The 72,089-nt window shown below is 44.4% G+C and overlaps 1 protein-coding gene across 1 annotated transcript; it reads left to right on the top strand.

The window, feature by feature from the left end:
* Nucleotides 1-23,581: 23,581 nt before the first annotated feature.
* LOC142699088 (EGF domain-specific O-linked N-acetylglucosamine transferase-like) lies at nucleotides 23,582-63,177 on the top strand. The gene is made up of 15 exons (XM_075847994.1): nucleotides 23,582-23,607; nucleotides 23,713-23,925; nucleotides 37,532-37,632; nucleotides 39,370-39,478; nucleotides 39,549-39,643; nucleotides 42,063-42,167; nucleotides 47,952-48,058; nucleotides 50,461-50,564; nucleotides 55,259-55,351; nucleotides 56,591-56,677; nucleotides 57,399-57,467; nucleotides 57,659-57,720; nucleotides 60,024-60,143; nucleotides 61,698-61,800; nucleotides 62,948-63,177. The coding sequence occupies exons 2-15, from the start codon at nucleotides 23,728-23,730 to the stop codon at nucleotides 63,092-63,094; spliced, it is 1,500 nt and encodes a 499-aa protein (XP_075704109.1). The 5' UTR covers nucleotides 23,582-23,607; nucleotides 23,713-23,727; the 3' UTR covers nucleotides 63,095-63,177.
* Nucleotides 63,178-72,089: the final 8,912 nt, after the last annotated feature.

The following is a 72,089-nucleotide window of genomic DNA, read 5'->3' as shown; positions in this document are numbered from 1 at the left end:
CACTTCTCCTACACTGCCTGCAAATGGGTCTTCCTTGGGAATCAAACTGGTAAGTGGGCCTTCTCCCAAAATTATTATAACTGTCCCCACCGGGGCTGTAATGTTGCCTACCTCTCGGAGACCAGCGATCTGCATCTTGTCGGCGTTGCTGTTTAAGTTCCCTCAGCTCTCGGCACATTTCTGTCAGACCTTTAGCCAGTTCTGCAACCTGCACTTGCAACTCTTTTGCCACATCCCGCACCTGTGTCTGAGCACACTGCGTGACAATTTCTTTGACGCCAGACATTGGCGCTGCACCGCTGGGGTACTGTTCAGGGCGGGTTTGGACTTGGTTGGACTCTGATTCGGTACCTAGGACTCTGATGGCCATCTCTTTAAAGTCTAGGAACGAGCTGTCAGGGTTCTGCAGAGCCAAGGTTCTCAATTGCGTCTTTGTAGCTTCTTTCCTTGCTCCTTTAACGAATTGATCCCTCAGGGTTCTCTCTGTATACAGCACTTCATGTGGATCCACTTGTTTAATAGCATGCAACGCTTCCTGCAAACTGAGGGCAAAATTACGGAACGACTCACCAGGCATTTTACTTCGTGCCAAAGAACCGCATCTTTAGTTCAGAGATAGTCCGGGTATCAAAGGTAGTGCTCAGCCTCTCAAAAATCCATTCCACTGTCCATTTTTCGGTGTGAGGCCAGGACTTCACCTCCCTCAAGGCTGCTCCTCCTAACTGACCGATCAGCATTTCCACTTTTTGCTCTGCGGTAACCGGGTACAGCCGGAACATGGCTTGCATCTTCTCCTTGAAGTCTCTCAGGCTGTTTGCATCTCCATTATAGTTGGGGAGCCAGGGCACTCCAAAATAATACGGCATCGTTATCGGCGTTGCGTGCGCTGTGCTGGGGGTCCCACTGCTGCCAGGCAGTTCACGATCTCCCTCCATTGACATCTTATCAAAGACCTTCCGGTCGTGCTGTCTTTACTTAACAACAGTCTGTCCCTGCAGATAATACGCAGCAAGAAAACAGTGCAGTCATCCACTTACTGTCACACACACAGAGCGATCTCACAGTCCTGCACTCTCCAAGCGAATCGCGGCTTACTTTACAAGATGGCTGCCGCAGGACCTCCTGTTTAAGGCCCACACCTCGTGGTACATCCTGTTCGTGACGCCAATTTGTGGTAACGCGGGCGCCGAGTTGCGGTGGGCGGGGCCCTCTGAGCTGAAGTTGGTATTCACGCCCTTTGGTCACGGTGGCGCACTTTCTCTCTCCCGCTCCTCGGGCCGCAGAACCAGTGAAATAAGTGGTGCTTGTGGGATACACTGTTCTCTGTCCCCTGGGATGTTATGTGGTGTACCCCGAAATAAGGATGTTCCAAGAGACAGGGTTCAATAAACTTTCACAGTAGTTTTACTGGGCACAATATGCTTGGTGGTTACTTCTGTTACAGAGGCAATGTCTTTAAGTAGTATAAACATATCACAGGGTATTGCAAATGGTGGTACCTGCTTCACCTCCCTGACTCTGTCTGTAATTCCTCCAAGTTTGCTCTGAGTTCTGCTCCACTTTCTTCTCTATACTGTGCTGGAAGGTGCGCTGCTGACTGTCCCAATCCAGTTGCACTATCACAGAGGAATGGTGTCCCTTCGGGATTCTAGGCTGTGTGCAAGCTCCTTGCTTTTCTCTAGGAACGCTCAGTAGTGTCCAAGCTCCTTGTCTGGCTTCTGTACCACATGCAACACACACTGACCTGCACTCCTTTCACTTACACATGGCTGCTGCTGATCCTCTCACAGAATTCCTCTCAGTTCCACATGGCTGCTGCAGCATCTCACTGAATGCAACTTCAGACACCGACTTGTCTGCTCTCCTCTGCCTGCACGCTGCTGCACACTTCTCCTCACTTCTGCACTCCTCTGCTCCACACTGCTGCACTCCTCTGCTCCACACTGCTGCACTCCTCTGCTCCACACTGCTGCACTCCTCTGCTCCACACGGCTGCACTCCTCTGCTCCACACTGCTGCACTCCTCTGCTCCACACGGCTGCACTCCTCTGCTCCACACGGCTGCACTCCTCTACTCCACACTGCTGCAGTTCTCTGCTCCACACTGCTGCACTCCTCTGCTGCACACTGCTGCACACTGCTGCAATCAGTGAGGTTCCTGTACCTGTGTCCCAGCTAGCTACACCCCTCCCCTCTTTCTGGAGAATGCATCTTAAGGTGAAACAGCCCATTTATGTTTCTGCTGAGTCATATAGGGAAGTGAATTCAGTACCAACCATGATTACAGAAAAAAGTACATTAAAACCTGCATACTAAAGCAACAGTAGAATGACCGTAAATAAACAGCAATTTTCCTGGGTATCACAATAGCTCCAAGGACTTCTCCTAGTCTATGTGTTAATGTTTGTTTGTCAGTGGTGTCTGACGTGTTTGGGTTATAATTTATGGTTCGTGCATTATTGATTTATTATTGTTTTTGTTAATAAATAATATGGATATTATTTAATTATGGTTAATTGAGTTAACTAACTTTTATATTTATTTCTTAATAAAATGGCTGCTGTGGCCACTTTATCCAAACCCTCGGAGTCGAGTTTTCTTGAGAGAAAGGTGTGGGTTATGAATGGGGAACAGATATATAGGTAAGTGTAATTTGCATACACATACATCACTCGACTTACCCCAAGTCATGCAAAATAAAGACACAAAACATTATAATTGGGTGTTAAATGGTCAAAACTTTTATTATATTATATGACCAAACCCAAAATGGCAAACCTCCGACTCACGAAGAGTCACCCTCCAGCACGCAGGAAAGGAAAAACCCCCTGTGGGGGAAACCTCTAGGGAAACCATGGCTGGAGGATTGCCCTTCCTCTGGGCTTAGAAGGTGCCAAAATAGAATTTGTAACAGAATTTGTACATTTTCTCAGATTTTCAAGGAAAGACATTACAATGAACGAACGACATAAAACACATAAATGGGCTGATCTGGTTGGCTAGGCGGATGTCTGTCTTCCTGGGCACCCATTAAAATGAATGGGCAATGCTCGGTTGAGACGGGTCCTCCAGAGGGGTCCTCCAGATGCCTCCTTGTAGCATCTGTCTCCGCTCTGGCTAATAGGGGGGGATCTCCTGCTGGAAAACCCCCTCTATTACAGACAACCCGTATGAAGAGGATGGCATCACTGTGATGAAGAAGTGGTCTGGGGTGAAGGGTTTCCCTGCTAGAACCTACAAATTACATCAGGTCGGCATTGGTGGGGAAGTCAAGCTCAAGGTCCTCAGTCCCATCCAATATGGCGCTGAATGTGGCAGTAAAACCTTCTAATGTGGAATCTTCTTTATGTCATAAACATTTGTGTTTATGACATCAGCACATTCATCATCATTACTACAGGAGTTTCTTACCACTGCCGCCTCGTTCATTGTGACATCACCCACAGTGGTCTGAAGTGTTAACCCTTTAATGACTGGCAGTGTACTTACCACAAAGGCCATAAAGCTGAATAGAACATATCAATGGCCATAAAGGAAAAGGGATAATGCAGGGAGCATCTCCGCACAAGAACAATCCATGACAAAGAGTACTCCAGGATAAGATAACGTGTCTGCTTTCTCCAAAAACCAGCACCACACCTGTCCATAGGTTGTGTGTGGTATTACAGCTCATTACCATTCACTTCAATGGAGCAAACCTGCAATACCAAATACAACCTGTGGATAGGTGTGGTGCTGTTTTTGGAAGAAAGCAGCCATATTTTTCTAATCCTGCATAGCCCCTGTTAGAAATAGTTCAAAAAAAGGGGGAGAGAAGAAATTAAAAAAAGGGAAAAAGAGGAACTCTGAGGTAAAAGAAATCAAACTAGACTGAAAGGAGTCTGCTGGAGGTACCAGATGGAAAGACATGTTTCTGCCATGGGGACCAGATTAGTTGAAAAACTATGCAGTTCATCTTCCAATGCAGCGTCACAAAAACAAATTATTTTGTAAAAAAATTAAAAAGTGTTTTTATTGTGCAAAACTAGAAAAACGTTTACATACATGTTGGTTCAGGAGTCCTGGTGGTCCTCCATGGGCTTTACCCATGGAATGTTTGGAGACATGTTGGAGCTGTGGGGGAATGGTAGGTCCGCTTACTGACATCTGATGGGATTGTAGGCACATCGCACCATTTTGGTTGGCAATAAATGATCTCTTTGAACATGCCCTCTCCGCTCCATTCTCTCCAGATCTATTTCTTTCCAGAAGAAGGTTCTCCACCGTTTATTCAGACTAGGTTGTGCCTAGACATTGGAAGTCTACAATTCCCCAGTACAAATCTAAATGTTTGGCCACATTCACTGATATTCAGAATCCAGCAACTCTGCCGATTGTTGAAGTAAAATCTCAGGCATTTTCTGAGTAGTTGACCGCTAACCCCCTCCACTCTGCTACCTCGCTGTAGTGCCCGACCATTCAAATTGTTTTCTTCTCTCTCTGTAATTGTCGTCTGTCTATTGCTTGTTGTTTTAACCTTTCTCATTGATAAAAGTACAGATTTGGTAAAGACGACGCTTACATTGTTTCCTAATTGTCTTTTGGTGAGCTGCATTTTTTTACATTTTGTACTGCTTTATGGTTTTAATAAAGATTGAGCAGAGTTACTGCAGTTAAGCAGTGATAAATATTCTTCTACGTTGTCACGGCGCGGGGTGTGGACCCACAGGGCCGTACCGCGTAGCGGGGTAGCAGCTGGCCAACAAGGTACAAAACCATGTCTATAGTTCTGAACGGGTACCTGAGGCAATGTAGATAGTGGCAGGGACACAACTTGACTTTCACAGCAGGTGACGTCGTGGATGCAGCGGGAAGACATGACTTGACTTTCACAGCAGGTGACGATAGCACGGGATACAGGGTACAGGCAGCAGGAACGGGTAACACTGGGAACTGGAAAACACTGGGAGACCTTTAGCAAGACAAACTAGGGTATACAACAACGCTCAGGCAAGGAACCAGTGGGCAGTCCATTTTAAGTCCCATCATCAACAATCCCCAAAGGGTTTACTCTTTATGAGGATATACCAGCTACATGAAGACTGGAGGGGTGGAGATAGAAATAAACTATTACTCCAAAAAGAAACCATGTGGATATACACCCTGGGGACTTTATCCCCTAGGGGGCTAAATAATGAGATCAAATGTAACATGTTCCTCTGAAATTATTGGGCTTATGTATCTGTTATGGATTCTTCTTTCTCCCCCCTTTCTCCGAGGTTCTTTTTCTTTCTTGGATCCCTGCTCAGGACGGTGGGGACTCGGTCGATGGTCATTTTTTGGCCCTTGACCTACTCCCTGCCGACCTGCCCGGTCCCCTTTTGCGATCATTACGTAGTATACTGTATCTCTTTCTTGGTTCTTTCCTGGACTTTGTATGGGTGGGTTCGATATCCGCTCGGTGGGCTGTTTACCAGCAGCTGAGTGGTCTTGCACTCTCTCATCCTTATCCATACTATAGAAATAACCTTATTTCTATTCTGAAACTGTAAAGATGGAGATACACTCTTTACCTCCTCAGTTCTTCCCTATATTGAACTAATGACCTTATTCATACATTGAAATGGAGGGAATAAAAATGTTCACTCTTGAGCATATTCAATTGATGGATTTATACATATATGGAAATGGAGAGAAAAGAGATCCTCTTCCCTATAGCCGGCTCATAATGTGTATCTACCCCCTTCTTTTTTCAGATGTATTAACCATCTCAGGTCACATCTCCATCTCTCACTTACAATATTATTCTTTGGATCTAGTTGATGTCTGACCAATTTGTGACACTCTGTTTAATATATATCTCTGTGAGCTATAAAGGAAACAGAATATCGCTACTCGCAATATGTTTGGGATTTTTTTGTTTCTTTCTTTATTGCCTCTTTCTCATATTTTTTTCTTTCCCTCCCCTTTTTTTTCTTGTTTTCTTTTTCTTATTTTTTCTTTTTCTTGTTTCTTTATTTCTTTATTTATCTTTTTATTATTTTTCAGGGAGAGTGATTCCTCTCTCTCCAGGATAATGACATTAGCATCTTAATTAAAGTCATTAATGAGGACCTAATTTTTGGTCGTATCTGCTTTTGGCAATCCTGGTAATATTTTCTAATGAAATTATTCGTTATTATGATTACCTTTCTAAAAATGGTTTAAGATGTATTGTACATTTGTTTAATCTGTACTTGCAGTTTATTCCCAATATTCTACTGCATGTAAACGATCGAGTTATTGAAATTGACAATGTATCTTTAACCCCTTCCCGCTCCTTGACGTACTATTACGTCATGGCAGCTGAATCGTTCGCGCTCCATGCCGTAATAGTACGTCACGGGAGTAACGGCCGTTTCGGCCGTCCTCCCGACACATACAGGAGCTGTGACGCTGCTGTCTTGTTCAGCAGCTGTCACAGCTCCTACAGCGGGGACCGATCGCTGTGTCCCCGCTGATTAACCCCTTAAAAGCCGCGTTCTATAGAGATCGCGGCTTTTTAGGGGTTAAGCTGCCATCGCCGGCCTGCTACGCGACAGCGGCCGGCGATGGTGACTATGGCAACCGGACACCAAACAATGGCGTCCGGCTATGCCATAGACGGAAGCCTAGTGGGTCCTGACAACGTCAGGACCCACTATGCTTGCTGTCAGTGAGTAGCTGACAGTTCTAATACACTGCACTACGCATGTAGTGCAGTGTATTAGAATAGCGATCAGAGCCTCCTGCCCTCATGTCCCCTAATGGGACAAAGTAATAAAGTAAAAAAAAAGTTAAAAAAAGATGTGTAAAAATAAGAAAATAAAAGATTTAAAAGTATTAAAAGTAAAAATCCCCCTTTTTCCCTTATCAGTCCTTTATTATTAATAAAAATATATAAACAAACAAATAAACTATACATAATTGGTATCGCCGCGTCCGTAACGGCCTGAACTACAAAATTATTCCGTTATTTATCCCGCACGGTGAACGCCGTAAAATAAAATAATAATAAACCGAACCACAATCACAATTCTTTGGTCACTTCACCTCCCAAAAAATGGAATAAAAAGAGATCAAAAAGTCGCATGTACCGAAAAATGGTACTGATCGAAACTACAGTTCGTTACGCAAAAAATAAGTCCACGCACGGCTTTATTGATTGAAAAATAAAAACGTTATGGCTCTTAGAATAAGGTAACACAAAAAGTGAGTGATTGTTTACAAAACGTATTTTATTGTGCAAACGCCATAAGACATAAAAAAAAACTATAAACATCTGGTATCGACGTAATCGTATCGCCCCGCAGAATAAAGTGAATATGTCATTTATAGCGCACGGTGAACGCTGTAAAAAAAACAAGAAAAAAAAACAATCGTACAATTGCTGTTTTTTAGTCACCACGCCACCTAAAAATAGAATAAAAACTGATCAAAAAGCCGCATGCACCCCAAGAAAAGTACAATGGATTCCTCAAGGGGTCTAGTTTCCAAATTGGGGTCACTTTTGGGGGGTTCCCAATGTTTTGGCACCACAAGACCTCTTCAAACCGGACATGGTGCCTAATAAAAAAGAGGCTTCAAAATCCGCTAGGTCCTCCTTTGCTTCGGAGGCCGGCGCTTCAGTCCATAACCGCACGAGGGCCACATGTGGGATATTTCTCAAAATTGCAGAATCTGGGCAATAAGTATTGAGTTGCGTTTCTCTGATACATCCTTTTGTGTTATAAAAAAAATGGTATAAAGAGGATTTTCTGACAAAAAAAAAATGTGAATTTCACCTCTACTTTGCTCTAAATTTTTGTGAAACACCTAAAGGGTTCATAAACTTTCTAAATGCTGTTGTGAATACTTTGAGGGGTCTAGTTTCTAAAATGGGGTATTTGATAGGGGTTTCTAATATATGGGCCCCTCAAAGCAACTTCAGAACTGAACTGGAACCTAAAAAAATAAATAAATGAGGCAATACTTCATTTCTTACATTATACTGATAATGAGCCGTGCCCACCCCGAGATGACCCCAGTTTTGACCGTTTGGATAAACGGAGACCCCTAATAGACCGTTCCAGTGCCCGGTTTTCCCAAACATACACCCCGAGAAGTGTATTTCTATTGATGAGTCCCTGGTACATTTTAAAGGGAGGGTTCAATTCCGCGAGTACCTGCCGGGTAAGAGGGCAAGGTATGGCGTGAAGATGTATAAGCTGCGAGAGTGCATCAGGGTATACCTACAGGTTTAGGATATATGAAGGAAAGGCCACCCCCAAAGCAGACTGCATCCTGGACTACAATAGGTACATGGGAGGGATGGACTTGTAAGATCAAGCCCCGAAGCCCTACAGCGCCATGCAGTGTGGTATAAGAAGCTAGCCGGGCACATCATACAGATGGCATTGTACAATGCGTACGTGCTACGTCGATGTGCAGGCCAGACGGGAACTTTCCTGGAATTTCAAGAGGTGATTATCAAGAACCTAATCTTTAGGGACCAAGAAGGGGGGGCACCCAGTACTTCTGGAAGCGAGCCCACACGCATCGTACCAGGGCGGCAACACTTTCCAGGAGAAGTTCCCCAAACTGGCAAGAAGGGAAAAAGTCAAAAGAGGTGCAAAGTCTTCTATAAGAGGGCGATAATGGATGACACAATATATCAATGTGACACGTGTCCCGAATAACCAGAGCTCTGTATGAAAGTGTTTTAAAATTTATCATACATCCCTTGGTTTATAATTTACCCCAATTTTACTTACCCTGATGCCCTCCGCACAGCTTATCCCCTCTCGTCTTTCCCCTCTGGGCCCTGCTGTGTGTCCAGGCAGCTGATAACAGCCACATGTAGGGTATTGCCATACCCGGGAGAACCCACATTACAGTTTATGGGTTGTATGTCTCCGGTCAAAATGCTCACTACACCTCTAGATGAATGCCTTAAGGGTGTAGTTTTTAAAACGGGGTCACTTCTTGCGGGTTTCAACTGTACTGGTACCTCAGGGGCTTCTGCATACATGACTTCGCACTAGAAAATCCCCAGTAGGCCAAATGGTGGTCCTTTCCTTCTGAGCCCTCCCATGGGCCCAAACGGCAGTTTATCACAACAAATGGGGTATTGCGGCACTCAGAACAAATTGCGCAACAGAATGGGGTATTTTGTTTCTTGTGAAAATAAGAAATTTTCAGCCAAAACTACATATTATTTGAAATAAATTATTTTGTTTTCATTCCCAGCCCAATTCAAATAAGTTCTGTGAAAAAACTATGGGGTCAAAATGGTCACAACACCCATAAATGAATTCCTTGAGGGGTGTAGTTTCCAAAATGGGGTCATTTGTGGTTGGTTTCTATTGCTTTGATACCTCTGGGGCTCTGCAAATGCGACACGGCACCCGAAAACCAAACCAGCAAAATCTGTACTCCAAAGAACACACAGCGCTCCTTTCCTTCTGAGCCCTCCCATGGGCCCAAACGGCAGTTTATCACCACAAATGGGGTATTGCCGCACTCAGGACAAATTGGGCAACAAAATGGAGTATTTTATTTCTTGTGAAAATAAGAATTTTTGAGCTAAAATGACATATTATTGGAAAAAATATATTTTTTTTTAATTCCCAGCCCAATTCAAATAAGTTCTGTGAAGAAACTATGGAGTCTAAATGGTCACATTACCCATAAATGAATTCCTTGAGGGGTGTAGTTTCCAAAATGGGGTCACTTCTGGTGGGTTTCCATTGCTTTGATACCTCTGGGGCTCTGCAAATGCGACATGGCACCCGAAAACCAAACCAGCAAAATCTGCACTCCAAAGAACACACAGCGCTCCTTCCCTTCTGAGGCCTCCCATGAGCCCAAACGGCAGTTTATTGCCACAAATGGGGTATTGATGCACTCAGGAGAAATTGGGCAACAAAATTGAGTATTTTGTTCCCTGTGAAAATAAGAAATTTTGGTAAAAAATTACATCTTATTGGAAAAAATGTCATTTTTTTAATGTCACAGCCCAATTTAAATAGGTGCTGTGAAAAAACAGTGTGGTCAAAATGCTAACAACAACCATAAATGAATTCCTTGAGGGGTGTAGTTTCCAAAATGGGGTCACTTTTGGTGGGTTTCCATTGCTTTGATACCTCTGAGGCTCTGCAAATGCGACATGGCACCCGAAAACCAATCCAGCAAAATCTGGACTCCAACAAACATATAGCGCTCCTTTCCTTCTGAGCCCTCCCATGGGCCCAAACGGCAGTTTATCACCACAAATGGGGTATTGCCACACTAAGGACAAATTGGGCAACAAAAAGGGGTATTTTGTTCCCTGTGAAAATAAGAAATTTTGATCACAAATGACATTTTATTGCAAAAAATGACATTTTTTTCATTTCAGAGCCCAATTCAAATACGTGCTGTGAAAAAACTGTGCGGTCAAAATGGTAACAACAACCCTAAATGAATTCCTTGAGGGGTGTAGTTTCCAAAATGGGGTCACTATTGGGGGATTCCTACTGTTTTGACACCTCAACACCTCTTCAAACCTGGCATGCTGCCTAAAATATATTCTAATAAAAAAGAGGACTCAAAATGCACTAGGTGCTTCTTTGCTTCTAGGGCTTGTGTTTTAGTCCATGAGCGCAGTAGGGCCACATGTGGGACATTTCTAAAAACTGCAGAATCTGGACAATACATATTTAGTAGTGTTTCTCTGGTAAAACCTTCTGTGTTACAGAAAAAAAAATGAATAAAATTGAAATTCAGCAAGAAAAATGAAATTTGCAAATTTCACCTCCACTTTGCTTTAATTCTTGTGAAATGCCTGAAGGGTTAAAAAACTTTATAATTGCTGTTTTGAATACTTTGAGGGGTCTAGTTTTTAAAATGGGGTGTTTTATCAGGGTTTCTAATACATAGGCCCCACAAAGCCACTTCAGAACTCAAGAGGTACCTTAAAAAAAAGGCTTTTGAAATTTTCTTAAAAATATGAGAAATTGCTGTTCATGTTCTAAGCCTTGTAACGTCCAAGAAAAATAAAAGAATGTTCAAAAAACGATGCCAATCTAAAGTAGACATATGGGAAATGTGAACTAGTAACTATTGTGGGTGGTATAACCGTCTTTTTTACAAGCAGATGCATTTCAATTCTGAAAAATGCTATTTTTTCTAAATTTTCTCTACATTTTGCAATTTTTCACCAATAAACACTGAATATATCGACCAAATTTTACCACGAACATGAAGCCCAATGTGTCACGAGAAAACAATCTCAGAATCGCTTGGGTAGGTTTAAGCATTCCGACGTTATTACCACATAAAGTGAAATATGTCAGATTTGAAAAATGGGCTCTGAGCCTTAAGGCCCAAACTAGGCTGCGTCCTTAAGGGGTTAAATGCCTGTGCTATATAAGCAGGTACTATCGTGAACATGATTTCCTGTCTCTGATGAAGACGTATGCACGGTGGTGAGAGACGTCATCACACCGTTTTCCTCAGGCGTGGTTACCTGTAAACTCCATGCCTCAAACCACGCTTGGTTTGTTACCTACTACCTTGGCTGGTATCTCCTTATTGGGTCCCTGGACTTGAGATTCTTAACCTATACTACTTATGAGGTATGGGACATAACATCTAGAGCAGGGTTCTCAAGCACGCGGCCCGCGGGCCGCATGCGGCCCCTGGGGCTGCCATCTGCGGCCCGCGGGATACAGAGCCGCTAGTATCGGCTCTGCTCCGAGACTCTGGAATTCCCTGACATCGCTGTCCACATATGAACAGCGATGTCTGGGGCTTCCCCAGAGCCGGATTCCCGAGCAGAGCGCTGGTGTCGGCTCTGCTACGGGACTCTGTGGAATTCCCTGACATTGCTGCCCATATATGGACAGTGTGTCAGGGTCTTGCCCAGAGCGGAGCAGAGCGCTGGTGTTGGCTCTGTTCCGGGACTCTGTGGAATTCCCTGACATCGCTGTCCACATATGAACAGCGATGTCTGGGGCTTCCCCAGAGCCGGAGTCCCGAGCAGAGCGCTGGTGTCGGCTCTGCTCCGGGACTCTGTGGAATTCCCTGACATTGCTGTCCACATATGAACAGCGATGTCTGGGGCTTCCCCAGAGCCGGAGTCCCGAGCAGAGCGCTGGTGTCGGCTCTGCTCCGGGACTCTGTGGAATTCCCTGACATCGCTGTCCATATATGAACAGCGATGTCTGGGGCTTCCCCAGAGCCGGAGTCCCAGGCAGAGCGCTAGTATCGGCTCTGCTCCGGGACTCTGGGGAAGCCTCTGACATCGCTGTCCATACATCGACAATGATGTCAGGGGCTTCCCCAGAGCAGGAGTCCCAGTGATGTCAGGAGCACAGCTGGAGTCCCAGGAAGAGCCAACTAGCGCTCTGCCTGGGACTCCAGCTCTGGGCAAGCCCCTGACATCACTGGGGCAACCTCTACAGAGGGCACTGGGGCAGCCTCTACAGAGGGCACTGGGTCAGCCTCTACAGAGGGCACTGTGGCAGACTCTACAGAGGGCACTGTGGCAGACTCTACAGAGGACACTGTGGCAGACTCTACAGAGGGCACTGTGGCAGACTCTACAGAGGGCACTGTGGCAGCCTCTACAGAGGGCACTGTGGCAGCCTCTACAGAGGGCACTGTGGCAGCCTCTACAGAGGGCACTGTGGCAGCCTCTACAGAGGGCACTGTGGCAGCCTCTAGAGAGGGCACTGTGGCAGCCTCTACAGAGGGTACTGTGGCAGCCTCTACAGAGGGCACTGTGGCAGCCTCTACAGAGGGCACTGTGGCAGCCTCTGCAGAGGGCACTGTGGCAGCCTCTACAGAGGGCACCGTGGCGTTATCTACAAGTGGGTGTGTGGCAGTATCTGAAGAGGACACTGGCATTATCTAGGGGTGTGTTGCATTATCTACAGAGGGCACTGTGGCAGCCTCTACAGAGGGCACTGCGGCCTTATCTACAGAGGGCACTGCGGCCTTATCTACACAGGGCACTGCGGCCTTATCTACAGAGGGCACTGCGGCCTTATCTACAGAGGGCACTGCGGCCTTATCTACAGAGGGAACTGCGGCCTTATCTACCGAGGGCACTGCGGCCTTATCTACCGAGGGCACTGCGGCCTTATCTACCGAGGGCACTGCGGCCTTATCTACCGAGGGCACTGCGGCCTTATCTACCGAGGGCACTGCGGCAGCATCTACCGAGGGCACTGCGGCAGCATCCACAGAGGGCACTGCGGCACTATCTAAAAAGGGGCTGCCCAATCTTGACATGTGTGCTAACAGCCGCCGGACTGCATTTAGCGACACTTAAACTGGAAAGCTGGATTGTTGAAATAAGCACGTGGAGAAATATCTCAAATTTTAGACCTAGCGCTATTATTATAGTAATGTAGTATTATTATTCTAGTAATATAGTGTTATAGTCGTTCAAATAACTAATTGATTAACAATAATAATACCTGGCCGAGTTTGAGACCCCTGATCTAAAGGATATCAATTGGCTGTTTCAAACTTGAAGCAAGAACTTTGCATGCACGCTACAACAGCCCTTAAATTCACCTGTACCCGGGAATTAACCCATCCTGTTACGGACAAGGAAGCAAGGGAGAAATCCACTCCGTGTATAATCAGGAATCCGCCTGCTTGAAGGAATCGAAGTGACCAAGAATACGATTCTAAGGTCAGATACATGTGGCTGTTAAGTTGCACTGAAACTTCAAGAATGATAAAGACCATCTATGGACTGATGTGCACACAATAGATGAGTATGCGGAAAATCATTGTGGATCATTTATATTCTCTTTGCTCACTCTACTTTACCGTACTTATATTGGTTCCTGGATGTGCTTAACAATTTTGCCGTTCTGACAGGTTTGAATTGACTGTCCCTCCTAGGCTGTAACTTGTTATATGTACCTTGCCGAAATATCTTTTTGTATCTCATTTAGCATATTTATGCTTATATCGATATATACCCATAATTATCCCTGGCCAGGTAGTTTTTAAATTGTATTCTATTATTGTATATGAATTTTGTGGGAATTTGTTTGCTACTTTTCCCTTTTTTCTATGAATTAAACTAATTTTATATCACAATATCTATAGATATATTTATTTTTTATATATCAATATCTGAATTCTCTTACCCAGATGAGTGCTTGTTTTGTCCTGGATAGTTTTTTGGTTCATTGTTTTTGGTTTAGTTACTAGGACGGCACCGTGTGGCCCCCCAACCACAATATTCTGGGACGCATACTGGCCCTTTAAGGCCGTGCACGCGTGGGCGCCCTGCGGTACACAGTCCGAGGACCCGGAAGAGAGTGCCGGCGTCTCCCTTAGAAATTTAGCACCAAGCGCGCCGCCTATGTAAACGTGTATGCCGCCTATGTAAACATGTATGTGTATATCATTTTAGTGCTTTGCTGCCATCTAGTGACCAAACTCCATAGATAGTTTGTGTAGTGCTGTTGTGTTATGTGTGCAGGACCTGTGATCACATGACCAGAGAGGCAAATTCTCAAGTTTGTGCAGGTGCTGCACAGCTACTCAAGTAGGGGAGAAGCTGAATCTTTCTTTATTTAACAGGAGTTTAGCACCATATTTAAATATGCAATATTTTAAAAACAAATCGCCATAAAAGTCATCAAACTGCATATTATGAGAGGAAAATGACTGTTATGCTATGTTGTTGGTATATACATTGTTATTAAGTGTTATTCCACTTAAGTAAACATATAACAGATCATTCCTCCAATTAAGATCCTTCGGGAATCTTGTATGAAGCTGCAGATCGCAGAACGCCTCCCTATTCAGGAAGTGTCTTCTCCAATATCCACCCGTCTTTGGTTTCTTCAAGGCCATAAAAACATTGGGGGGAATTTATTAAGATGGCATTTCATATGCCAGTCTTAATATAAAGAAAGTTGGAGTAAGATGCAATACATTTATTAAATGTGTCACATCTGTCGGCCGTTCGTGCGCCACAATCGTTATGCAGCGACCGCGGCCATGCTCCATCCATTCCCCCTACCCATCGGACATAATGTAAAATAAAAAATAAGTATAATCTTTTCTCCGCTTCTCTTCTTCCCCCTTGATCCCCTAAGGCTCCCTGCTGCCCATACAATGCACTGACACCGAGCAGCGTCAGGTTCTTTATATGCGACACAGCACTCAACGTCATCAGTGCATTGTATGAGCCGCAGGCTGCGGAGAGAACATGAGGGGACCAGAAGAGGAGTGGTGAGGTGAGCATTCATTTTTTATTTAATTGTCCGATAGAGGGGACGGAGAGGAGCCTGGCATGGGCCTCTACCTTGCTACGCTCCACATAGTGACATTTTTGCCAATTATTAGCAGGTGTAGATTTCGACTATAGTTTACGCCAGGTGTAAATTATTATAAATTTGTTGTGCTGCTGTCACCCCGCCCCCTTTTGGGAAGCCCCCTTTTAGAAAACTGATGTAGAAAGGTTAATACATTTCCCCATAAGCTTTAAAAATTACCATTATGTGTTTCTAAGAAGTGTTTTTCTGCACCAGAGAGGCATTAGTGTTTTTTTGTTTTTGTATCTGAAATGTGTTCTACAATGCGCGTTTTGAACTTTCTAATCGTGCGCCCTACAGATGTAGCCGGCTTTATCTTGACTTTCAACACATTAAATACACAGTGGCAGTGTTTTTTCAATGACTTTTTAATGACTTTTGTTGTGTGATATCACGCTGCAGCAAGTTATCCGAGTCAAGATAAAGATGGCTACATCCGTACATACACGCGGCCACATTGTTTGCATTTAATGGCATAAATTACATGATGCTTAGTACAATTTTTATAAACGCATCGATATCGTAAGTACTTTTTTAAAAATAAAAAACTTTTTGGGAAAGTCAAGTTTTGTTGTTAGTGACACTGTAGAAAAGACTTGGTGACAACATGTAACTAAGAGATCTCATCCTCTAGGTGACCCAAGGGCAGCCTTTACCCACAATTTCTGCAAACTTTTGGCTCTATGCCGCTGAAGAAACTGGTAATTGAACTCTCGTGCTTCAGTATTTATTATTAAACAAGATGGATTCTTGTGTCCTTTGTTTTGATGCCCTTCTTAACCTCTTAACGCCGAAGGACAGATATATCCGTCCTCAGCAGCTGGTAGTTCGCGCAGGAGGACGGATATATCCGTCCTGTGATCGCACGGGTACTGACACTGTACCCACGCGATCAGCGGCAGGAGCACGGCTGTTATACACAGCGTGGCTCCTGCTGCAACTGCCGGAATCGAAACGCGCTCCGATTCCGGCAGTTTAACCCATTAAATGTCGCTGTCAATAGTGACAGCGACATCTAATGTGTTTGACAGAGGGAGGGAGCTCCCTCTGTCACCCCATCGGCGCCCCCGCAAAGAAATCGCGGGTCGCCGTCGGGTTTCCATGGCAGCCGGGGGCCTAACAAAGACCCCCAGGTCTGCCTTCAGCAAATGCCTGTTAGGCCATGCGAGAGGCATGACCTAATACATTGCCTGTCAGTTTTACACTGACAGGCAATATTTGCTTTGGTATACTAAGTATACCAAAGCATTATATATGCGATCAGCAGATCGCATAGTGAAGTCCCCTGGTGGGACTAAAAAAAAAAAATGTGAATCGGTTAAATAAAGTTTGTGAAAAAAAAAAAAATTACAGTCAAAATCAGATAAAACTACTTTTTTTGCCCAAAAAGTGGTTTTATTTAGTAAAAGTGTCAAAACAAATAACACATGCACATATATGTTATCCCCGCGATCGTAACGACTTGAACAATAAAATAAACACATTAATTAAACCACCGGATGAACGGCGTCCAAAAAAACCGCAAAAAACAACGGCAAAATTCTCTCTTTTCTCCCATTCCCCCCATAAAATTTTTTATAAAAGTTCATCTATAAGTCCTATGTACCCCAAAATAGTACTAATGAAAACTACACATTGGCCCGCAAAAATCAAGCCCACATACGGCCACATTGAAGGAAAAAAAAATAATTACGTCTCTTCGAATGCGGTGATGCAAAAACAAGTAATTTTATTCTAAAAGGCTTTTTATTGTGCAAACGTATGCAAACGTAGGAAAACATATAAAACCTTTACATATTTGGTATCCCCGTAATTGTGCCGACCCATAGAATAAAGTTAACATGTTATTTACACTGCATAGTAAACGGCGTAAATTTATAACGTGAAAATCAATGCTGGAATAGCTGTTTATTTTCAATTCTCTCCTAAAATAAAGTTAATAAAAGTTAATCAATATATTATAAGCATCTAAAAATGGTACAATTACAAAATACAACTCGTCCCACAAAAAACAAGCCCATATACGGCTATGTCGACGGAATAAAAAAAAAGTTACGACTCTTGTAATGCAACCGTGAAAAAACAAGACATAATCCTTGGTCATTAACGCACAAAATGGCCTGGTCATTAAGGGGTTAACATCAATTGTTAATATCCTGTAAAATGTAATCCACCGTCAATATTTATACATTGGTTGTGAAATGTCTTGTCATTTGAGCAGGCTATCCTAGATCTTATAAATTCCCCTGTAGGTATTGCCTAGATGGTGTGAGCTGGGTGACTGTAGTGCCCGCAGGTGGTTCACAAAATGTTTCCTTTTCTTTACTACAATTCCCCTGTAACGTAATCTCGAAGAAGGTAACAGAATCCATGGATGCCGAGCCTGTAACATTGTAAATTAAATGTATTGGTATTATAGTATTCCATAAATGGTGGTACAGACACCACATCATGACCCCTAAACAAAAAAAAAGATCGTCGATGTAGCGTCCACCCCACACAATCCACTTGTAAAAGGGATTATTGGCTGAATAAATGTTGTTCTCCCACCATGTCATAAACAAATTGTCCATGGAGAGGGAGAATTTTGACCCCATCAGGGCGTCTTCTGTCTGCAATAAAATAAAACTATCAAGGCAGAAAAAATTATGTGAGCGCAGATACTCCACTGACATTAAAATAAATTCTTGTAGACATTTGGAATACCTGGTGTATTTCCTCAAATGGAATTCCACTGCCTTGATTGCCGGAATATGTGGTATGCAGGTAGGGGCCACCATCAGAAATATCTGGGCCTCATACAGTCAGTGGAATTCCATTTGAGGACATACATCTGGGTGCCCCATTATTAGGGGATTTGGAGAGGTGGCAACGGAAAGTCGTGGGAGGGGAGCAGGATGCAAAGTGTCAGGGACTCTGTGAGCGGGCAGAGGAGTAGGCTAAGAGAACGGGAGGTGGCCGAGGCGGGAGTTGAGCCAGAGTGGATATGACGCTTGACCAGCATCTGGGGAGGGGAAAGGGAGGGAGACCGGTGGGAAGGTGGGAGAGAAGGGGCAACATAAAAAAAATAATTAAACTGTATCTACTGCTTTAAAACAGAGTGACTCACCAAGTTGCAGAGCTGGCCGCTGCTTCTGGCCCCTGCATGGGTCCCATTCCTTTCTACAAACCAATTACCGCTGATCATAACCTTGATGAGCGGCGGCTGCCCAGTTTATTTTACTTTTGTGGCCAGGCCCCTGACAGTAGTACCAGCAGGCCGGTTTGCAGGGGTATTAGCCAACTACGTCACAGATAACCCAAGACGATGCAAAGTTATGGATTTTTGGCATCCCATGGAATATGGGAACAATAGGGAATTCTATCAGTAAGTATTCTGCCTGTTTCTTGGCTAATACTCCTAATCCAATTCCTTCTTCTTTTTTTTTTAAAGATTCTTTACATGCGGTGCTTGGTTTCACCACAAGTTTGCGATATGTCGATTCATTGTCTAAAATGGTATGAACGTATCTGGGATATAAACAGGAATGTAGAACAACTCCTGCTCCGTGCACTCCTAAGATTTGGAGGACACAGTTATACGCTGGATATATGGTGAGCACCTCTGTGTTTTCACCTTTAGCCCTTATGTGTATGTATGAACCTTTTAGATGGTTAATCTTTACCCGCTAAGGTGGGAGGGTTGGTTCCAATGCCTAGTTATGGTGGTGTCTGTAGACTGGAGTGTGGTGTCTGAGGAAGTAAAGGTCCTTTTAGACGGTCCAACACTGACCATTAAAACAAGCGCCGATTGATGATATCGTCGGTAATGTGTGTGGGGGGGGCAAACAATCGTTACTACACCCAGACACCGCACAGATCGCCAGTCCAGCTGTCTCCGGGCACTGGACAATATTGCCGGAAGCAGATGGCTCCGACCACTGCATGGCGGCCGTTCGGCAGAACTGCAGCTCGGCCTCTATTCTTTGACCTGAGCCATCTGCTTCCGGCAGTGTTGTTCGGTGCCCGGAGGCAGCTGGAGTGGCGGATCGGTGCGAGGTCCGGGTGTCAGGCACGCATGGAAAACCCCTTTAATACTGGCGTTTCATACACCAGTCCTATTAAACAGTTTGCTGGAGTAAGATGCAACACATTTATTAACAGGCGAACGACTTATTAAATGTGTCGCATCTTTTAGCTGCAACGCGGCCTGTCATCAGTACTTTCTACGTGCTGCGGCCTGCTGTAAGAGCCTGAGGGGATCCGGGATGGAGTATCGGAGTGGTGAGGTAAGTACATTTTTAAAATGTATTTTATTGTCTGATTGGGGGGGCAAACAGTCTGATTGGGGGGAGGTATGGGTCTGGCACGGACCTTTGCCTTGTTACGCCCCTCAGAGATAAATCTGGGCCGCACTATACATATAGATTTCTGCTATAATTTACATCAGTTACTGGCGTAAATTATTGTAAAATTGTTGGCCATTTCAGCTAAGCCCCGCCCATTTTTTGCCCCAAAAAATTTCAACTTTTGTGAATTTTCTACGCTAGTAAACTGTTGTGGAAAGGTTAATATATCCCCCCCAAAGGCTACAGACCGTAATACAATATCTTTTTTTTTCGTTATCAAAATTTTTTATTAGAAATTAAACAGAGCAGATAAAACATTTTCACAAAATTGCAAAAGTTTGCACGCAGTGCAATACAATAAAGTCAAACTGTAGAAATTGTTACAGAGATATATGAACAATGGTAGGAGGTAGCCTCCCAAACAGTGAAGTAATAGAAAGTAAATAATAAAATCTAATGGTAAGTGACAGTACCATAACCATAGCAGAAGTAGTGCAATATTTAGGGAAACCAGTCCCAAAACAAATAGCAATGACGTTAAAGAGTCTCTGTCACCAGATTTTGCAACCTCTATCTCCTATTGCAGCAGATCGGCGCTGCAATGTAGATTACAGTAACGTTTTTATTTTTAAAAAACAAGCATTTTTGGCCAAGTTATGACCATTTTTGTATTTATGCAAATGAGGCTTGTATTATGTGCGTACATCGGGGCGTGTTTACTACTTTTACTAGCTGGGCGTTCTGACGAGAAGTATCATCCACTTCTCTTCAGAACGCCCAGCTTCTGGCAGTGCAGACACAGCGTGTTCTCGAGAGATCACGCTGTCGTCACTCACAGGTCCTGCATCGTGTCGGACGAGCGAGGACACAGCGGCACCAGAGGCTACAGTTGATTCTGCAGCAGCATCGACGATGCAGGACCTGGGGCAGGAAGTGAGTGACGTCACAGCGTGATCTCTCGAGAACACGCTGTGTGTCTGCACTGCCAGAAGCTGGGTGTTGTGAAGAGAAGTGGATGATACTTCTCGTCAGAATGCCCAGCTAGTAAAAGTAGTAAAAACGCCCCGATGTACGCACATAATACACGCCCAGTTGTACTTTTACTGTAAACACGCCCAGTTGGACTTTCACTTTAAACACGCCCACTTGGACTTTTGCAAGCCTCATTTGCATAAATACAAAAATTGTCATAACTTGGCCAAAAATGCTCGTTTTTTTAAAATAAAAACGTTACTGTAATCTACATTGCAGCGCCTATCTGCTGCAATAGCATATAGGGGTTGCAAAATCTGGTGACAGAGCCTCTTTAAGTACAGATTTGAACCCCTTAATGGCAGAGCAGGGAGATACCTCCCCGCTCTGCCGTAGTGTTCAGTGGCGTCCCGCTGTAGCAGCCATAGCGGCTGCTAGCGGAGCCCCCGGCCATGGTGGGGGCCCCCTCATGCCGCGGGCCCCGTAGCAGCCGCTACTGCTGCTACGGCGGTAGTTACGCCACTCCCGGAGCACTACACTGGATGCACACGGTAAAGGGAGGGTATTCTGCCATCTGTGCCGTGCCCCCCCCCCCCGACTGTGCCGGGTACTCCCTGCTCTCCGCTCTTATGGGCACCGTCCCTGTCCTCGCTCCTATACCGCAACACACCCGTCACTACACACGAGGCGGGTCTCCTCCGCACCCTCCCAATGGGTGACTACCCTCCTCCCTATCACCGCCCCGGGTTTCCGGCGGAGACTAGAGCCGGCCCTGCCTCCCGCTACACAGCGAGCCGGAGACTGAGGGGTGATGCGGCCGGACACTGAACAGCTGGACCCGGATAAGAGAATAATGGATGAAGGGATCACAGCCATGATACATCCTCATAGCGTCAACAGTGTCGCTGTATTTATTCATTTGCAACTTGTGGCTGTCAGACTGTGGCAAAACTACAACTCACAGCGTGCTCTGACAGCCGAAGGCTGAGAGTTGTAGTTTCAGGTTGCGGAGTACAGGATTATTTTGGGGGGGGGGGGGGTTGATTTATAACTGATGCAATGTAAAAGTGTAGTTGCCCATAGCAACCAATCGGATTCCAGCTCTTATTTTTCAGAGAGGCTTTGGAAAATGAAAACAGCAACCTGATTGGTTGCTAAGGACAATTACTCCACTTTTCTGTTGCAGCAGTTTGGATAAATCCTCAATATTGTCTCCACTTGTGCGCCCTGCAATGGGGACTATAAATCCCAGCAGATCCTGCAGGTCTCTCTGAACTAGATTTTTTTTTTACCAGAGAATTAAAAAGTGCATCACTCAGTAGTGTTATATAGATGGGTACAAGTGCGGAAAGTGACGATACAGCATCGTTTATGGCGTGTAATAATGTTAATGATGAAGTTTTCTGTGTTGTTTATAAGACATGTTTGACAAGTGTCTCTAGATAACATGTGCCACGCTAGTACAAAACCCAGAGGTGTTCCGTTTCTACGTAAAAAAAACTCCCCGTAAAAAAGAAGTGCATGTCATTTCTTGAGCCGTTTTTCATTCTCAATAGAAAAACTGCTCCAAAAAACGCCTTGAAAACGTTTCTGGTTTAAAAAACGTCGGAAAATCAGTGGGTGTTTTCTCTTGAAAACAGCCCCGTATTTTACAGCCGTATTTTGTTTAGCGTGTGAACGTAGCCTCCGGGTATGTTCACATGCAGAATCAAAAACAGCTGGAAATGACGGAGCTCAAGAAGTGACAGCTCAGGCTATGTTCACACGCTTAACAAAAAACGGCTGTAATATACGGAGCTGTTTTCAAGGGAAAACTGCCTCTGATTTTCAGTCGTTTTTTATGCATCAAGCGTTATTTGATGCGTTTATTGCGGCCGTTTTTTGGTGCGGTTTTTCTATTGACCCAATGAAAAACTGCTCAAGAAGTAACATCCCCTTCTTTTTTACAGGGCGTTTTTTTACGTGCCGTTTTTACAAACGGTGCGTAAAAAAACGTCCTGTGGGAACAAAACGCTGTTTTTCCCATTGAAATCAATGGGTAGATGTTTTGAGGCGTTCAGCCTCCGTATTTTCTGCTGAAAATAGGCTGTGTGAACATACCCGCATTCTTTTTACGCGCCGTTTTTTTTTACACACCATTTTTTAAAGCGGCGGCATAAAAAATGCCCCGTCTGAACGAAAAGCAGTTTGTAGGGGTTTAGCTACCGTTTTTCAGGCATATTTCAAGGAATTTACACCCCAAAATATGCCCGAAAACAAAGTGTGTGAGCATATCCTTAACATTTGAAAATGGGTACCCCCCCCCCCCCTTAACCATGGCCGAACAATGTCAGAAGTGACTTGGCAAATTTTCTATTAACTTCCGCATTATAGTTTTTTATTGGCCTCAAGATATAAAGGTAACCCACCAGACAAGTGTGTCCCAACCCCTCCTCAGAAGGAGGGAGCCATTGGTCTAGCTGCTCGAACCCCCAGCGATCAGCTGTTATGTCTGGGGGGAGTGGTGGGACAGCCGCATGTTTTGCCTACGGAGAATGTAGTAATATATGGCGGCAATTCAAATGTATAGGATAGTTATCAGAATAGCTGGAATGTAATACCACATTCTCCCTGTAGTGGCTGCTGCAGGAAAAATCAGTAGCCGATCGTAAACTAGCTGAATGTGACTGGGGTCCCTGGAGATGGACCCATGGCGATCGCTGGATTACCGCCGTGGCTCTCATAATACAGGGGATTGACTGTGATGAGACAATTTTATAAATACTGTATCAAGGAGTTCTAAGTTAATAGAAGATTAACCTCCTCTCAGGACCCGCATCTATTAGCCAGAGTTGAGCGACTGCAGAGAGCGTTTCTAGGTCTGGAGGACCCAGCACGTTCCTGCATTACACAGACAGCTCATTGACTTCAATGGAAACTGTGTAATGCCTCATTTCTCCAGTGGTGGTGCTGCAGGGAAATTGAACACTTCCTGACCGTTTCCCACAAGATTTGAGCAGGTCGCTGAGGGTATCATGTCATCAGACTATCATCAGGGAACCTTTATTTTCCATTTGTGTATTCTTCATTTTTTCTTAATGTTTTGCGTTGTGTTTTATTTCTAGAAGCTGAGCGCTGTCATGGTCTATACAATCTCTGGACTATTACTACACATAGTAAACCTTGCTGCTCAAAGCCTGATTGTCTCTGCAGACCAGAATGTCTCTTCCCTGTTTTATCAGAAGATCAATCTACCAGCCGGGCACTTACCCTACTTCTTGCACAATAACCAGGATATGGCCAGATCCTGCAGTCAGGACCCCCACTGTCCTTTTAGAGTAAGTCCTACCATACCTAAGCCTAAGACCTTATTCACACGACAGGGTTTTCCGGCCGTTACACGGCCGCAGTAGGAACAATAGACCCCTAATGGGTCTATTCACACGACCGATTTTTCGCCGGCCGTCAAAAAATGGGACATGCCCTATTTTCGGCCGTTCACCCGGCTCCCATAGAAGTCTATGTAGCCGGGTTATACACGGCCATCACTTGAATGTGCTACAAGTGACGGCCGTGTCTTCCGTTGCTCGCTCTCTCCTCCTTCTGCATGTGAGGAGGAGGTTTTTTTTTTGCTTCCTGTAGGAGCGGAATCCCCAATCCCCGGCCACAGCTTCGGAAACGTTGTGGCTGGGGATTGGGGATTCTGCTCCAGGAGCAGTCCGTGATTTCACTGTGTCCATATATGGACATAGTGACGCCACAGACTTCTGAAGCGGAATCCCCTGCGATGTGGTCGGGGATTCCGATCCAGGAGAAGTCCCTCACTTCACTGTCCATATATGGACAGTGAAGTGAGGGACATCTCCTGGAGCCGTCCCCTACATGAAAGTAGGGGGGGTGCGATCTATGGGGGGTGACTATATGTACAAGGGGGCTGTGTGGCATTACCTACAGGGGGGCTGTATGGCATTACCGACAGGGGGGCTGTGTGGCATTACCGACAGGGGGGCTGTGTGGCACTGCCGACAGGGGGTCTGTGTGGCACTGCCGACATGGGGTTTGTGTGGCACTGCCGACAGGGGGGTTGTGTGGCACTGCCGACAGGGGGGTTGTGTGGCACTGCCGACAGGGGGGTTGTGTGGCACTGCCGACAGGGGGGTTGTGTGGCACTGCCGACAGGGGGGCTGTGTGGCATTGCTTACAGGAGGGCTGTGTGGCATTACCTACAGGGGGCTGTGTGGCACTAGCTACAAGGGTGTCTGTGTGGCATTACCTACAGAGGGAAGTGTGTGGCAAAAAAATTACAAATAAAATTCATCCGATTTTAAAACGGACAGGGAATAAAACGGATACAGAATCGGCTGTTAACCCCTTCCCGACATTTGACGTACATGTACGTCATGGAAAGCATTGACTTCCCGCAAAATGCCGTACATGTACGTCAAACGTTTGGCACCGGCTCAGAAGCTGAGTCGGTGCCATCATCGTCGGATCTCAGCTGTATCTTACAGCTGACATCCGACTGTAACGGCGGGGACCGAAATTAGCTTCGATCCCCGCCATTAACCCCTTAAGTGCAGCGCTCAAACGCGATCGCTGCACTTAAGGTGTTTGCAGCTCATCGGAGCCCCAGCAATGAAATTGCCGGGGTTCCGGTGGCTGCAATGGCAACCGGAGGCCTAATACTGGCCTCCCGGTCTGCCTAGCACCGAAGCCGGTCAAGATCCGCCCGGCGGCGGAGCCTGATCGGCTTCCGTAGCTGCCGGCAAGATGGCGCCGGGTCAGGAGCTGATCCAGCGTCATCAGCGGTGGAGGTCATCTGTACTGTACAGCTGACATCCACCTGTAACGGCAGGAACCGGAGCTAGCTCCGATCCCTGCCATTAACCCCTTCGATGCAGCAATCGAAAGCGATTGCTGCATCGTAGCGGTTACTAGCAGATCGCCAGCCCTGATAGGCAATCGGGACTGGCGACTGCTGTTATGGCAACAGGAGACACAATGGTCTCCTGCTCTGCCATTACGGAAGCCGATTTAGGCCCCGCCGGGAGGCGAAGCCTAAACGGCTTGCTGTCAGTGAATGACTGACAGATCTAATACATTGCACTACATAGGTAGTGCAATGTATTAGAAAAAAAAAAATCTGACCGTTGGACCTTCAAGTCCCCTAGTGGGACTTGAGAAAAAGTGTAAAAAAAGTATAAAAAAGTGTAAAAAAAAGTGCAAAAAATAAAAGTTTGAAAACAATAAAAGTTTCAAGTAATCAAATAACACACAATCCCCCTTTTACTCTTATCAAGTCCTTTATTATTGAAAAATAATAATAAACCATATGTATTTGGTATCGCCACGACCGTAACGACCGGAGGTATCAAAATATTATATTATTTATTGCACGCGGTGAACAGCGTAAAAAAAACCCGTAAAAAACTTTACCAGAGTTTCTGTTTTTTGGTCACTTTGCCCTACAAATATTACAATAAAAAGTGATCAAAAAGTCGCACGTATCCAAAAATAGTACCTATAAGGGCATGACCACACATGGCGGAATTCCTCCGCAACTGTCCGCATCAATGCCGCACCTAATCCGGGTTGCGGATTACGGCTGCGGATCTGCACAAAATGTGCAGAAAATTGATGCGGACTAGCTGCTGCGGACTGCGGGAAAAGTGCTTCCCTTCTCCCTATCAGTGCAGGATAGAGAGAAGGGACAGCACTTTCCCTAGTGAAAGTAAAAGAAATTCATACTTACCGCCCGTTGTCTTTATGACGCGTCCCTCCTTCGGCATCCAGCCCGACCTCCCTGGATGACGCGCCAGTCCATGTGACCGCTGCAGCCTGTGCTTGGCCTGTGATTGGCTGCAGCCGTCACTTACACTGAAACGTCATCCTGGGAGGCCGGACTGGAGACAGAAACAGGGAGTTCTCGGTAAGTACGAACTTCATTTTTTTTTACAGATACATGTATATTGGGATCGGTAGTCACTGTCCCGGGTGCAGAAACAGTTACTGCCGATCGCTTAACTCTTTCAGCACCCTGGACAGTGACTATTTACTGACGTCTCCTAGCAACGCTCCCGTCATTACGGGAGCACCATTGACTTCCTCAGTCTGGCTGTAGACCTAGAAATACATAGGTCCAGCCAGAATGAAGAAATGTCAAGTAAAAAAAGCAAGACGCATCCGCAGCACACATGACATGTGCATGACAGCTGCGGACTTCATTGCGGAACTTTGAATCTCCATTGAAGTCAATGGAGAAATTCCGCCATGAGTCCGCCACTGCTCCGCAACAGACAGAGCATGCTGCGGACACCAAATTCCGCTCCGCAGCCTATGCTCCGCAGCGGAATTGTACGCATCGTGTAAACGAACACTGCTAAATTAAAGTGAAAGTCAATGTAGAAACGGCTCCGCTGCGGATTAACGCTGCGGAGTGTCCGCAGCGGAATTTAAGTGCAATTCCGCCATGTGTGAACCCGCCCTAAAAACTATAGCTCGTCCCGCAAAAAACAAGCCCTCATACAACTCCGTCGACAAAAAAATTAAAAAGTTATGGTTCTCACAACTTGGCGACAGAAAAAATACATTCTTTTTACAAAAGTAATTTTATTGTGCAAAAAGTTGTAAAACATGAAAAAGTGCTATAAATTAGGTATCGCCGGAATCGTACTGACCCGCAGAATAAAGTTAACATGTAGTTTATAATGCGTGGTGAACGCTGTATAAAAAAAACAAAAAAAGCTGTGCCAGAATTGCGTTTTTTTGTTTACCTGGCATCCCAAAAAATAGGATAAAAGGTGATCAAAAAGTTGCATGTACCCCAAAATGGTACCAATAATAACTACAGCTCGTCCCGCAACAAACCAGCCCTCATACCGCTACGTCTATGAAAAATAAAATTAGTTATGGCTCCAATAAGTCAGGAAATAAAAAAATATGCAGTTGTGCCCGAGGGGAACATTTCTTCAGTTTGAAGAGGCGATTTATCAAGGACCTAAAATTAGGGAACCAGGAAGGGGAGGGCCCAAACATAACCGCTGGAAGCGACGGTGCCCGTATTATACCAGGACAACACTTCCCAGCAAAATTCCCCAAACTACAAAGGCGCGGAGTAACACACATCTATGGATTATTTTTATTTTTTTATACCACCTGACTATGCCCCTTATATACTCCGCCCCGCTTACATGTACCCCCACATTATAAAACACCAGCAATACTCAAACAAATATAGTACCAAGCAAAATCCGCTCTCCAAAAGCCAAATGGTGCTCCCTCGACCCTGAACCCTACAGCGTCCCCAAACAGCAGTTTCCTTCAACATATATGGCATCGTCATACCCGGGAGAACCCTTTTAACAATTTTTTTGATGTGTGTCTCCAGCGTCATAAGCTGGGCATGACATATTTGCCACTGAATGGCATATCTAGGGAAAAATATAAATTTTTAATTTGCACCATCCGCAGCGCATTCATTTATGGAAAAGACCTGTGGGGTGAAAATGCTCACTACACCCCTTAATTAATGCCTTGAGGGGTGCAGTTCCATAGTGGGGGTCACTTATCAGGGGTTTCTTTTTATTATTTCACATCTGAGCCTCTGCAGTTGTGAACCAATACTTTGTAAATCGCCAAATTAGGCCTCCACTCCGCATGGTACTCTTCACTTCTGAGCCCTGTCATATGTCCAGACAAAAGATTAGGGCCACATGTAGGGTGTTTCTAAAACCGGTAAACACAGCATAATAATTAGAGAGCTGTCTTGTTATGGTGGCACAAGCCGGGCACCACATATTGGCATATCTATGGAAAAAAATCCCATTTTCACTCTGCAACATTGAGCGCACACAAATTTCTACAAAACACCTGCAGGGTTAAAATGCTTACTACACCCCTTGGTAAATGCATTGAGGGGTGTAGTTTCCAAAATGGGGTCACTTCTGGGGGGTTTCCACTGTTTTGGGCCCACAGGTGCCCAGAAACCAATCCAGCAACATCTGCACTCCAAATGGCGGTCCTTCCCATCTGAGCCCTGCGGTTTGCCCAAACAGCAGTTTATGACCACATATGGGGTATTGCCGTACTCGGGAGAAATAGCTTTACAAATGTTGGGTTCTTTTTTTCCTTTATTTGTTGAGAAAATGAAAAAATTTGCGCTAAAGCTACGTCTTATTGAAGAAAAAGGACTGTTTTTATTTTCACTGCCTAATTCTAATAAATTCTATGAAACATCTGTGGGGTCAAAATGCTCACTACACCCCTAGATGCATTCCTCAAGAGGTGTAGTTTCTTAGGGATCTCAGGCTGTCTAAGCAGGGGAGCCACTGACTGGATGTCAGGTCTCCTTTAAGTATCCCATAAAGCACACTGAGTGGGTTCCTGATATGAGTGGTCGAGGGAATCACATGGGAGGGAGGGTTTAAGATTATATAAAGGAGGTTACTTCCTGTAGTGAGCCTCTTTCCCGCTTTCCAGACAGAGTTAAGGAACCTCTACAGCTAGTGAAGCTTTACAGAGGAATCATCACTCTAACATGGCGGAGCAAGCGCTGCTGGCGCTATTGAAAGAGAAGATAGCAAAGGAAGGATCAGCCTGGCTAACCCCGCTCCTACGAGGTGGGTCTGAGCAAATTGATGGCGCGGTGTCTGAGCCGTTAGCCAGTGGCAGGCGGCCCGCAAGGAGGTGCCGTCCGCCTACTCGGCTGAGTCCTTCCCCCACTAGAGCTAAAAAACGGGGGAGGGCGCCGTCTCGTCACCAGGCTCAGCAGCGTGGCGCAGTGAGCGAGCAGCGTAGTGCAGGAGAGACACTGCCGGTGCTCGATGGAGTGCTGGCTGGCAGCCAGGCCTCCCTTCCCCCAGGGCATCATAGCAGACAGGCAGGGGTAGTGAGGCAACGCACACCCCCGCGTGTAGATGGCGCGGTGGGACATAGCAGCGGCATGGGACAGGAGGTAGTGCAGCAACAGGCTGCTCCAAAACCACCTGGCAGGCTTGCTAGGTGGTTTGGCAGGAAATCTGCTAATGTTGTAAAGGACACGGCAGTTATGAGTGGAGACAGGGGGAGGGGGGAGTCCCCACAAGCAATGCAGGACCTAGTCAGATTGCAGACGATAGTGAGGAAGACTTTTTCGAGTGCATTCAGGGTACACCGCAGGATAGGGCAAGTGAGCAGTTACAGAGATGTGTTTCCGCCGGCAGGGCCCACAGGTGTGGGACAAGGGGCCGTGGATCGGACACATGCTCCGAATCTGGATCTGACAGGTCGGGGAGACGAAAGCAGAGAAGGCTTGGCTCCCACAGACGCACGAATTATAGGGATAGAAGGAGTAGGCATAGGCAACGGTCGTGCAGTAGGGTTTCTAGACATCGTTTACGAGGCGCACGAAGAAGTAGGTCAGCATATCGGCTTCCTCGGAGGAGTCCGTGGATAGACACAGCAGGAGGTCACGCGGGAGCAGACAACGTGGGCGGAGAAGCAGATCGTTCGACCGAAGGAGACACGGGAAGACTACATCGGTTGAGGCGACAACGGTTGTTTCTCCGCCGCCCACAACGCAAAATGCAGATGTTCAGTCAGCGGGTCATCAGAGTGGTGAGTTATCATGCGCGCAAGCATGGAATAAAAACGCTGATAATGGTGACGAGTTATTTGGTATGCTGAAAAATGTTTTGGAGAAAATGGGGGGGGCTGAGGTCCCGATTAAGGTCCCTGGGGCGGCGGAGCCGCAGCCTGTGCAGGCGTTGGATAACACGGGCATGTTGCTCAGGGACTCGTATTTTTGTGGAGTTGCTCCTCTGGGGACACATATATCAAATGAAGTTAGAGAAAAAATTAAAAAATGTGAATATGTGGATATATGGTCTTTAGTGTCGCCAGAGCAGCTAACAGTTGATAAAGAGAGGAAGTTTGAAAAAAGTGATGATAAAAAGCCCAAAGTGGCAAAACGTTTGGAAATTGGTTGCAGGCTTTCGCGGTGTTGGCGAGCATAGCGAGTCAAAGTAAACCAGAAAAAGCCTTCGAATTGTTTACATATCTGGATACAATTTATTCTGCGCATAAGTTGCACGGGGGAACGGCATGGTGGAGGTACGACGAGGAATTCAGGCGCCGTTTAGCTATTCGGCCAGACATAGGTTGGTCCTCTAAGGCCACGGATGTATGGATACAATTAATGATGACGCAGCGGCCCCAGAATTCCTTTCTTGCCTCCTCCGCCGCCCCCCCTCAGGCGGCAGTTGCGGGTCGAAGACCAGGGGCTTGTTGGCTCTTCAATGAGGGGCATTGTCGGTTTTTCGCTTCATGCAAATTCAAGCATGAATGCTCCATATGTGGGGGATCCCACTCAGCGCTGCGTTGCTTTAAGAGAAGTAAGAACCCCGCGAGACCAGCTGCTGCAGGTAAGCCAGAGGACGCCGGTGAACGTCAAAAGGATGCGCCCCTGGTTAGACAGGTACCACAGGAGGCAGAAATGCTCATTAAGGGTTTTACACAGGGTTTTCATATACCACATGTTTATCAGCCGGCTGCTACGTTTGCTTCAAATTTAAAGTCTGTTATAGCTCAACCGGAAATTGCTCAGGAAAAAATAGACAAGGAAGTTAGCATGGGGCGAATGGCGGGTCCTTTCACGGAACCACCATTAGAGAACCTCAGAATTTCCCCTCTGGGGATCGTGCCAAAGAAAGAACAGGGAAAATTTCGTCTCATACACCACTTGTCTTTCCCTCCAGGTGAATCAGTCAATGATGGGATATCTAAGGAGGAGGCGGCTGTGTCGTACATATCATTTGACAGAGCTATGCAGTTAGTTTCAAAAGCGGGCCCTTTTTCCTTGCTAGCTAAGTCTGACATTGAATCAGCCTTCCGCCTCCTCCCGGTTCATCCTGACTGTTTTCACCTGTTGGGGTGTCAATTGAACGGGCTATATTATGTGGACATGTGTTTGCCGATGGGGTGCTCTATTTCATGCCGCTATTTTGAGATGTTCAGTTCCTTTTTAGAGTGGGTTGTGCGGTCTGAGACAGGCAACACATCGGTAATACACTACTTGGATGATTTTTTGTTCATCGGTCCACGGGATGAGTCGTTATGTTTATACACTTTGAATTCTTTCATGTTTTTTATGGCCATGTTTGGTGTCCCTCTAGCGGAGGACAAAACGGAAGGCCCAGGTTGGTGCCTCTCCTTCCTGGGGATAAAAATCGATACGAGCAGGATGGTTCTCAGCCTCCCGGAAGACAAAATTGCAAAATTGAGACGGGATATCAACAGCAGCATATGCGCAAAAAAGGTCACGTTGCATGACTTACAGTCCTTGTTGGGTCAATTGGCGTTTGCATGCAGGATATTCCCTATGGGAAGGGTTTTTGCTAGGAGGTTGGCCATGGCAACGGCAGGGGCAAAACAGCCGCACCATTTTATAAGACTACCCAGTTCGTTAAAAGATGATTTAAGGATGTGGCAATCTTTCCTAAAAGTTTATGAAGGTATATCGTGTCTCATGGAGGAAGAAATGGGCAATGCGGACCTGCAGCTGTACACAGATGCGGCAGGGGCCCATGGTTATGGGGCGGTTTTTGAGCATAAGTGGTCGGCTGGTGTTTGGCCGGCGGATTGGTACGAAAAAGGTTTTACTAAAAATCTGTCGTTATTGGAGTTGTTCCCCATCGTAGTAGCAGTGGAGCTATGGGGTGCAGAGATGGCGATCAGGCGTATCTTGTTTTGGTCCGATAATGAGAGTACGGTTGTGGTTATAAATAAATTAACGTCTAGTTCTCTCCCGGTGTTAGCTCTGCTCAGACGGTTAGTGCTAAAATGTTTATCGTTTAATGTGGTGTTCAGGGCATGTCATGTACCGGGGGTTGTTAATGACGTTGCTGATGCTCTGTCTCGTTTTCAGTGGCTTCGTTTCAGGACATTGCATCCTCGGGCGGATCAGGAGGGGTACGACTGCCCGCCATCTCTTTGGGACCTGCCGGGGAGCAGCTGACACCGCTGCTGCAGAATTCTCTGGCGACAACTACGTGGAACTGCCATGGTAAGGCATGGTCTGAATGGCTGTCACATGCAAATGCGACTGAGGTAATGTCCCCGGAGTCATGTTATGTGATCACGTTGCGGTATTTAGGTTCTTTAAGGGAAAAAGGCATGTCGGCAGCGGTGGTTCAAAAGCGCTTATCAGGGGTTGCGTTTGCGCTAAAGATGTTGGGGGTGGAGGATGTCACCAAGCGTTTTGTTTTTGCGCAAATGTTAAAAGGTTGGAGGAAGGAAAAGAAGACATCGGACGGCCGTCGTCCAGTGTCTTTTATTTTGCTACGGCGATTGGCGGACGCGGCGACATCAGTTTGTTCTTCCGTTTTTGAAGCATGCTTATTTTCATGCGCTTTTGCGCTCGCTTTTTTCGGGGCACTGCGCGTTAGTGAATTAGTATCCACCTCGCGGTCATGTCCGTCGGGCTTGTTGGCGGATGACGTAGTGGCACTGTCGGATTCAATAAAAATTTGTGTGCGGCGGTCTAAAACAGATGTGTTGGGAAAAGGGGTGTGGTTAACCATCTTTGCTCTAGATTCAAAATTTTGCCCGGTAAGGGTGGTGAAGAGCTACATGGCGTTGCGCCCGCAGGGAGGTAGTTTCTTGTCACATAAGGATGGATCTCCTTTGTCAAAATTTCAATTTTCTTCCATTTTTAAAAAATGCTTGGTCTCGGTGGGTTTGCCTCCTTCTGAGTTCGGGACCCATTCGTTCCGCATCGGGGCCGCCACAATGGCGGATGTGGCGGGTTTGACGGAGGTGGAAATAAAAAATTTGGGAAGATGGAAATCGGGTTGTTTTAAGAGTTACATTCGTCCTCATTTGTTAACCTGTTGAATTTTATATGTTTCTGCAGATGTTCGTAGACCGGTGGTTTGGTTTATCGGTCATTCGTACATTTATTGGGCGGCTCAGAGGGCGTCTTGCCGACCTGGAGGGCTGTATCTTGGCTTCAAACATGCGGATGTGTACTGGAGGGGTATCAGAGGCCTAAAATGGCTGCAAGTCCTTCCGGAGGTGGTGGCTGTGAGCAGGATGTCACAATCTCCAACGGTCGTGGTGATACACGCAGGTGGCAATGACCTGTGCTCAACGAGGGTAGCGGAGCTGATTTCCATTATGCGGTCGGACTTTGATCGCTTCGCTGCCTTTTTTACGGATCTGGTGGTAGTGTGGTCCGAAGTAGTTCCGAGGGTTTTATGGAAGGGAGCTAGAAACAAAGCGTCCCTGGAACGGACCAGGCGGCTTTTGAACGTTAGGGTATCGCGGCATGTCAGGGGTCAAGGGGGTGTAGTCATCAGGCATAGGCAGTTGGAAGGTGACAATAGGGGTTTAATGTTGCAAGACGGGGTACACTTGAACGACATTGGCCTGGACATTTTCCTTTCAGGTTTGCAGGACGCCGTCGATAGGGCATTGTTTTTGCTTAGGGGGGTGGGACGGAGCGCGGTGTAGCAATACACCCGTCTCCGCTTGGCGTGTTCGGAGGCTCTTGTTCCGTTTCGTTGAAGGGAATGTGTAAGACGGCTCACCTGGCAAAACAACAAAGACATGCCCACCGCGGGGGCGGTGGCACGGCATGCGAGGTGATCGTCATCCAGAACATCAAGTTAATGAATGTCAATGAACGGACAAGGTTTCCTTTTGTTATATTGTTAATAAAAGCTGTGGCCACCCCCACTTTATTCCACTAAGATGACTATGTGTGTTTTTCTATAGTAAGTATTTAAGTAGCACTCAGTAGCTGGGAAGGTACATACAGTCCTAAATGGAGTCCCTTTTTTTTTTTTTATAAACTCTTTTTATTGAAAGTAGACATACATAGCAATTTAAACATAATAGTTTTTACAAACTTTCCTGTGTTTCATAGTACATTAACACTGTTTATCAGTGAACCATCACATCTTTTAAATGGAGTCCCTTTTTGGGCGTTTTCATTGTTTTGTCCCCTCAGGGGCTTTGCAAATGTGACATGGCCTCCGCAAATCATTCCTGCTTAATGTGATCTCAAAAAGCCAAATAGCGCTCTTTCCCTTCTAAGCCCTGCCGTGTGTCCAAACAGCCGTTTATTACCACATGTGGGGTATTGTTTTACTCGGGAGAAATTGCTTTACAAATTTTGTGGTGCTTTTTCTCCTTCAGTCCTTCTGGAAATGAGAAAAAATTAGCTAAACCTACATTTTCTTTGAAAAAATTTAGATTATTATTTTCAGGGCCTACTTCCAATAATTTCTGCAAAAAAACTGTGGTGTCAAATCGTTCACTATACCCCTAGATAATTTCCTCAATGGGTGTAGTTTCCAAAATGGGGTCACTTGTGGGGGGTTTCCACTGTTTTATCCCCTCAGGGGCTTTGTAAATGTGACATGGCCTCCGCAAACCATTCCTGCTAAATTTGAGTTCCAAAAGCCAAATGGCGCTCTTTCCCTTCTCAGCCTCGCCGTGTGTCCAAACAGCCGTTTATTACCACATGTGGGGTATTGTTTTACTCGGGAGAAATTTCTTTACAAATTTTATGGTGCTTTTTCTCCTTTAGTCCTTGTGGAAATGAAAAAAAATTAGCTAAACCTACATTTTATTTGAAAAAATTTAGATTTTCATTTTCACAGCCTACTTGCAAAAATTTCTGCAAAAAACCTGTGGGGTCAAAATGCTCACTATACCCCTATATAATTTCCTCAAGGGGTATAGTTTCCAAAATGGGGTCACTTGTTTGGGGTTTCCACTGTTTTGTCACCTCAGGGGCTTTGTAAATGTGACAAGGCCTCCGCAAACCATTCCTGCTAAATGTGAACTCCAAAAGCCAAATAGCGCTCTTTCCCTTCTCAGCCACGCCGTGTCTCCAAACAAACGTTTATTACCACATGTGAGGTAGAAATTGCTTTACAAATTTTGCGGTGCTTTTTCTCCTTTAGTCCTTGTGGAAATGAGAAAAAAAATCGCTAAACCTACATTTTCTTTGAAGAAATGTTGATTTTAATTTTCACGGCCTACTTCCAATAACTTCTGTAAAAAACCTGTGCGGTCAAAATGCTCACTGTACCCCTAGATAATTTCCTTGAGGTGTCTAGTTTCCCAGATGGGGTCACTTTTGGGGGATTTTGACTGTTTTGGCACCGCAAGAGCCCTTCAAACCTGACATGGTGCCTAAAATATATTCTAACAAAAATAAGGCCCCAAAATCCACTAGGTGCTCCTTTGCTTCTGAGGCCAGTGCTTCAGTCCAGTAGCACGCTATGGCCACATGTGGGATATTTCCTAAAACTGCAGAAACTGGGCAACAAATATTGAGTTGCATTTCTATGGAAAAACTTTCTGTGTTATAAAAAAATTTGTATTAAAAATGTATTTCTGCAGAAAAATATGAAATTTGTAAATTTCACCTCTACTTTGCTTTAATTCCTGTGAAATGTGTAAAGGGTTAAGACATTTTCTAAATGCTGTTTTGAATACTTTGAGGGGTGAAGTTTTTAAAATGGGGGGACTTTTTTTGCGTTTCTAATATATAAGGCCCTCAAAGCCACTTCACAACTGAACTGGCCCCTGTAAAAATAGCCTTTTGAAATTTTCTTGAAAATGTGAGAAATTGCTGCTAAAGTTCTAAGCCTTGTGAGGTAATAGAAAAATAAAAGGATGTTCAAAAAACGATGCCAATCTAAAGTAGACATATGGGTGATGTTAATTAGCAACATTTTTGTGTGGTATAACTGCCTGTCTTACAAGCAGATACATTTAAATTGAGAAAAATGCTAATTTTTGCAATTTTTCGCTAATTTTTGGTGTTTTTCACAATTAAATACTGAACATATCGAGCAAATTTTGCCAGTAACATAAAGTCCAATGTGTCACGAGAAAACAATCTCAGAATCGCTTGGATAGGTGAAAGCATTCCGGAGTTATTACCACATAAAGTGACACATGTCAGATTTGAAAAATGAGGCTCTGTCAGGAAGGTCAAAAGTGGCTAAAGAGGGAAGGGGTTAAAAATGGCAACACGGCCCGGAACGGAACCCCTCAACAGAAAGCAACGCTGATGTGAACAGGCCTAACTGTTCTGTTGAGAAACAGGGATTGGGTATCTTTCAATCCTTTGTTCCTTGGAGACAAAACAGTATAGTAAACGGTTGTTTAGTTGCCGCTTATCTCTTTTCCCTATAGCAGTAAACATGCACTTGTGGCTGTTTCAGCATCCAAGGTTATGGAGCAGTCGGGGGAGTTTGCTGTCCCATACATGACGCCATTTGTGCTTTATGTGGTCTGTATACAGATGTAGCCGTCTTTATCTTGACTTTTAACGCGTTAAATACACAGTGGCAAGACAGTTTAAGGGTATGTTCACACGATTAACAAAATACGTCTGAAAATACGGAGCTGTTTTCAAGGGAAAACAGCCCCTGACTTTCAAATGTTTTTTGAGCAACTCGCGTTTTTCGCTGCATTTTCTACGGCCGTTTTTGGAGCTTTTTTCAATAGAGACTATGAGAAAACGGCTCCAAAAACGTCCCAAGAAGTGTCCTGCACTTCTTTTGACGAGCCGTCATTTTACGCGCCGTAAGATGACAGCTCGTCTGCACAGAACATCATAAGACCCATTGCAAGCAATGGGCAGATGTTTGCCGACGTATTGGAGCCGTCTTTTCAGGCGTAATTCGTAAAACGCCTCCATTACGTCTGAAAAGAGGTCGTGTGCACATACCCTTACTTTACCTTTACAATGGCTTTTGTTGTGTGAGCTCACACTGCAGCAAGTTATCAGTCAAGATAAACGTGGCTACATCTGTACACAGTGGAGAACATGTAAAAAGGCTTCTTACAGGTAATGTGTGCTTGTAGACAAGGAGAGACCCGGATCCTTACAAATCAGTCTGTGATTTTTCTCTCTCAGCTCATGAAGGGTTTTGTACCTTTTAGGAATTCCTGACACAACTAGATTCCTGCTGGGGTTATGAGAAGTCATGCAGGAAGGAGCGCAGGTTCAGTTATCCGGTCTGTGACCAGGTCGACGCTGGTTGGTATGTGCTTGTTTTACATCCTAAGGCTCCATGCACACGACCGTACATTTCATCCGTAATTACGGACCCATTCATTTCTATGGCCGACGGACACCTTCCCATATATTTACGGGACAATGTCCGTGCCGTAGAAACCTTCCATAAAACATAGGACATGTCCTATTTTTTTATTTTACGTACCGTGCTCCCATACTTTATAATGGACCACGGCCTGCAAATTTCAGACCGTGATTACGGGCACGGTCATGTCCATGGGGCCCGAGACACTATTTTATAACTTTTGTTTCATTAGTAACATGTAATAAAAATGATCTCTAGAATCTCTTCATTTTCAACTAAAGGTCTGGATACTGGAATCTTAAAGGGCAATACTACCCCAGTTCTACATGGATACAGTCAGCCTAAATATCTGTATCGGGGGTGTACACATGATTTTGTAAAGGAGGGGGGATTTTTACATGTTACGCGGAGCGCGCAGACACTTGATAGACACAAGAAAATCCCAGTCACATGGTGCAGGATATATTTATCGTATGACTCTATAATGATTGCCCCAAAGCCATAGGAAAACTGCATTTTGGCGACAGACGCACTTTAGAAATATATAATCTCGCTATACAAATAAATCAGTAAGAGCTAGAGTGCCCATGATGGTAGCGCCATCAATGCCAGATTAGTGCCACCTGTACAATGTAGTACCATGCAGAGTGCCACTCATACACAATAGGGTCTGCAGAATATAGCCGTATAATCTGTGGTGGTCTTGGGCAGTAATGGCTACATTCCGGGTGATCTACGGTGGTGACGTAACTGTGTCACTACCATTTTGTGTTACATTTTACCCATGCACAGTAAGACCAAGTTCACATGGAGTTTTTTGGCGCGGTTTCTGACGCAGAAACCGCTTCGGAAAACGCCTCCCATTGATTTTAATGGGAGGAGAGCAGAAAAAAGCGCTCTCGGGAAAAAGAACAGTCATGCCCTTTCATTAGGCGTTTCCATCTCTGACCTCCCATTGACATCATGGCGCTTAATGGCCGCGGCCGAAAAACGCAGCAAAAACTGCGGCAAGTGTTATGCCGGCACGTCAAAATCTGCCTCAAATTTTCAGAAGGAATTTTGAGGCAGATTTTTCCACCTGCAAAAAAAACTCTGTGTGAACAGGGCCTTCTAGGTAGAAATCTGTCAATCAGCGGCGAGTGGGTGAAGGTAGCAGCAGCTCGTAAATAATGGTGTCTTTTCTATAGCGGTGGTGAAGTTCTTCAAAACAGCTTCACTTTAGCAAATAAGTGACAGACAGCAGAAATCAGTGTGTCTGTCAGTACATTATGATGCCCTAAGTGAGCAGCATAACGTAGATGACAGGTTCCCTTTAAATGATAACATTCTGGCTGCTTTCAGCTGCCACTAGAGGGAGCACACGGTGTACACATTTATAAAGCTCCTATTGAAGTCATTGGGAACTGTATGATTACAACTGCATCCAGCTCCCCCTGGTGGCAACTTCTGTAATCATTCAGGAGAGACTGAGACAGTGAAAGGTCTATATGGCAAGTTATTCTCCAGCCCTCTGGGCATCTTGTGGGCATTATTGCAGCCATTAGTACAGCGTTTATAGGGTCGCTAGAAGATGCTCAGTAGAGATGTTGGTGCAGATATCTTGGCATGTAAGAAATATGTATAACAAGTAATGACTCCAGCCGTTATTCCATGATTAATGTGATCTTGTTCCCCTAGGGCAAAGAACTTGGAAGGCGCTCAAGAAGTATTTTGGAGACAGGCAGACTTTGGTTACATTATGGAGCGTTTGGCTGAAGCACAAGTCTTCTGTCATCCACGTGAGCAGGTCGGTCTGTCTTGTGCGTTGCTTCTTCTGACTGGTAATCCAGATTGTCTGACATGTCTCTTTATTACAGGGAGACTCTCTCTTGGCCTGTTCCCGCCACCTCCTGCACTGCCGAGCCACCAACCTTTATTTGGACTTACGAAATCCTAGACGACCACAAGACAGGTCTGTAGTGCTTCATATTGAACTATTGGTCCAGTTGACAATAATATTAAAAATAATATTTAAACACATTGAAGGGGATGTCTGTTTAAAAAAAAAAATATATATATATTTTTAATTACTTTATTAGGGAATTCTGAGTTATTGGTGCAGTCCCTCATTCAGGATCCTAGTCTATTAGCCAGAGCGTTAAGCGGCTTCAAAGAGCGTCCCTCACTGGAGGACCCAGCACAACAACGCATTTCACGGACAGACCATTTATTTAATTGGGAACTGTGTAATGCTTCATTTCTCCTGTGGTGGCGCTGCAGGGAAATTGAACACTTTCCTCCAGGTTCCCTCTCGGATTACAGCTGATATCTGGGGGTGCTGCCACTGGACGCCCCGTAATCCGCTTATTCACTTTGGCCCTTGCCGTTCTCCAAAGCAACCCCTTTCTAAATAGGGTTTCCAGTTTTCTATAAAAATCTCATTCACTGTATAATTAAAAGTTATGTAACCTAACAATGTGTTCAGTGCCTAAATTTCTTACAATTTTTAAGATCTGTGATTGCTGTCACTGAATGGCAAACAAAGATACATAGCCCGTTAATGGTTTATTCACACACGGCAGATTTTTTGCAAGCCCCATTCAGATGAACGGGACATTTTCAGAAATTTCTACAACAAATCTGCCATGTGTGAATATATCCCCTCAGCCTATCCGTGCCCCCTCTATTAATGATCCATGAATGTGTGTGCAGGGCGTGATCAAGACAGATTCAACCTCTGATTATAAGCAATATTTCCAATTACTTTAAGCAAGCAGAGATCTTAAATGGTAGGTGGTTAAAACATAAAGTATAATAGATTGTTTTTAACTTTTCATTATAAATGTAATTGCCCAATGATCTCTGTAGTATGGAGACTAAACATGCCGATCCTCTGTTCTCCTGGGGGATAAGCCGCTGTTAGAGAGATCTTGCCGCGGTTTCTTCCCCCTCTCCCCATTTAAATAAACCGGCACAAAAAACATTTTATAGTGGGATCAGGTGAAATAGCTGTTGGCCAAACAAACACTCTGCCAACATCTATTGCATATGTATGGCCAGCTTTATGCCTCCATAACAGGTCAAGCTTCAGTTCCCCCATAACTGTGCCCGCAGCAGCGCCCATACACTTGCATTATTCACAAGTCTGAGCTGCTCTGTCTTCACATGACAATTAGCGATTACCACTGACTGATTAGGAACTGGTCCGCGTAACAGGATTGATTCTTCATCAGTTGTTTCTACCGGGACAGCAGTGTGGTATCTGGGAATGAAGGAGGGCAGTGGCAGCAATCCAGGGAAGTCCTGCGGAGTCCGCAACATTTTAAATACCGCATAATTAAGCAACTAAACCAACATTCCGCTGATCATGTGACTGGTGTCTGCCGAGACCTGGTACTACCAGCGCTGTATGTGTCAAACAGAGGAGAGATCAGATGAGCAGCAGAAAGACCTTGCAGAGGAGCTACAGTGAGAGGAGGAGAACAAGCAGGGGGTGAGAACAGCGAGAAGGAGGAGCAGCCAAGGTGTGTGCAGGAGAGGAAGGAAGGTGAACCTTAAAACAAGGAGCTAACTGGAGATGTTATTGCTAAATATTATTACTCAAAAATGCGTGATCAAATAATGTTCTGCGCTCGAGAAAGAAAAACGTTGCCTGTGCCATTTAAAAATGTGCCGTTTTTTGGTGGATATTTCCCAGATCTCACTTGCGTCAGGAAAAAGAAAGAGAAAATTAGTAAATTTGGACCTAGTGATAAAATTGCATAACCTGGACAAGATTAGGATATTCCGTCCCTTCCGTACGGGTCTGACCTCTGGGACCCAAACAGTCCTGAGAATGAAGGGGCTGCAATGATGATTTAGCTCCTCTGTCCCCTTCACTGTTTCTCCCCTCCTTTGAGCGGGACGGAGAGCTAAATTAGCGCTGCAGCCCTTTCGTTCCTGGGATCTGTGGGGGTCCTATAGGTCCAACCCCCACCAATCATAAAGTGATGGCATATCCCATCATTATCCTATCTCAATTTATAAGCTGGGAATGGCCCTTTAATAGAGATTTTTACATAATATATATATATATTTTTTTGTTTTATGCACAAATTGCAACTTTTCTATTCCAACTGGTGAAGATCATGAGATTATTTACCCCCTTACGAGTCCTACGATTCATTTTTTTAAACCGCCGTACATTGAGAAGCACAACTTGAAATCTGTTTTTAAGCATTCTGGAGGCTGGAAGATCCTTTTTTATTGTTTGTTTTCCTCTTGCGTTTGAGCTTAATTTGTTTCTTCTGGGATATTGTCCTCATCGAGATTTTGTTACTTATTTAAAAAAAAAAAATCGACAATAAAAGGAGGAGAAGGAATATTTACATTTCTTTTTCTCTCTCTTACAGATTAAAAGAAGACTTTATACAGGAAGGGGAAATGGGAGGACATTGTGACCTTGACTCACAGAAGCTGCTCTCTCAAGGTGATCGCAAGAGCCCCCTGCAGTCTTGGTATGTGTTCTCTTCCCAGTCTTCATAAGTGATGGCATATGTTTAGTAATGACTTGCTGACTGTCAAGGATCTGACCACATGGCCCCACCGATCATGAAAACAAAGGGGCTGAGTAGCAGAACCTCCACGGCGCCTGGAAGGCAGCGCCGCTGTACAGGGGAAAATCACAACAATCTCCACAAAGAACCGGGGCCGCTTCAATCGAGTAATCGTTGGGGGTTGAAGTGGTCAGATCCCCCTACATCCGCTAATGACCGCATATCCTAGTACTATGCATCTCCTGGTAACATTGCAAAACTCTTTTAGGCCTCACATTTAATAAGAGTTTTACAGCTCTTGGGTCATGACACAGCGGGGCTTTAAATGTGCCCATAAAGGGCAAAAACAGCGGGCATCCTGTGCCAATCTGGGTAGCCCAGTGCTCTCAAGCCCTCTTTATGGGTATTTTAGAGAAGAGGTAGAGAACCTCTAGGTACACGGTGCATGTGATCATCAAATATGCCACCATTACCTTGATTTTTATATAGGGGAGTCTCGTCATTGCTCGTCTATGCTGGGCTATTAATTCCGATTAAAGGAATTTTCTCTTCTCACTTAATAACATATAACAGAGTCTTGTAATTAAACTCCAGCAATATAAATCACAGTCAGACAACAGAGGCCGTTATTATTGTATTCACACGTCCTACGGACCGAATCGATGGGAGTGTTTGGTGTCTCGCTTTAGCGGGCATTGATTGTGGAAATTGCCAACTGCTACATTACCGGCTGCAAACAAATATTTAGGAAACTAAGAATTACTTTCCATGCGCTCAAAGCATAAAATACCGGAGTCGTGCCGATCTTTGCAAACTGCTTTATTACAGGATTCCCAGCAGAAAAATAATCCTATAAAGTATCACCGCTGGGGTCATGTCGTAGGAAGTTCTTCATTCAGCCTTGGATGACATTTGGGTTTCCTATTGGTCTGTTGATGCCGGTATTGGCTGGCAGCCATGATGGTTTCTAGGACTAATGGCGCTTAAGGGACATGTTTTATAAAGTTGATGATTCCACTGAGACGTATGAAAATCAAATGAATGCGATTCTGGGAATCTCTGAATCTTTTCTGGTTATTTTTCCTTTGTTTATATAAAATAATACATTAGGACGTGGAGTCATGCAAGTTATTTAAGAGACTAAAATATTAACTATACAGGGGACCAGCGACATGATTGTCAATACAATTTTACGGCCTTCAAGATCCCAGCGCACATAACTCCTATAAGGGCCTGTTCACATCACCATTCGCTTTCCATTCCGGGGTTCCGTCGGAGGTTTCCGTCGGGTGAACCCCACAACGGAAAGTGAACATGAAACCACAGCTTCCGTTTCAGTCACCATTGATATCAATGGTGACGGAAACATCGCTAATGGTCTCCGTTCGTCACCATTCCAGCAGGTTTCCGGTTTTCCGACAGAATCAATAGCGGAGTCGACTGCATATGGCAGTGAGAAATAACTGTTGGCAGCGCCATCACGTCTCTCCCATCCCCCTCAACAGAAAAAATCAAACTGATTTTTTTTTAAAAATGACCTGTGCTGTTGACCAGTTCAATGTGCACTACATATCCCAGCATGCTCTACTGCCAGAAGGAAATTAATTACATGGGTGTATTTAGACTTTTGAAACCATAACATCTCTATTGGCTCCTCATCGAACAGAGAAGGTGGGAGAAACACACATTGGGTACAATCTGTCCATGCCAATCTATGCACATTTTTATTTTCTAACCTACAACTTGTACAGTGAGAGCTAGAATCTGATTGGATGCCATGGGCAGCACCACTTAGGACCTTGTTGCCATGGACTGCATCACAGAAGCGTCGTCATCCAGTCACGGAATTCTCAGCAGGAACGGTCAGTGCGAGGCAGATATCGAGGAGAGAGGAGCGGCTAAGCACTACTGCGATTATCCCGGCTGGGTTCTTGTTTCTTTTGTTTCTATTTGAATTTTTTTGTTTGTTTGTTTTTTGGATCTACCTTCCAGACCCACACTTCCGAGTGTGTGGAGGAAGAGGCAGCCAGATGGCTGCATCGGGGGCTGGTGGAAAGTTCCAGCCCCGGAGATATCTCCATCGTCCCGGGAAGACCCCGTACAGCCGGGAGCCTGAGAGACATCAGAGGCAGACTGGCTTTTTTGGACGTCTAACGGCAGCATTGAGGATCGTGCCATTTCTTAAAAATCTGTGGAGAACACCAGATAAAGAATCGGGCCGATACCTCAAGCTGAAGACTCCACCACCACCACCACCAACATCTGCAGCCCCCACCTGCTCAGCAATGGAGGAACATCAGGTGCCAAAACCCACCATAACATCAGGTGAGGTCCCGGCCCCTGCCCCATTGCCCAGGAGACCATCTGCCTGGGAGCTGCCACCAACAGCTGCAGTCCCTACCCATGCAGCAAGGGAGGAACATCCGGTGCCCATACCCACAATACCATCAGGTGAGGACCAGACCACTGCCCCATCTCCCAAGAGACCAACTGCCTGGGAGAAGTTTCTGGCAAGAAAGCCACTAGTCTCTGCCACAAACAGGGGGTCACCAGTAGTGGCTCGAAAATCCAGGGTCCGCAGTGCACCTTATGTGTTACCACCGCGCATTAAAGTGACTGCCAGACAGGTGCATGAGACCCCACTATGGGACACTATGGGTGGTGCATCACGCAGGATGCTGAGAGCCATGCTGAACACGCCATTGGCAGATGATTGCAGGTGCTATGTCAGCGATGAGGGAGACTATGTGCGGTACACCTTCTCCAGAGACACCATCTATCCGGAGAAGGAGTTCCACGGGGAAATTTCATTTCGCTGCAAAAAGATCTAGTGGTGGAGTCTCCTGCAGCGTGCCGGTAACATCAGGGCACTCGCTGCGATTTCATATGATTGATTTTCTGGTTTTGACATTTGGCTTGTTTATTGGACTACTCTTTCTGACTGCCGCCTGCCCTGACCTATGCCTGTTTATTTGACTACGCTTGTTTGCTGCCTGCCCTGACCCCGGCCTGTCCATCGACTACGCTTGTTTGCTGCCTGCCCTGACCTTTGCTTGACCAGCGACTATTCTTCTGCCTGACGATTTGGTACCTTGTGGTCTGTAGATGTGGGTCATTGCCGTGCTACTTTTCAGGGTGATCCCCGCTACATACCTTTAGTGCCCCCCGGCTTTTAAGGCAGGCCTGCACTGATGATCCCCCGTTCTCTCACAGAGTGCTAACCATTACACTATGGAACGTGCTTCAGGTCGTAACCCTTAAACCAGACTCCAAGTCTCCCACTAGAACTCCCCACCACTGCCTGGTGTCCCCTTTGTATGTTCCCAAGGGTCCTCCTAGCACACGGGTACTTTCAGTGTCCCCTGATTTTCAAGGTTGGCCCGCCCTGATTATCCTTGGTTCCCTCCTGCTGATGCTGCTGATGGACAGTCTGGCCGAGATTCAGAGTGCTAACCATTACACTATGGAACCTGCTTCAGGTCATAATCCCTAAACCAGACTCCAAGTCCCACACCAGAACTCCCCACTACTCCCTGGTGTCCTGCTTAATTGGAGCCGCCATGTCTTGCTGATAAGGGGTGAAGGGATAAATCAATCCCCAGGACAATGGGAAGTTATTTGATTAAAGGGGTATTCCTAATGTAAAGGACCTGAAAAATAATATAATAATAATTAATAATGCTCCCCATGTGCAGGGTGATGTCAAAACCAATGTTGAGAGTGGTACCTGGCGGTTTTAAAAGAATTATGCAGATTTTACCTTTTGCTCCAACTGGGGTCTTGGTCAGAGACCTCCTCTCCCTCTGACAGTCTGTTATCTGATGTAGGAGACTCCCTCATCCCTGCTTGCCTATCACAAACTGTCTTCTGATCCTCACCCATCTGCCAAGTATCATCTGCCAGTGCTTGTACCCTCGGTGTGCTTCACCGTTGTATTCTGGTCCGCTGGGCCAGCCACTACTCACACCGGGACCACCTCAAGAGGTAGCGACCTGGTAGTTTCCCCGCAGCGAAGTCCAGATCCCCGTACGGGGGTTAAAGGGTGAAGACTGTGGAGGCTACTTAGACAACGCCCTTAGAGGTGGCCCTAAGCCAAACCGGTGGAGTAGCACAGTGGGTCCACAACCCGCTGGTCCTAACACTCGCTGCCTCTTCCTCTGATCAATGAGAGATGGAAATGTCCTATATTGGTGTTCTGACTCTTGAAGGGCCCATGCCTATCCCTGGGACAACTTACTCTGGTAATTTACTCTACTCTGGGCCTCAGTACTGGGATAACTACATCTAATAAGATAGAGGAGGCATCCTTTCCCTCTCACAGTATTCCAGCTGATGGAGTAGACTTGTTTATCCCGGAATCCTCTGCTGACTGAGGAGTTCATGAAGCATCTGTTAAGGACGCAACTAGGACAATGTAATAGAAATTGTCGACTCTCTAAAAAAGGAATTGCTCCAATCAGAGACCATTGCCAAATCACAGAATGAACTGATTAATAAAAATGAGGAAATGGAGAAAAACAATTCTGGACATAGGAGACCGATCCCTTCTCAACCACAATTGACTTTGAGGAATCCTGGATTTGGTCTCTAAGTCACCGACTTCATGAGATTTCTGCCTCCAGATGTCTCCACCGTAGAGAAAACACTGGCCCCAAAGCTGAAAAATCTTCCCCCAGAGTTGGACGACTTTACACAATCTCATCATCACATCGAGATCATTGCCTACAAATGGAGATTCCCATCAAACTAGTAATGTCCAAAAACATCCATCATTATGTCTTCACAACACGGCCTGCAGCTCTGAAAGTCTGAGAGAAATGGAAACTCCTGTCCCATCACCACCGAGATCCTCCGTCACCACCAACATAAAAGAATAATCCCGGAAACTCAATCATGAATGGACTATAGCTGGACGGGGATGGTAAGTCTAAATACTCACTGCTTTCCCTGATGATAATTTAGGATGTGCTAATACTCGTTACATAATGTCTCTGCAGGATTCTGTCGTCTGAATACAAGTTCACACGACCACTCTCATTGTTTTACCTTGACCTTTTAGGCTGTGTTCACACGTTGCAGTCATGTCACTGTTTTTCCAAGACTCCATGGCAAAAATGCTTTTTTTTTTTTTTTTGCAAAACCCCTGTGTTCTTGCTGTCACGTAGTGCAAACTGCAGAAAAAAATCTGTGATATGACCGCAAAGTATGACATCCCCTTTAAGACTATCAAACATTCCTCCTTGGTACTGCCGCTGATCTGCAGATGTCTGTATTCTTTGGTTATGTATTTATTATATTTCAATATTAATCTTCAGATTGTCGCTGGTAGAAGATGGCGGCAAGTACAGATAAATAAATGCTAGTCTTCTACGCAGCCTCTAGTTAGTTAGTTAGTTAGTTAGTTAGTTATACCTGTTTCTTGAAAAGCTGAGTGACTACTAATATTACCAGTATTAAAATTCCCATAACAGTTGGGTCCCAAACGGCAAATGTGTCTCATCATCGAGCATTACAGGGGAAGAAGTGTAGAACATGGCAGATTTACCTTTCAGGAGTTTGGGAAAGCTGGGTGACATGCCAGTTAAGATTTGTAATGGAGATCTTATTGGTTATGGCCGAGCTTTCTGTTTTATAATAATAATCTACAGAATGTTGGTTTTGGTCTCCTCCGCTCAGAGTTTATAAGATTCCTGATTGAACTTGCTCTGAAATGTTGTGAATATTTCTGGTTTCTTGTAATTCCAGGTTTGCGGAGCTGCAGACATTCGGCTCCCTGACGTTCAGACCCATAGAAGATGGACATTGTGACGTCGTCGTCGAGAGGCCGACGTATATCATGAAGTTAGATACAGGTAATGTGTACATCTGATTAGGATTGTCACGACTCGCGATACCAGAATTTGGACTTCGATACCGATACTTTGTGTAGTGTTGCGACTCTTGATACCAAAACGATACTTTGCCAACTGTAATAAAAAAAAAAAAAGTTCCATTCACTGATGTGAGGCACGGGGTGTGAAGAATTTTGAACCTCCATGTGCCGCACATTAAGTATTTCACATTACTTCAATTTTTTACTTTTTTAAACTTTAATGTACTGGCATATATCTATCTATATACCAGTACATTAGCCTGTGTACTGATGGGTATGACCTAACAACTGCCTGTTTACTAAGTATGCCCTAACAACAGGAATATACGGTCAGACAGCCTTGGTGTCCTTCAATGGACCCTGGATTGTCTGGCCATATATGGTATGTCCCTCAAGCATCACAGGGATTCCCTGTGACGCAATCCACGGGGCATCCCCCTTCTCGTTTTCCCCTTCAATGCTGCGGTCAGCTTCGATCACAGCATTCAAGGGAATAGCATCGCAGATCAGAAATTTCTCTGATCTCTGGCAATAGAGCGGGGCTGCGGCTGTGTAATACAGAAATTGCACCGCTCCTGACATCAAGTGTACGCACAGTCAGCATGAGGTGATGCGACCAGCTAATGAGCGGCGGCGCCGGGACTGAAGACCGAATTAGGGGGTGTTTTGCAGTGCGCCCGCCATGTTCTCTGTATTCAGTGCCGGCGCTCATTAGTGCAGCTCTGGCCGCATGCTGACCCCACGTGCACACTTGTCAGGAGCGGGGCAATGGCTGTATTACACGTGTATTACACAGCCGCAGCCCTGCTATGACTACATTTATGTGAAATAACGTGTAGCACACGGACCCATTGATTTCAATGGGGCTATTCAGACATGCCTAAATTTTCACACCGCGAGTGTCCGTTGCGTGGAACTCCCTGCTTGTCCTATATTGGTCCGTGTTTGCAGAACTTGTCACCTATTAATGTCTATGAGTGCATGAAAACCACGAACAGCACACGGACGACATCCGTGTTCTTTCTGTGTTTCACAAATCAATTACATAGAAATACTGATGCCAATACGCAACGCACACAGACATGAAATGTAGAAAAAACGCTGCGTTTTTAACGTGCACAAATCGGACACGCTCATCTGAATGTAGCCTTAGGCTCATTCACATATCCTTGTCCTTTTATATGGCTGCAATAAACTGACTGCATACAGATGGCTTCCATGGGCAGCCCGTTTTTTTTTTTTTTTTTTCACGGACTCCTAGACCAGAATGGGTGAGACCGATCTGCAAATACTGACCGGGATAGGACCTGCCCTGAGTTTTTCAGATTGAGAACGCGGATCCCTGAAAAAAACAGATAGCACACTGAAGAAATTAACTGATGTGTGCATGAGCCCTAAGGCCCTGTTCACACAAAGATTTTTGGCGCTGATTTTGATGAGGAAACCGCATAGCAATCAGCGCCAAAAAACTGCAGAAATCGCCCCCGATGATTTCAATGGAAGGCAGAGCGTTTTTTTCCCGAGCAGCTTTTGGCCGCTCACGGGTTTAAAAAGAGCAGCATGTCCTTTCTTGCCACGGTTCCGCCTCTGACCTCCCATTGAAATCAAAGGGAGGCAGAAAAATTCTGCAGCGTTAGATTCCGAGAAAACCGCGTCAAAAAAGCGCAGGCAGGTCAAGATCTGCCTCAAAAACACAGATTTTTTTTCTGCCTGCAAAAAACTGTGTGAACAGGGCCTACGGTTTCTTCCATGTAGCATCTCAACAATCTCCGGGTACTTGCTGTTCTCGGTAGGGGGGAAATGGGATGCGCCAAATGTTTACTGCACTCCAATCCCTTTATTTATATTCTAGGAAGGATTTTTAGAAGTGTAGTTCACAAGTCTTATGTAGCCTGGGAGGCGGCTGGCAGGGCATGTGCCAGGGGGTGCTAACCATTTACGAGGCTAGGGCAGAAAACGGAATGTTTGCCCCAGATGAAGAACAGCCGAGGTTATGTCTAGTGACCGCACAGTCACGGCCTGTGAATAAATCTGTCTAAAACATAATACAGTCAAATTCCTGTAATCCGCCATCTGATAATCTAGAAAGTCTGATCATCCTGCCCTTGTTTCCGGCACAGAGCTGCAGAATAACCAGGAATCTGACAAGACTGGACTGGTTAAAAGACATGGACACGGCTGCTAGGATTTCATTGTTTCCTTTATTCAGCCCTGGAAATGAGTTTTTTATATTATTGTGTGACTGTCCAATAATCCAGAATGTCTGATAATCCGGTTTTGTTGATTTTTATATGTTCACAGGAAGAGATGGTAGATTTTAGGAAGCAAATGTGAGTTTATTGTTACTAATATTTGAATTATTTTATTATTCGTTGTTCCCAGGTGTAAATCTCTATCACCACTTCTGGGATTTTGTCAATCTCTATATTACACAACATATTAACAACTCCTTCAGCACCGACGTCCATATTGTCATGTGGGACACAGTAAGTATTTTTTTTTTTCTTTCTTAAAGGGGTATGTGTTATAAAATTGGAGGCGGTGGGGTCCCTTTGTTGACTCTCCCCCTCCTCTGTTGGTCTGAATGTAGCAGTACTGTAACCTGTCATACGTGGATATCCATAGCTTGGCATTGCCAGCATGGAAACTTATCCTCTTTGGACAATTCCTTTTTGTTACAGGACCCTCCAGCAATCATCTGTGAACCTGATGCCAAGTGTTCATTTCCCCTGCAGCGCCACCACAGGGGAAATGAAGCATTACATGCTGCCTATTGAAATCAGTGGGCTCTCTCTGTAATGCCAGGACACTCTTTGTAGTAGTTCTGGCTTGTGCTCTGAAAAGGAGCCCTGCCCGAATAAAACAGAATTCCCTCTTTGGGGATTTGAGATTGAGTTTTCTCCAGACTACCCCTTTAACTTCATAACATTGCTGGTTGCACACGCCCTAGTACAGGGGTCAGCACTCCAGCTATTGTGAAACTACAACTCCCAACATGCACTGGCAGCCAAAGACTTTATTATTATTCTATCCACATGCTGTCAGGCCATGCTGGGAATTGTAGTTCTACAACAGCTGGAGTTCAGAAGGATGATGACCCCCATTTTCTATGCCTATCCCTCACAGACACCGAGAATGTGCAGCTGCATCCCCCTCCTCTTCCTCCGCTATTTCTTCTATTTTCTGTATTCCTGCAAATATTTTGAGGACTTTTACATTTTCTGAACATATACAGAGAGCCTGCAGGCAGGGAAGGGAACTGTGAGGGGGGGGGGGAGGGGACATGTTACTTTCCACTAATAAGATGTATTACAAAGTTTCATATATTCACATGAACTACGGATTAGTACAAAAACATTATCACGATAGATACACTTTAATTAGTGTATAATAAAAAGTTCTACTTTCTAAGGTCAACTTTATAATATATTTTGTGTTTCAACTCCTCTCTATTTTCAAAATCCCTGCTCACTGTCAGTGAATGGAAACATTCTTATCCCGATCGTGTCTCGCTGACCCAGGTGCACGGTTTGGTTTCCATTACTGTCGGCCAAGACGTGGCCTCTTTATAGAGACTTTTGAAGCTGGAGTTTTCTGTTACCACCTGCAGCACTGACCCAGTCATACACAACCTCGGGGACAGATCTGCTTATTCTTGGGCGTGAGAACAGGAAGCAAATTCTTCTATATTTTTACGGCGCTAATATAGGTGCGTACGACATGCGTGAAAAGCACGCGCATCACACACGCGTATATTACGCTCGTGTACATAATAGACTTGAGTTCAATTTAACCTTTTGAAGCCTTTCCTTTTTCATTTTTACATTTTTCTAATACACTGTCAGTGCGTCAGTCTTCACTGTTGTTTTAGCATTCTATTCATAAATATGAAAATTATTGACACTGTTCATGGCATGAAAAATAATCATAAAACCTGCTGTCTGTTTGTAGGGAACTCCTTAGTTTAAGAGAAGTGCAAAAATCGATGCTGATTTCATAATCTTTATAGGGTATGAAGCTCCATTTTTCCTGTTGCAGAGCAAAAAATCTCAGATTTCTGTTCACACAGCTATGGGGTTATATATGATACATTTCGGTCTTCTGCAGCCACCACTAGGGTGAGTTTGTTAAAGATCTATTTATTATGCAATTTAATAGTAGGTGTATGTAGGGAGCGCCCCCTAGTGGTGGCTGCAGGCACACATAATTTTACTATTTAAAGGATAACTACACGTTCAACAAACTTCTGACATGTAAGAAGTTTTGATTGATAGGGGACTCAGCACTGAGAACCCCACCAATCGCTAAAACGAAGCAGCTGAAGCGCTCATGTGAGCGCTGTGTCACTTGGTTTCTGTTCGGCTCTTTCCGGAAAGCTGTTGTATCGGAGTACGGGCTCATAGACTTCCGGAAAAAGCTGAACAGAAATGAATCGGCTGAGCGCTCCGTTTTACCGATTTGGTGGGGGTCTCAGTGCATGTACCCCCACCAATCAAAACATGTGACATGTCAGAAGTTTATTGAACATTTAGTTACACTTTAACTCTATGGCTGTGTGAAGGTAAGTTAAAGGGGTTGTATTCAATTGAATTAGAGCAGAGTTGCAGTACTGCAGCACGGCCACTATAGCCACGGAGCCATCTGCTTCTGACACCGGCCACTGCACAACATCTGGCGCCCGGAGGCAGCCTGGACAGCTGATAGGTGCGGTGTCGGACCCCCACCGATCATATGATGATAACCTATCCTGTGGATAGGTCATCAGTATGAAAAAACACCCCGTTCCTGGACAACCCCTTTAACGATTTGGGGCTCTTTATAAGAAAAATAAAAAAATGTAGTCCTAAACCCTATAAAATAAATAACCAAATAAATCAGCACAGAATTATAGACATATAAAATAAAAATAAATCCTACACTTTAATCAGCGTCTTCCATTTTAAGAGCTGCTTGTATCTATTGTTCAATTTCTTGGCCCCTTGAGAAGTGATCAGAAAGTGATGACCAGTCCTGCTTATCTTTATTACTATCCTCCCTTCAGAGCTCCCAAAATAAATGGTTCAGGGTGGAGATGACCTTCCAGAGCCAGCGATCTCTACACAAAGAGCGCTATTTTTCATTCCGCAATAGAATTGAAAAATGATTTACCAAAGCCAGAGGTCGGCGCACCCCTTCCAGCGTTCACTTGTCGATCAGCAGTTGCACTTGGTCCCATAGGGTTTGGGTGCATTCATGGGCCGTCTAGCGGGATAGGTAATCGGCTTATCTTCCCTGGGCAGATGGTTCTGCTTTCTAAAAGGAAATTGTCCCCGGCAACCTGTCGTGTTCTGGGCCAGACTGTGTCAAAGGAGAAAATCCTGATTTATAATCCACTGTAATCTCCTCAACCATTGAGATGTGAAGCTCCACGGAGACTGAACAATTCTCTGTGTCCGGGATCACAATGACCACATTATCATCTGCCCCTGACCATCTACTCCCTCTAATACGGTCTAGTTCAAGGCTGATAAGTGACGGTTCTGTGTTGCTTTTTTATTTGACATATCACAATCATTCATCTGGTATTATAAAAATGTCCCCCCCCCCCAGCTTGACCGCCACTCTATTTAAAATCCTCAAGGGTTCGGACCACCGTTCTCTCAATCGGTTGGGAATCCCGGCGTTGGGGCCCCCAGTGATCTGACAATTCTCATCTATCCTGTGGATAGGTAATAATTGTCAATTCTGGGAATACCACTTTAATTGAGATGCTCTGAATATTCTTATAGCTGGCATAGTGTCTTAGGGTATGTTCACACACAAACTCAAAAACGTCTGAAAATACGGAGCTGTTTTCAAGGGAAAACAGCTCCTGATTTTCAGACGTTTTTTAAGCCACTCGCGATTTTCGCTGCGTTTTTCACGGCCGTTTTTGGAGCTGTTTTCAATAGAGTCAATGAAAAAACGCTCCAAAAACGTCCCAAGAAGTGTCCTGCACTTCTTTTGACGAGCCGTTATTTTACGCGCCGTGTTTTGACAGCAACGCATAAAATAAAGGCTTGTGGGAACAGAACATCATAATTCCCATTGAAAGCAATGGGCAGATGTTTGTAGGCGTATTAGGGGCGGTTTTTCAGGTGTAATACGAGGCGTAAAACGCCAGAATTACATCTGAAACCACTGCGTGTGAACATACCCTTAGAAGTCCAACACACTGAAATGTAACGGGTTGTATGGACTGTATTATAGTCCAGAGCTGCATTCACGATTCTGCTAATTTTCAATGGAATGAGTCAACAAGCTTGTCGACAGACCCACCCCTGAGGGTATGTGCACACACACTAATTACGTCCGTAATTGACGGACGTATTTCGGCTGCAAGTACCGGACCGAACACACTGCAGGGAGCCGGGCTCCTAGCATCATACTTATGTACGACGCTAGGAGTCCCTGCCTTGCTGCCGGACAACTGTCCCGTACTGAAAACATGATTACAGTATGGGACAGTTGTCCTACAGCGAGGCAGGTACTCCTAGCATCGTACATAAGTATGATGCTAGGAGCCCGGCTCCCTGCACTGCGTTCGGTCTGGTACTTTCAGCCGAAATATGTCCGTCAATTACGGACGTAATTAGTGTGTGTGCACATACCCTTAGTCTTCTCTACATCAGATCCTGGTATAAGATGACCCTTCCCAGAGTGTAAATCACTATAGGCTCTACAGCAATCTCTGTGCAGACACTGAACTGACAAGTGGTAGTCTGCAGAATTATGAATGCAGCTCTGGACTATAATACAGGTTGTAATTCAGATTGGCTGGACTTCAGAATTTAGCATATACTATTTTCCTGAAAAGTTTAGGGATTTGGATTAGGATCTTTGCCAATGTGCCTTCTGAGAGGCTTCTGACAGAGATCAGCATTGACTCCGCTGGTTATTCTATATAGTACAGAGGTGCCTCTTACTTCCTGAGTGAAATTGCGTCCCCTACTTTCCAAATTGAAGATGAGAAGATTCAGGGATGTCTGCCACGTCCCCTGCAGTCAGAGAAGGGTCCTGTCTGAGGTGAACTTCTCATCTTGCCGCATGGATGGTGCACCCCTGTCTGCACAGTAATTATTCAGCAGAGGTTTTGGTGCAATGTAGAGAATTTGGGATTAGATGCCTTTGTACTAAACACTAAATATGTTTTTTTCTGCAGAGCTTCTATGGCTATGGCGATTTGTTCAGCGAGACGTGGAAAGCTTTTACAGATTACGAAGTTACACACTTGAAAGCGTACGATTCTAAACGGGTAAGATGTTCCAAATGTATTTCTCTTTGTTGTTTTATCATTTTTAAAGTTTTTTTTGTTTTATAGTTTATTGTTGTTTTAATGAAAAGTTTGGTAACTTTATAATATACTTGCTGCTTCAGTTCTTCCCCATGTTTTTTTAAGGTCCCTGCTTACTGTCAGTGAATAGGAATATTCTCGTTTACATGCAAAAGCTGAAACCTCATGGTATGTAACTGACACAGGTGCAGGGCTATTTCATTGTATCAGAGCTTTCTCTTGTAATAAGCGATCCTGCTGTGCCATCTAGATGTGATCATAACAGGTTTTCAGCCTCTGGATGTTTACTGTTTTCATTCACTGAAAGCAAGGAAAGACCATGAAAATGAAGAAGAATTGAAATACAAAGTACTGTAGAAAGTTGCTGATTTTCAGCAGGAAGACAGCAGAGAACGTTAAAAAATGCCACAGTGATCAGGCCATTGAGGGTCCGGACAAAACAGAAATGTTAAATTACCATTCCAAGGATATCCTACTATTTTGAGTTTACAGCTCCTATTCAGTCCTATGTGTCTCCATGGTTACAGGCTACAAGTAAACGCTCTGTAGTTGGATCCTGCAGTCATATTGCAATCCATCTGTCCCCTACTTGCTTGCATATACTTGGCAGGAACAGCAAGAAGTAGGGGACAGTTATTTGCAGGATCTGACAGCACATTGTTTGTTTGTAGTCTGTAACCATGGAAACACAATTCTTCATTGGAGCTGTAGATCCAAAACATTAGGAGATTTTTAATCAAGACTATTTGCAATGTTAATTCATTTTTTATTTTGCATGCAATGGGGGAAATTAATATTAATGGTTACAAAGGTGGACAAGTGACTGTTTTTAATTTAAAGGGGAAGTGCTCTATAATCACGAGCATGCGTGACTGCCAGTAATGTGTGTTATCTGTATTTTGCACTAAAAAATTGCATCTGCTCCAATTGGGAATAGTGATGTATAAAACAAAGTTAGACTTGGGGGTCATTAGTCATGTTTTTCTGGACATATTTGGTAATATCCCCTTTTGTATTTATGTTCCTTTAAGGACGCTGTGTTTGCGCTTCTGCCCAGAATGAGATACGGGTTATTTTACAACACGCCGCTGGCAAGCTCGTTATCCGGAGATGTGACGGGTGACAGAAGAAGTATTGTTTGAAGACAGGAGATACGTGCTTTATTAGTGCAGTCAATTTCAGCGCTTTTTCTTTCTCTAGATCTCAAATTGCCGCAGCACGGGATTGTTCAGAGCGTTTTCACAACATGTGCTTTTCCGGCTGAATATTTCCCAGGAAACTTTAAAGGTGCGCTATAAATCAACATGAGGGTTTGTTCCCGGGCACAGTTCATTACAGTCATATATATATTTTTTATTTTTTAAAGCCTTCTGTAGGGATAAAGTAGAGCGCCACCATTCTCGTAAATTATATATGTATACAATTATTCATAGCCTGCCAACAATATATGGAGTACTTTTTCTTTTGTCAGACTGTTCAGGAACATATAACGTTAGATGGGAGGCCGGAGACTATAAAAGAGGTGCTGTCCTTATTGCTGCATTCCTCTATTGAAGCGAATGGGCCATCAGGCCTTGTACCCACTTTTATGCCCTTATTTGCATAGCCCTCGGTGCAATAAAAGTGGAATAAGAGTCGGTAACTTCTAAACTGATGCAACATGAAAGCCAGTCTGGTTACAAGCTGATCCAATGATTTCTTCCAGTGCAGTCTTCGGCATACCTGACCCCTACTGGTGGGTATTGAGGAAGGCACTTGAAGTGGGGAAAAGCATAAAGATTACATATACAAGATTAGAAAATAATGGCTGCTATTAAAACAGCGCCATCTTGTCCACAGGCTGTGTCTGGTATTGCAGCTCATTCAAGTTCATGGAGCTGAAGTGCAATACCAGGCACAGCCCATAGACGAGTGGTGTTTTTTTTTTTTTGTCTTGCAAAAAATGTCATTTGACCACAACGTGTGAATAGATCCATTATTAACTGATTTACTTTCATTTTGGCTCTAGGAGGAGAACATTCGAGTCACCATTCTTATACGCAGCACAGAGTTTCGAAAAATACTGAACTTAGATGAGGTAATCATTACCTTTCTGTGGGTGGCGATGCCCTGGGGTCATTTCTAACCACAGACGCTTCGTCTTTGCTCTGTGATCATCGGAAATAACATTGTGGCAACGAGTCTCCCAGGAAATCCGTAAAATAAAAATACAAATTAGCCAAATGGATAATAACGCTAAACATATTTCTTACTGATGTTCTCCCTCAGCTGGTCCATGCATTGAAGTCTGTCCCACTCTTTCAAGTCACTGTGGTGGATTACAAATATAGGTACGTAATATTATGTTTATAATATCCGAGAACGAGCTGATAATGCTTATCCAAGGTGAAATACACTGCGGGACGAATCCTAAATGAGGCCACGTGATCTGGAACCCCATATGTGAATAATAGATGGTCGGTCCGTTGATGAAAGGTGAACTTTCATGAGGACATCAGGGCATCTAGACTTCATAGGGGGGGCACTTTGGACCCCTTCTATGAGCCAGAGCCGGCCCGTCTATGTATTACGTGGTCGGCCACTCATTTTAATGGCGGCCATGTAATACTACATTTTCCCGGCAGAGACCTCTGTAGGGGGAATATCTGTCCGGATGCCGATAACCGCAGATCACTGGGGGTTTCTAAATCTGTTGCCGTACAGCAGGTTTTTCACCAGGATTTTTATATATTTTGTTGCATTAAAGGGATATTTCTACAGAACACATTTATAGCATATCCATAGGACAACATATAATTGGCCGCTTACAGACCTGCGACCGACTACAATGTGGAAATCCGTGCACATTCACAGCCCCATTCTCCCTGCAGTGGCCAGTTCGCTCCTACACGTAAACTGAGACCATGGGATCCCATTCTCCTAACAGCTGGGGGTCCAAGAAGTGGGGTGTAGTCCTATGGATATGCCATAAATGTATCTTATTGAAATACCCATTGAATTCACCTTCAAGGGCCTGCTGTAGGGATTGTCAGGGTCCCAGTGGTCAAACCTCCACCAATCAGTAAGTACTACTTTGCTGAGACTGCTATTTGCAAGAAAACACCTTACAGGATAGGTGATCATTTTCTCATCGCTGGGGGCTCCACCGAACACTCGTTCTTCCTCACTGCTGAACCGCAGGAGGACATTAAATGTAGCGGTGGTCGAACATGCGCTGCCGCTCTATTCAAAGTCTATGGGAATGACCGAAACAGCCGAGTACAGCTGTTCCCATTATTCTCATAGACCGTGAATGAAGCGGCAGGCGCATGCTCGATCGCTGATCCATTCAAGCTCATCCTCACTGAAGGGGGTGCGGTGAGGAGGATTTATGGGTCTGGGACCCCCGTTCTCATGATTGAAGGGGTTCCTAGCAGTGGTGCCCCCAGCGATCAGAAAATCGTCACCTGACCTGTGGATAGGTGATAATTTATGATTCTGGGTAAACACAATAAGACCGTAAAGGACAAGTTTTATTAATTACCGTTATCAGGACATTGGTTCCTTCAGTCATAACAGATTGAGCACTATACAGTGAATGTCCGCCCTTCAACCATTTTGTTATTGTAATCTAAACAGGTCCAAAATGATGCTGATTATTTCTTAAAGAGCAACTAAACGTTCAACAAACTTCTCACATGTCATAGTAACACGTCAGAAGTTTTGATTGGTTGGGTGTCTGAGCACTGAGACCCCCACCAATCGCTAAAATGAAGCGGCAGAAGCGCTAAGCAGGTTCATTTCTGTTTGGCTTTTTCTGGAAAGCCGATGTAGCGGTGTACGGGCTCATAGACTTTCTATTGAGTCTGTACACCGCTACATCGATTTCCAGAAAGAGCCGAACAGAAACGAAGGGGCTGAACGCTCACACGAGAACTTCTGCCGCTTCGTTTTAGCGATTGGTGGGGGTCTCAGTGCTCGGACCTCCACCAATCAAAACTGTCACTATGACATGTCAGAAGTTTGAACATTTACTTACCCTTTAATATATATTAATGGTGTTTTTTCTGATACAGAGCTCCAAATCCCCTGCAAAGACATCATATTTCTTTATTTTCACTTTCTTTTTCATTTGAAATTGTTTATTAAATATCAATAAAAGAAAACAAACATTATCGTATCCAGTACTTACAGACACCATGACACTTTAACAAGTTGTGTAGACAACTCCTTCAGACAACATATCAATTAGACTGCGCTATTGATGCTGCCAAAAAAACGGAAACCTTAAGGAACGGAGACAAACGGAAACCATTAGCAACGGAAGCGTTACCATTGAAATCACTGGTAAGGCTAACGGAAAGCTATGGTTTCCGTCTGGTTTCCGTTCGTGGGTTCTCCTGACGGAAAGGTTTGACGGAACCACGAATGGAACCCCGAGGCAGATGTGAACGAAGCCTCACTTCAATGGAGGTTTACTGCAATACCAGACACAACCTATGGACAGGTGTGGTGCTATTTCTGGGAAAAAGCAGCCATGATTTTCTAATCCTGTATAACCCCTCTCTGTCTATGTAGCAATTTGAAGTTCTAAAAGGCAATGTATTGATAGTTCTCTCCATAACTGCAAACCCTTCATTGTATGTTTCTCTAGATCTCTTGGATTCCTTGAACAGCTGAAGATCACACATAACTCTGACATATTTATTGGGCTTCACGGGGCCGCACTGACTCATTTACTCTTTTTACCAAACTGGGCAGTTATATTTGAGCTGTAAGTCATTGTCTGTGTTCTCATGTGTAATATGGTTGCCTCTCCTAGAATGTCTTCTCCTTTTGCATTAGGAAATTGCATGACTAGCAATTCCTTCATATATTGTTATTGTCATCGTCTTCTATTCGGGTGAGGGGCCCTGTGCTGCAAATACAGGGAGTGTGAGTCCCTGAAGGGTCCTGATTGGATTGCACCAGTTTGTAAAGGGAGAGTTTTCCATAACAACATTATATTTAAGAATTACTATGTGTGTCTGACTGCAGAAAGTCGGCCTTCATTGCTATACTAGACAATCCTTAATGTCTATTGCGCAACAACTAGTGGCGTACCTACTGTAGAGGCAGACCCTATGACCACGCTAACGGGCCCATGGTAAAAGAGGGCCCGGAACTGAACAACTTCTACGGCTTCCTTTAAAACACTGTCTCAGTGTTTACTTGCAGCCACCACTAGGGGGAGCTCACTGCATATAGATTTATACAACTCCCATTGAGTTCAATACATATACAGTGAGCTCCCCCTAGTGGCGGTAGGGGAAGCAGGGAATTTGGAGTTTGTGAAAAGCAGAGCCCCAACCCCTATTTTCAAAAGAACAGTGAACATTAACTTAAAAAAAAAAATAGTTGGAGCTTTCAGTAGGGGGAGGGAATTCTGAATTTAGATATGGGGCACTATGGTTTCTGTGTATGCCCCTGATGATGACATTATACTAATGGTCCTGTTGGTGCAAATGTTTCAGCAGTACAGCTTTTAGAGCTAGTTTTTTTTTTTTTAAGCAAGCGTGCTGATCTATCCATATATTCACATTTCTAGAAATGGCCTACCATGACGACACCGAATGGAATTTTCAATAAATATTTATAGACTTTAAAAATAAAAGCTAAGTTCTTTTCCCACGAGTCATTTGTGCAAGGTCAGCTCGGCATTCACGCAGCCCATATCTGTATGTGGATTATCAGAATCTGCGTATACCAGCGTCCATTAATCACAATGACAATGTCCCAGATCCATTAGTACATGTGCACCTCTGACTTGGTGTATTAGTAATCTTACCCTATTCATCTTATTTTAAGGGCACTTCAGAACAGAAGGGTTATATCAAATATTTAGAATAGGCATGATGAGAATTTGACATGTTGTATTGATACACATAGCATTTAATATACAAGACAAAACGTATAGAGCCGCTAATTTTGAGAATTTTAGGAAGATTGCAGGACCAACCTTTGCCATTATGTATTTGTATCTAAATTCATGCACGGTAAACACGTGGCATTGCAGTATAATAGCCATTTTTGTTTTTGCAAAACTCATTCAGTGGGTGCGTGGCATAACTAATGCACCTCCAGCATACGTTGCGCTGTGCGCCCTCTAGAGGGGTGAATGGGTAAAATGTTGCCTTTAGATTCAGGCATGTTAGTAGCGAATAATGCAGAGTACAAGTGTGAACAGGGCAGATAATAGTTTTGTCTTCTACCATATTATTGCATGTGTTTACCCTGCAGGGGGCGCCGTTGCGTAGAATACTGTACATGTGTGATCTTCTTTCCCTAGGTATAATTGTCAGGATGAGAGGTGTTACTTGGACTTGGCTCGACTTCGAGGAATTCACTACATCACATGGGAGAAAGCAGATAAAATTTTCCCTCAGGACAAGGTAAGTCCTGCTCACGATACCAGGGGTATTACCCGATCAGAGGGTTTACATTAAAAATGACTCATTTAGCCAGCTGAGGTCTTGTTAAGGGCTGATATACCATAGAGAGAGCCTAAGCAGCTGCTATGGGGCCCTAAGAGAAAGGGGGCCCTGGGTTGGTTGGTCCCATCTCTTCGCTACTGGGTGTCGAGAACCTGTGTAGGACTCCCCTCTCCAGAGGAACTGAATTTTTCGCAGCAGGAGAGTGGGCATTGGCCCAAGTGTCATGGAAAGGATGTGGAGGGGAAACAAACTGTTCTTTTTGTCCTGGGTGGCAAAACCAGCACCATATTAAGGGCCCATTTCGATCTTTGCTATGGGGTCTGCTTTCTTCTATGTTTCATTGACAACATTTTTGCTGCTCATGACCATGGACAGATATTTTTTTATCTCCTGCAAGTAAATGACGGTTTCTATTGTAGGACAGCATGCAGAGATCTTAAAACCGGGAGAAACTGATACATAAAGTATATTGGAAAATTATATAATTTTTGATTATACAAAGAATAAGGGTCAGTTCACACGTTGCGTAAATACTATGGGTTTTCTGCAACGGAATTCGTTGCGGAAAATCCACAGCGTAATACGGTAGCGGCAAAGTGGATGAGATTTAAACAAATCTTTACGCTGTGTCACTTTACGCAGCGTATTCGCCCTGTGTGAACTCAGCCTAAAATTTATTTGCAGAAACCGAATACCCCTTTTTAATTTTTGAGTAGTGATTTTACGAGAATATTCGGACATAAAGCCCTCGCTGTTGTGTGTTACTCCCCGCACGTTCACATGGTGTCGCTCTTGACTCTTTCCATTCACACTTTTTTTTTTTTTTTTTGTTAGATTATATTGTTCTCCCATTATTAGGCTTCTTCCATTGAGTTGTGACACATTTCAGGCTGTCGCAGGTTCAAAAGTAAATTAATTGGTCATTAGTTCAACCTGTCAATAATTCTCCCCCGTGTCCCATGTAGAAAAAAAAAAAGATCAATATGTCCTGGGGGCTTTAAATGAAAGTTGTTTTCTGTAACCAGAATTACCTAATTAACTTGTCCTTCAATGGAGAGAATAACGTGCCCGAGAATGACAAAGCTTGTTATGCCGTCTAATTAAGGGACATCACCCGACTTTGGGAGAACACCCAAAATTCACCAATTACGCCTTCGATTTTGCTGAATTTTTCCGGCTGGTCAGCACTTCGGCAGAGTACGTGTCTCGTCATCCTGAGTGGCCGCTCCGAAGAGGTCGTGATGAACTGTAATCGTAAAAAGAAGGAATTACCTCGAAGAATATGTCCTCGGTTCTATTTTATAACATAATAAATTATTTATTTATTATAAAAAAGTTTTTTTAATTATAATTGTTGCAATTTGGTGAGTTTGAAGTAAATGCATTAAATCCATTTTAGCTTGTATTTACCAGTTTTTATCATTTTCTTTTATTTTTTTGCTCCCCTCACGTTCATTCATCCAGAACAGGCAGTATTGTACATGCGTTATTTTCTACACAGGCCGAAATCCAACATGCATCAGTAAAATTCATAACCATTTTCCTAAAGTACAGCAGATAGGTCAAAAAAATCCACTTACCTATAAGTTGTAACTAAAGGGATTGTCTCCTCTCGACAACCAATCCCCATTTTGCCTATTAGGCCCTATTGACGTCATAGAGGGATGGTACCCTGCTCGAGACCCCTTATATGATCTAGAACAGAGAGCTTCTGACAAGCTGACTGACCCAGTCATCCATGTATCACAAGGAAGGCCATTCATTTGATTGGCTAGATGTAATACTTAATTTCACCTGTAGTGGCCGCTGCCGGGGAAGTGAGCAGCCGACGTTAACCTCTCTTAGCAAAATCTGCTACGTGTCGGGGAGCCAGACCCACTCTCATAGTAATGAGACGACACAACCCCTTTAAGTATTTTGTGCTAGATTTACCATTGGTCCTGTATCATCCAGTGGCTTTAGAACCATTGAGAGATATGAGCACATGACCACGACCGTTGTGTTTATCTGCCCCATAGGATTTAATAAGGGGGAGGGGTGCCTTTTTTGTATTTTTTTTTAAGGTTTCTATTCAGAAAAAAACTATATTAAAAAAAAAAATCTTCCAATTTCATGTTTTTAACAAGTCCTGGATTCAGCTCTGTCCGATAATATATACGTATAGCTAAAAAAAACACTTATGGGAGGCTGGTTATATGATTATTATTGGTCGATTTTGTAATAAACAATTATAAATCATGTTTTTATTAAGTGGAAATCATTTTGTAAAATGAAAAAACTTCCTAAAAAAGTGATTGTTTTGTAAGACATCTTTGTGAATAAAGCATGATTAAATGGTAACTAAAACGTCATAGTGACGTGTCAGAAGTTTTGATCGGTGGGGGTCTGAGCACAGAGCCCCCCACCGATTGCTAAAAAGAAGCGGCAGAAGTGCTACGGTGAGTTCTGAGCTGCTTCGTTTCTGATTGGCTTTTCTCGGAAAGCCAAGCAGTTGGTGTACGGGCTCATAGACTTTCTATTGTGACCGTACACCAATTTCTCATCTTGCCGACAAAAGCCGATCAGAAACTAAGTGGCTCAGCGCTCACCCGAGCACTTCTGCCGCTTCATTTAAGTGATCGGTGGGGGGCTCAGACCCCACTGATCAAAATTTCTGACTTCTCACTATGACATGTCGGAAGTTTTTTGAAAGTGAAGTTAGCTTTTGATATATCTCGTACTTTTGCTCAATGAACTGGTGTCACGTCAAGATCTGACTAAGTCCTCATGCACGTGGCACTATCAAAAGTGTATAGCATACCCTTAAAGATCCCTTTGGCACCTCTCCTGCACAACAAGGCCACCGTCCACCCGCAAGCAGGGAACGGAAACATCTCCATTCATATGAAGTGGACTGTGCTAGGAATTTTTAATGCTTTTTAACATAAAGTTTTTATTTTCTTTGTTTACAGCTCAAATTTTTCCATCCATGTAAAAAAAAAAAATGAAAAAAATTGCATAGAATGGAAGGATCCCAGACCATAAGGAGGGATCCACATGGGATTATAGTCATCCCTTATGTGGATTTCTTATGATTTTGGCAGGAATTTTCCCGCCAATTTTGCTGTTCTCTGGTCAGATATGCCCAGGGTAGCAACAGCTGGCTATTGGATGCTGCTGGGGTCTCATGTGACCCAGCAACAAGGGAAGATCTTCCCTGGTACCCAGTAACCGGTAGGTCATTGGGCTTCTTTTGCTCATGTGACCTACCTGTTTGGGTTTAAATTGTGGCTTGTATCCAACCCGCAGCCTAAAGAAGGCGATACTTGGAAGCACCACGCCTATCCTCCCTTATGTTATATATTTGTTATGTCACGGCTTTTTATTAGACTGGGGGTAAAATCAGTCTTTGAAGTAGATTGTTTTATGGATTGATTTTATGTCTGAGTTATATGATGTGTGTTTTATATTTATATATATATATGTAATTTTATAAAATGTTTTCCTTTTTATAACGTTTTAATGAATAAAGAAGGCCATGTTTTACCACCCAGGTTGTCTATCTCTTTTATTTGATTTTGTTGCATGGTTGTAATTTATTGGGTAATGTATGATTTATATTCCCGTGTTTGTACTAGATAATGTCCTAAACGGGTTCAGAGTGTGATGGATGCAATAGATGGAAAATGGAAGTAAGTAGATAGTCCGACAGCTAGAGATTGGATAGATATAAATATTAGGCCCTCTTCACACAGTTTTTTTGGTGCCGATTTTGACGAGGAAACTGCGTCGGAATCCGTGCCAAAAAAATTCCCAAATCTTCTCCCATTGCTTTCAATGGGAATGAGAGGTGGGGTTCGCTCACGGTAAAAAAAGCAACATGTCCTTTCTTGAGGTGTTTTCCGCCTCAAAAACCCCCTTAAAATCAATGGGAGACTGAAAAAACCGCCACAGCGGTTTCGATGAGATAGGTATGCGGGATAGATATAGAGATCGATTTGGATAGATAGACAGATTAGACCAATATAGATACATGAGATACATACATTGTGGATCATTAATGGATTAGTAACGTTATTCTTTCCAGGTCACTTTTCTTCTACTGTCAGAGATGTGTTCACAAACAATTTAAACAACCTAAAGAAAGTATATAAAATCCCAGCGATCTCCAAGGACATCATGAAATGAATTATGGAGTTCACTTTCACCAGGAAGACTAACCTTACCCCACAAAAATGTGGAGGAGCTTCTGGTTGCTGTAGATCAGATGAATGTGTTCGGGTATGTTCACATGTTCACACGCCCTATTTACGGACGTAATTCAGGCGTTTTACGCCTCGAATTACGTCCGAAAAAAATGGCTCCAAACTTTTTTTTTACGCGCCGCTGTCGGTGTGTAAAAAGACACCCGCCTCAAAGAAGTGCAGGTCACTTCTTGGGACGTAATTGGAGCTGTTTTTCATTGACTCCAATTAAAACCATCTCCAATTACGTCCGTAAAAGACGCCGCGAAAAACGGGTGCACTTGTCAAAACGTCTGAAATTCAGGAGCTGTTTTCGCCTGAAAACAGCTCCGTAATTTCAGACGTAATTGGTATTGCCGTGTGCACATACCCATAGGCTGGAGTCACACGAGCATGTTCGGTCCGTAAAGGACGGAACGTATTTCGGCCGCAAGTCCCGAACCGAACACACTGCAGGGAGCCGGGCTCCTAGTATCATAGTTCTGTACGACGCTAGGAGTCCCTGCCTCTCTGCAGGACAACTGTCCCGTACTGTAATCATGTTTTCAGTACGGGACAGTAGTTCCACGGGGAGGCAGGGACTTCTAGCGTCGTACATAACTATGATGCTAGGAGCCCGGTCCCTGCAGTGTGTTCGGTCCGGGATTTGCAGCCGAAATACGTTCCGTCCTTTACGGACCGAACATGTTCGTGTGAATCCAGCCTTAGGCCGGATTCACACGAGCGTGTGCGTTTTGGGCGCGCAAAAGGTCCATAAAAGCTCCATGTGTCAGCAGCATACGATGCGCGGCTGCGTGATTTTCTCTGTTTTTATGTTTGTAAACAGAAAAGCACGTGGTGCTTTTCTGTTTTCGTTCATAGTTTTGACTACTGTAGCGCGCATCACGAGCGGCACACGGAAGTGCGCGGTTTTCCCATTGACTTCAATGGTTGCGTGATGCGCTAAAAACGGGCAAATATAGGACTTGTCGTGAGTTTTACGCAGTGGACATACTCTGCGTGAAAATCACTAACAATCTGAACGGCCCCATAGACTAACATAGGTCCGTGCGACGCGCGTGAAAATCACGCGCGTTGCACGGACGTATTATACGTTTGTCTGAATAAGCCCTTAGAGATCATGGAGCTGTGCAGTAAAATGTTGAGACCTCGATCACTGTCCTGAACTTCACCACACGGCGTTATTGAACATCCGAGGAATAATTAGAACTATCAGCGATGGAAATTCCCTCAAGAAATCCACCAGCCTGAGACATACTGTACTCCGTGTCAGAAGAACAAGAAGCTACAAAAAGAGAGACAACTGCATCCAGTCGATGTTCTTATCAATTAAGAGGTTCACAAGGTGAGAAGACTAGTTTACATTTTTTTTCAAGGTATTACTCTAGGGAGCGCTCCTGTTAACATCTTTGTCTCACACTGTATTTTCCTAAGGTACTGTATACATTTCACTCATTAATGCCAACCTAGCCAAGTGAGCACACAACAAAGTAAGCCTGCGCACCCAAATAGAGTACCAACCATCTACACATCATGCCAATAAAGGAGTTTTGCCTTTGCACAGTGCTCCAAGGGGAGCACAATACAACTTCAATACTGCAAATCCCTAACCTGAACGTCACATCTGCACCTTCCTCTTCTCTTTTGAAGGTGTTAGTGTACAGAGTAGTAGGGGCATTGACCAGACATGATGTGCTGCCTTGTGGACTGTCCTATATTTCCAGAGCGAAGGAAAGATAGGTGGTCTGGCCAGTTGTAGACTTCATCCCTAACATCTGACACAGACCAAAATAAGTATTCGGCACTCAAAGCTAAAGTTTTAAGAAATCTCAAGTGCGCCAACTACAGCGGTCAGCCGTCATTCGGAACTAAGCGCCAACTACTGGATGTACCAGCAACCAGAACGGCACAGTGCCTGATGAAGTTCATGTAATGACCGAAGCGTCGCACTAAGCCTCTGGCATCTACAACCACTTGAAAAAAATCAAGATTTCTTCTTTAAACTTCAGCTTTGTGTGCCAAATACTTATTTTGACTACGATTGGGTTGGGACCCTATTCGTGCACCTACATCGTCCAGTGCGTTCTGAACCACTACTTATCTGACACAGACCATCCTGGAGCTGAATGTCTCTGAGGCTGCTCTTTCAAAGTTGCTAATGTAGCTCATCTGGGCTCCATAGACCCAACCTTTATATATGACTCCTAGAGAAATGGGTTAGTGAAAGAAAAAGGTAAAATTCAGATCCTGGAGGCCATTGAGTATGTCAACCTTTAGACCTTGATTGGCACCTACGTCATATTTTCAGAGTAATCCATCAGATGTCTCAAGAAGAACATTTTATGAGGAAAGGACAATGTTGATGAGATTGCAGGTCCTCCTGTTTCTAACTCACATAATTATTACCCAGCATCCAGGTAAATAGTGCATACAAAGTCCAGAAAAATAACCAGACGACTGTCCAGATAAACATTGGATACAGCGCCCAGAAATGGTGCATTGTGCCCCGATAAATATTTCCTTAAAAGGATTGTCCGAGAAATTAAACTAGTTGCATGGAATGTTTTGAAATGAAAAAACAGCCATTACTCTCCTGTTAAATCCCCTGCACCCATGATCTGGTGGTCAACCCGATGGGTTGATTGAAGAGACTACCCTACGTGGATCGACACCCGCTACAAAATTCTCACCCAAAAATTAAGATATGGAATAGGTTACCCCCTTCTATGGCAGATCGAATAGCCGTAATTAAAATGATAGTATTACCCCAGTTGTTGTATCCACTGATTAACAGTCCCATATGGATAGGAGAAAAGACGTTTAAATGCATAGAAAGCTTAACCCCTTCCCGACATTTGTCGTAAGTATACAACATGGAAAGCCAGTGCTTCCCGCAAAATGTCATATACTTAAGCCAAATGTTTGGCACCGGCTCAGAATCTCAGTCGGTGCCATCATCGCCGGATCTCAGCTGTATCTGACAGCTGACATCCGGCTGTAATGGCGGGGACCAAAATTAGCTTTGATCCCCGCCATTAACCCCTTCAATGCAGCGTTCAAACATGATCGCTACATTTAAGCTGTTTGCAGCTCATCGGAACCACAGCAAGGAAATTGCCGGGGTTCCGGTGGCTGCAATAGCAACCGGAGGCCTAATACTGGCCTCCCAGTCTGCCTAGCACGGAAGCCGTTCAAGATCCGCCCGGCGGCGGAGCCTGATCGGCTTCCGTAGCCGCCGGCAAGATGGCGCCGACTCAGGAGCTGATCCGGCGTCATCAGCGGTGGAGGTCACCTGTATATTACAGCTGACATCCACATGAAATGGCAGGAACCGGAGCTAGCTCCGATCCCTGCCATTAACCCCTTTGATGCAGCAATTGAAAGCGATTGCTGCATCTTAGCGGTTGCTAGCAGATCGCCAGCCCTGACAGGCAATCAGGACTTGCGACTGCTGCTATGGCAACAGTAGACAATATGGCCTCCTGCTCTGCCATTACGGAAGCCGATTAGGCCCCGCCGGGAGGCGAAGCCTAATCGGCTTGCTGTCAGTGAATAACTGACAGATCTAATACATTGCACTACGTAGGCAAAAAGTGTAAAAAAAAAGTGAAAAAAATAAAAGTTTGAAAACAATAAAAGTTTCAAGTAATAAAATAAAACACAATCGCCCTTTTTCACTTATCAAGTCCTTTATTGTTGAAAAATAATAATAAACCATATGTATTTGGTATCGCCGGGACTGTAACGACCTCAGGTATCAAAATATTATATATTGCACACGGTGAACAACGTAAAAAAAAAAAACGTAAAAAACTTTACCAGAGTTTCTGTTTTTTGGTCACTTTGACCTACATATATTGGAATAAAAAGTGATAAAAAAGTTGCGCATATCCAAAAATGGTACCTAGAAAAACTATAGCTCGTCTCGCAAAAAACAAGCCCTCATACAGCTCCGTTGACAAAAAAGTAAAAAAGTTATGGTTCTCACAACTTGGCGACAGAAAAAATACATTATTTTTACAAAAGTGATTTTATTGTGCAAAAAGTTGTAAAACATAAAAAAGTGCTAGAAATTAGGTATAGCCAGTATCGTACGGACCCGCAGAATAAAGTTAACATGTAATTTATAACGCATGGTGAACACTGTATAAAAAAAACTAAAAAAAAAGCTATACCAGAATTGTATTTTTTTGTTTACCTGGCCTCCCAAAAAATAGGATAAAAGGTGATCAAAAAGTCACATGTACCTCAAAATGGTACCAATAATAACTACAGCTCGTCCAGCAAAGAAACAGCCCTCATACAACTACGTCTATGAAAATAAAATTAGTTATGGCTCCAATAAGTCAGGAAATAAAAAAATATGCAGTTGTGCCCGAGGGGAACATTTCTTCTGTTTCAAGAGGCGATTTACCAAGGACCTAAAATTAGGGAACCAGGAAGGGCAGGGCCCAAACATATCTGCTGGAAGCGAGGGTGCCCGTATTATACCAGGACAACACTTTCCCAGCAAAATTCCCCAAACTGCAAAGGCGCGGAGTGTGGACCAAAAGGGGGATAAGAAAGGACGCCATATATCAGTGCGACACTGGCCTGTTCAGAAAGGATGGCTTCACAGCGTAACACACATCTATGGATCATTTTATTGTTTTTTTACCCCATTATTATGCCACCTGACTATGCCACTGATGTACTCTGCCCAGCTTACATGTACCCCCACATTATAAAAGGAAACACCAGCAATAATCAAACAAATCTACTACCAAGCAAAATCCGCTCTCAAAAAGCCAAATGGCGCTTCCTCCGCTCTGAACCCTACAGTGTGCCCAAACAGCAGTTTACTTCCACATATATGGCATCTTCATACCCGGGAGACCCTTTTAACAATTTTTGGGGTGTGTGTCTCCAGTGGCATAAGCTGGGCATGACATATTTGTCACTGAAATGGCATATCTAGGGAAAAATATAAATTTTTAATTTGCACCATCCGCAGCGCAATCATTTATGGAAAAGACCTGTGGAGTGAAAATGCTCACTACACCCCTTAATAAATGTCTTGAGGGGTGTCGTTTCCAAATGGGGTCACTTCTCAGGGGTTTCTTTTTATTATTCCACATCTGAGCCTCTGCAGTTGTGAACCAATACTTTATAAATCGACAAATTAGGCCTCAATTTTACATGGTACGCTTTCACTCCTGAGCCTGGTCGAATGTCCAGACAAAAGATTAGGGCCTCATGTAGGGTGTTTCTAAAACCGGGAAACACTGCATAATAATTAGAGAGCTGTCTTGTTATGGTGGCACAAGCTGGGCACCACATATTGGCATATCTATGGAAAAAATCCCATTTTCACTCCGCAACATCGAGTGCACACTAAATTCAACAAAACACCTGCAGGGTTAAAATGCTTACTACACCCCTAGGTAAATGCATTGAGGGGTGTAATTTCTAAAATTGAGTCACTTCCGGGGGGTTTCCACTGTTTTGGGCCCACAGGCGCCCAGAAACCAATCCAGCAACATTTGCACTCCAAATGGTGCTCCTTCCCTTCTGAGCCCTGCCGTGTGCCCAAACAGCAGTTTATGACCACATATGGGGTATTGCCGTACTCGGGAGAAATTTCATTACAAATGTTGTGTTCTTAAATTCCTTTATTAGTTGGGAAAATGAAAAATGTTGCGCTAAAGCTACGTCTTATTGAAGAAAAAGGATTGTTTTTATTTTCACTGCCCAATTCTAATAAATTCTATGAAACATCTGTGTGGTCAAAACGCTTACTACACCCCTAGATGAATTCCTCAAGAGGTGTAGTTTCCTAGATGAAGTAACTTTTTGGGCGTTTTCATTGTTTTGTCCCCTCAGGAGCTTTGCAAATGTGACATTGCCTCCTCAAACCATTCCTGCTGAATGTGATCTCCAAAAGCCAAATAGCGCTCTTTCCCTTCTAAGCCCTGCCGTGTGTCCAAACAGCCGGTTATTACACATGTGGGGTATTTTTTTACTCGGGAGAAATTGCCTTACAAA

The sequence above is a fragment of the Rhinoderma darwinii genome, unplaced genomic scaffold, assembly GCF_050947455.1.
Source record: "Rhinoderma darwinii isolate aRhiDar2 unplaced genomic scaffold, aRhiDar2.hap1 Scaffold_127, whole genome shotgun sequence".
NCBI lineage: Eukaryota > Metazoa > Chordata > Amphibia > Anura > Rhinodermatidae > Rhinoderma > Rhinoderma darwinii.
Note: the sequence above shows the minus strand (reverse complement) of the source record. Positions and strands in the feature narration are given on the sequence as shown.

Excerpts from the sequence above, each read along its gene's own strand:
- LOC142699088 (XM_075847994.1), top strand. The coding sequence starts at position 23,728 with ATGGTCTATACAATCTCTGGACTATTACTACACATAGTAAACCTTGCT. Across the intron at positions 37,633-39,369 it reads GACCAGGTCGACGCTGGTTG|GGCAAAGAACTTGGAAGGCG; the intron begins GTATGTGCTTGT and ends TTGTTCCCCTAG. Across the intron at positions 60,144-61,697 it reads TGGGCAGTTATATTTGAGCT|GTATAATTGTCAGGATGAGA; the intron begins GTAAGTCATTGT and ends TTCTTTCCCTAG.